Raw genomic sequence first — 52,958 nt, 5'->3', positions numbered from 1 at the left:
GCTAATTATGGATATTTTTTCTTACAAACACGCATCATTTCGCTTCAGAAGGCCTTTATTAACCCTCTGGAGCCATATGGGTTACTTTTATCATGGATGGATGCGCTTTTTTGGGGCTTCAAAATCTATCTAAAATCTAAGTCCTATTCACTTCCATTATAAAGCTTGGAAGAGCCAGGATATTGTTTAATATAACTCTATATGGTTTTTTATTTTTTACAAAGGTATCAGTAGCCTAATAACAAGATTATGTGACCAGCAAAATACTTAATTTTGTTCATTCCCTCTGACTGCAAATAGTGCTTTATTAAAATTGCATCAGTAAGTTAAAACACTTGGTGTTGCACTATAATGCAACGCATCCAAACCACTGGACTGTTGCGATGCTCGTCTGGCTGGATATGCAATCAAACATCTACAAATGGTCCACATTGCAACAACAGTCTTCAACGAGCCCACGAAAGCACCCGTTTATCGCTCTGCACTGCTTATTGGTAGCGGCTTGCATCAAGTTTGGTGCTTGCCTACAGAACGGCAACTGATCCGGACCCTCCCACCTCCACTCTGGTCGGTAAGTGAACTGCACCTCGTGATATATCATCACAGAGTGGCTCAAAATCACTTTCCAGAAGGTTTTTGTTCACTGTTGCTTACTAGAATGATCTTCCCAACCCTATCCAAACAGCTGAATCCCTGAAAATATTCAAGAAACAGCTGAAAACTCATCTCATCCATGAGCACTAAACTGCACCCTGCTGGAAAAACAAACAATAATCTTCTTCTATGCTTATCCCTTTATTCCTGTTCTAGCTTGTAATGTTCTGAACGAGGTCTGAAACTTCTCACTTTTCGTGTTTATTGTCTCCTTAAGTTGATTTGCCTGTTTGTATTCCTCATTTGTAAAAGCATCTGCTAAATGAATTAATGTAAACGTAGGTGTCATAAGTCCATATGACTCAGCAGAACGTAAACAAAAAATGACTGAGTTACGCACCATAAATAAAGTTCTACACAGCTCACCAGATAGATATAAAGTATGTATGCGTGAGTATTTGTGTTTAACAGTTCATGTGGTGAATATGGCATTGGACCAACCCAGGATGTAACAACACCCGTATCACTCCAGCTCAACTGGATGGAAACAATTAAAGGAGAACCTCCATTCACAGTACAAGATGAGCTTACAACAAAAAACATGTGGATACAGTGCAAGGCAAAACAATATCCTTAGGAAAAACGTCAGAACTGGCATTTAGACTAGCACCGGCTATTTGACGATACTTCAACGTCGTCACTGTACCTACTCTCGGTCAATGACCTCCACTAAGTACAAAAAAAAAAAAAAAATCATCTTAGGAGATACTGATCTTCAAACCTCCCATGCAGCTCAAAGCCATAATAAACAGCATCAAGTCAGGAGGGAAGATGAATTTTCCTAAAGAGGTATATCAGATCATGGCTGAAGACGGACGGAGCTGCTCAGAATCTCTAAAACAAATAAATGTTGGAATGTAGGGGATTCAAGATTCAATAAGGGAATCAATGGCAACAATCAAACTGTAACAGATGTGCTTTGACTGAATCAGAATTATAATGAACTTCTAAAAGTAGCATTCAAAATTTTGTTTAATGACTAGTATGAAGAAGAAATAAATCCTAATTATTAGTAGTAGCATAGTACGCCTTGTATTAAAATAAATAATTCGGGGACCAATTCTCACTTGTACTATATTGGCTGTTTATTAGTACTTACTTATAAACCACATATTGATGCCTTGTTCTGCATGACCTCTCACCCACTACAACAACTACCTCACTAACTTTTAATAAGTCATAAACTATGAGTCTGAGGTCATAGTTAAAAGTGAATATGTTCCCCAAACTAAAGTGTGACCATTTATTTATTCAATAAATGATTATTAATGGTTAAATATTATAGTTTTAGATGGTGAAAGGGAATTACTCTAAATGTGATCATTTCTATTCATGCTCTACCACGTTTAAAAAGATCCGCATACTTCACTTCATTGACTTAAAATAGTATCAACCCAAACAACTCCATTTCGCAAGAGCGTATCTGTATAACATAATTACTATTTGCTTCATAATTCTAAGTAATACTGTGCTTGTTTATGAGTTTCTGTGTTCCTCAAATAAACTGCAGGTCTGGGCAAGGTGCCGATGCCAAGATAACAGGGACATCAGAGATAACATGGATGAGTGTGTAGTGAGTGGGTACACTATTGAGACTTACTAAAAACAAGAGAATGTGAAGAATTCCTCGGAAAAGACGAGGTAAAAATGTCATAGAGCAGGATAGATTGGTTAGCCATCTGATAAGCAGCGCCGCCAACAGTTGGACTCACCCGCAAAAAAACAATGTGTACAAGAATTTCACCCTGCAACATCAGTGAGGCATATGTGAAAATCATAAGACAATAAAAATTCTAAGAGGTTAACTACAGGTCAGAATTCTTTCTTCTTCTTCAACGATAAACAAGTACTCACACAGATCGGATGAAAAGAAATGTAAAAACCTGATGATTGAAAGCACAGTCCATCCACACATTTTAAAGAGATAAAATGCTGCTCAATAGTTTGGGGTCAGTAAGATTTTTTTAAAGAAATTAATCATTTTATTCAGCAAGGATGCACTAAATTGATCAAAAGTCAAAGGTTACACTTTACATTGAGGTTTCATTAGTTAACATTAGTAGTTAACATGAATTAAGAATTAACTATACGTCTGCATTTATTAATCTAAATTAATGTTAATTTCAACATGTACTAATACATTATTAAAATCAAATGTTATAATTGTTAACATTAATGCACACTGTAAATTAACATGAACAAACAATAAATGAACAAGTATATTTTTATTAAATAACATTAACAAAGATTAATACTGTAATAAATGTTTTGTTCATTTTTAGTTAATACATTAACTAACGTTAACTAATGAAACCTTATTGTAAACTTGTTTAAAAATGTTTTAAAAAAAGATTTCTATTTCAAATAAATGCTGTTCTTTTGAACTTTCTATTTAAAAAAAGAATCCTGAAATTTTTTTTAAAAATGGATCACGGTTTCCACAATAATTTTAAGCAGCTCAGCTGTTCAATGTTTATTGAGCACAGAATGAGTAGAATGATTTCTCAAGGATCATGAGAAGACTGCACTGCAAAAAAATTATTTAAATAAATTTCAACATTAGAATAAGAGATAATGTGTTGTTTCAACTTAAAAAAGTACGTATTCGTGCTTGACTTAAAATATTAAGTTTAGTTAACTAGTTTAGTTTAGTTAGGTTGGATATTTCATTTATCTCAACAAATTTTAAGTTGTTATAACTAAATTGCAGCAAAAAAATTTTACAGTGGAGTAATGATGCTGAAAATTCCGCTTTGATAAATTAAATGTTAAATATATTACAAAAGAAAACAGTTATTTTAAATTGTAATAATATTTCACATTATTATGTTTTTAGTGTTTTTTATCAAAAAAAATGCAGCCTAGGTGAGCAGCATAAAAGTGACTTCTTTCACAAAAACAAAACACTACTGTAAATCTGATTATGGTTAACACCCCTTACCAGTCACCTCCAATTTTGGCAAGTGCTGCATACAAATGCCCAAAAATGAAATGCATGAAATGCCCAAAATAAAAAGGTTACTGCTCATAAGTAATTCTGAATAGAAACATAACACACATACATTTAGAAAGCCAACACTTGAGAGTTTATAGTTCAAGACTCAAAATTAACCAGACTGTTATTAATATTGAGATATATAAGCTCAAACATATTTTGAACTAAAATAATCTGGGATCACCAGTGATCCCTGACTGGTAAGTGCGCAACAAATTAAATGCGCAACAAATTAAATTGGTAAATAAAATCAAGTTCATACATCAACACATGGATTAACACATCAAAAACGAATGATTTGCATTAATTTGATTTAACAAAAAATGCAGAAGCAACAAGTACACAGCGAGCCACAAAAATGTACAATGAAAGAAATGAATCACGATGAAGCAAAGTTAATTTAAAACATTTTTAACCAGAAAACAATAACAGGGTTCAGATATGAATCATAGGGAACTTGCATGTTCAGGCAAAAGGTGGATACTCAAGAATATGACACGGGATCTTAATGACTCATATGTGACATTTCTGGGTACAACAATAAAATATTGAAAAGTTCCTATTTATATTATACAAAAAGGGGAAAAAAAATGTGGTTACTTCCACATGTGATAAATATCAGCACTCTTGGAAGGCCATTAAGCCAATCAAATTCAAGGACCAAATGATATAATAATGTAATTCATATAATATAATATCCAATTATTATTAATAATAATTAATAATTCATTGTTTTAAAAATATCATTTGAGTGACATACTTTCTCTATTTTATTCAATTAATGAGGATTTTATTTTAATTACCACAGTGAGCCAGTCAAGATCTAGTTAGTGGCTGTGGAAAAGCAAGGGGCATTAGACAATAAATAAATAAATAAACAAATAAAATAAATAAATACATTTTTAAAAAGTGGAAGAAAAAACTGTTGCTTTGTCAGAGCATAAGATGTGAAACAGAAATGTAGTTATCATCAAACAGAAATGTAGATTATTATCATAGCATGATAATCTCTCTGCGGGAAGTGCACCCTCTGACCCCTGGACTTAAACGTGTTTCTAAATGACCAAGTATGGCTGTGATCTGAAATATTATGATTTTCCCCTGTGGTTAAATGTATAAAGACAGCGAAAACATACATACAGAAAGAAGAGAGAGATATTCATGTGGGTTAAGTAAAAATGTGACTGTCATAATTTGGTTTATAAAAATAAAACGCATGTTAAACAGCCATTTAGCTTTTTTATATATATATGCATGTGCTTGTACTTGGTTAAACTTAGTTGACACAGGTTATGACTGCCAGCATGCTTAAGGCAACAAAAAATAAATTAAGATAATAATAATTAAAAAAAAATATATATATATATAAAGGAATAAACTGCAGCTCCATTAACTAATCCATTAATTTCCTTAATTCACAGACATCTTCAAAAAAAAAAAAAAAAACAGTTGTATCAGTAAACTTTAAGTTAATAAAAGTTGTATTTGAGAAATAACTATAACTACTGAAGGACAAACTTTCCACAACAACATCCTCAGGCAACACACTTGATGAGAAAGGCATGGAGCGCCCTCTGGTGTCTGATGAAGGGTCAGACAAAAACACCTGAAGTTCATCACTAACAGATCCAATTGATGATCACTGATCTGCGTGCTGTGTTTTTGTCGATGTGCATAGCACTGTTCATATTAAAACATCATAGTTGTTCAATCATTGTGACAGATATTATTGGATATATTGATCTTGAACGTATATTGTTGATTATTTTCTTATGAAAAGAATTAGGCTACTAAAACGCCTCTTTGTAAACAAACATTAGGGGCCGAGCTGAATCGTTTACTTTAGGGGAAGAAAGGGTGCAGACAGACTCTCTTCTCACGATATATCACCTGAACAGCGTTTGTGCTGGCTGAAATGACAAGCTGCTATGTCGAAAATGACTCTGTAGCTTCAATCAGTCTGTCTGAATTATCCAGCTCATCATCTGTGTCTGACAGAGCCTGTGTTCACTGGGGTAAGATCAATTTCCTGCTGTACAACGAGCCATTTCGATTGCCCACAGTGTTTTACCGGCTTTACCTTTTTTTTTCTGAAAGGTTGTGTACTCAGTGGCTCCGAGAACACAGCTGTCTTTCAAGCAGAAAATGATCTTCTGGAGAATCAGTTTTTCATCAAAACGGTATCAGTTCTTATCACAAAACCAGTTTTGGGCCTCATAGTCCACCTAAACATGAAACCTGTCATCATTTACTCACCCTCATGTCTTTTCAAACTCGAATGACTTTCTTTTTCCGTGGCGTGTGTTAATTCAGCTTTCTCTCAAGTGAGCTGTTAATCGTTGTGACTGAATCATTAAGCAAATCCGATTCATTTGAATCATTCTTCAAGTCAAATCTTTTCAACAATGCTCATGAACACAAACGGAGCCGTGTTGTTTGTCTTTTTATTTATTTATTTAAAACAAATGAATAATTATTTGTTTATACATAATTATTTTTATTTTTTTATTATTTAATGCGGTGGTGGGCTAAAAGCTTAAAATAATTTGCAGAAGTGATAAGAAACTGTAATGTGTCAGGGCCTGGAACTACTTTATAGACGTTTATAAAACTTGCTTTTGTCGTTTTGTGGTTTGACTGTACCAGTCCATATTCACTTTCATTATAAAAGACTTAAAATTGACCTTTTGTGTTTACGGGTCATTTGCATTTTGCTACATGAGGGCGAGTAAATAATGACTTACATTTTTTTAATGAAATATTAAAAAGGCATTGATAAAGTGTATGAGTGGGCCTGATAACCTACACACAAATCCACAGGTTTTTTTTATTACTCTGAAACGACCTGATTTCTGTTTTCACAGATATGTCTTAGTGAGGAGGCTGGAGATGAGATGCATATTGTGTCAGTCTGTGACGGTGTCGGAGCTTCCAAACCATTGCCTATTGCCACTCTCCGCCACTGCATGCCTATGGTGAATTTATTATTGTCGCTGATTGACTGACAACCTACTTCTAATCATAAATGTACATGAGTGAATTTTTTTGTCATACTGTATATTGCAGATCAGTTTTCCTGGTCTGGAGCTCATCCCACCTGTCACCTTTAAACTGTGCTCTGGTAAAGGACCTGTGTTCATCTCTGCTCAGCATATCACATGTAAGAATTTGCATTAGAATACTTGTATTCTATTTGCTGTATTTTCCGTTTTTTCAGTTTTGCTCACTGACAAAAAAGATTGCAAAGATTTTTTAAGATTGCACTGAACTGCAATTCATAGAAATGTATCATGGTTACACAACAGGGGAGTTTCCTTAGGCCAACACAATTTTTGCAACAAAAATGAAATACAAGTTTAATTCAAAACGGTTGATTACATACATTTCGAACTATGAAAATAAATAAAAACTCATTTTAATTTAAAACAATACAAATAAAAATTTTGCCTTACAACAAAATATTTCTCAATTCATTCAGATAACTGTATAAAAATAAATATTGACCTTAAAATTAGTGGTGAAATGGATGATATTGTAGTGTTCCGCAATGCTCCACATGTATGAAAATGTTTATTTAAAAATAAGAAAAATTCTAAATAATAGTAATGATGATAATAATTCTTAAATTCAAATTTGAATTACAAATCTACATGCTCTTTATATCAATTTAAATTTGCTAAATTATTTATAGGCATTTCCAATAGAGTTTAACATTCGGGTTCCAGAAGTAAAAAAATGGAAATTGATTTTGAACGATAACTTATAAACCTTTAAAGACAGCCTTACTCTGAGCTACAAGGTTGTTAATCTATGGTATTTGCTTCTTATTTTTTTAAATAATCATGTTTAACAACGGAATTCCTGATGTAAAACTACATTACCCATGATGCTGTACAGAAAAGGAAACCCCAAAAAAACACTTTCCAGTCCACTTTTAGACACGCACTTGCAAACTTCCCTAAGCACTTCCCCTCGGGGGAATCCCTGCCGCCACTTTGTGTTCCACTTCGTGAAGTGGACGAGGGAAGTTTATATGGACAGACCCTCGCTCCCTTGATTTTGACAGAGGGAGCGAGTCTACTTAATATGTACACTTCAGGCAGCTCCAGATACCACAATGCAACACGATTGTGACGTCAATGCATATTGCGTTTAATTTACCCCACCACAAACAACTCTGATATATTAATTATTATAAAAAAAATTAAACCCATAGTGGATTCCAAGTGGTCAAGGACGTAGCACGTTCCAATTCTGCCTATTGCAAAGGTTCCGCCAGTAGTGGGCATTCATGCAACGTGAGCAATGACGTACATCCGAGTGAACGAGACGGAGTGAAGTTAGCGAGTGAAGGGCATGACAAATTTGGACTGGAACGCAGCCTAGATCTCCCTACGCTCACATTACTTAAATGTCTGCATATAATATAGGCATATTCTGCAATAAACTTAAAATATATTATTTTTACATTTAGTCAACATTTGTAAATGAGTAGTTTTATAAATCCCTATGATAAATGAAAGGAGAGAAAAAAATACTTCTGGAACCAACACTGTAGCATTCTATTCAATTTTGAATGGTGCTCAACCATGCTAAATATGAATTTCTACCTTTTTGCAGTGAATCCTATTGAAATGACTGAAGGAGAAGATGAGGATGAAGAGGAGGTTGGTTGAATGTCAGTGATGAGACCTTATTTTGACAGTTTGAACCATGGATCCTGTGTGACAACAGTATGCACCCTATCAATGTTTGTTTCTAAAGCATCATAGTGGTGCTTAATGTTAAAAAACTGTATTAACTTCAAGTGTTTTAATGCGAATGAAAAACAGTAAGTCTTGTAAAATAATAAAATATGAGTGTAAATAATACCACAATTTTATACGATGTATTTTTCCTCATCTGTAGACTGAGATATGCATACCTTATAAAACACAAAATGTCAAATAAAAAAGACACAACTGACTCAAGAAATAAAGTATATACTGTGCAGTAGTAACAGTTTATGTGACCTGATTCATCTGTGCTTTGACAGAATGTTGTTAATTGTAAAATTATTATTTTTTGTTTACTTAGCAGTGATCACCATAGATAAACTAGCTTGGTGGGGGTATGACAGTGTTAATGAGCCGTTGCTAGGAAACAGTCACACACCTAAGCAACAGACAGTAAACAAACCGTTACAGGTTGTCATTGACAGATCTGGAGAATGACTTGTGTTTACAGTGGGAAAACAACGTAATGTACCAGCACGAGATGTCTACTTGTTCTGTGTTTGATGGTGCAGTCTTTATATCATCCGAGATGAAGCTTACAGAGGATTTCAAGCGAGACACGCACCCCAATAAAGTGAATCTAGCTGGGAGGGGTGAGTGATTTTATTAGATCTGCCTCAAACTGGACATGGACTACTACCTATAATGATGATGGTTAAATTAAAGACCCTATAAAATCAAAATTGAATTTTAGCACTTTTGCTCTTAAAGGGATAACGTTAGTTCACCCAAACATGAAAATTCTGCCATCAATTACTCACCGTCAAATTGTTCTAAACCTAGGAATTTCTTCTGTTGAACATAAAAGATATTTTGAGGAATATGAGTAACCAAACAGTTGCTGGTCCACATTGAATAGAAATGAGAATGTGCTTTATTGCCAAGCTTGTTTACACACACAAGGAATTTGTCTTGGTGACAGGAGCTTCAGTGCACTGCAGACAAATAGGAATACACACGGGAAATGAAATATAACAATAATATAAGAAACAAACATGTAAATAATGCAATATATTGCATATAATGTATGTGTGGGGTCCAAAGAGATTTTCTTAGCCGTATTCTCACTTTGGAGGTGTAAAGATCGTGGGCAGGGGGGGATCTAATAATCTTCTCAGCTGTCCTGACTGTCCCGTTGTAGTCTCCTGATGTCTGATTTGGAAGCTGAACCAAACCAGACAGTAATAGATGAACACAGGACAGACTCGATGATGGCCGAGTAGAGCTGTTTCAGCAGCTCCTGTGGCAGGTTGAACTTCCTCAGCTGGTGAAGGGAGTATAACCTCTGCTGGGCCTTTTTCACTATGGAGTCTATCTGAGTGTCCCACTTCAGGTCCTGAGAGATGGTGTTGCCCAGGAACCTGAATGTCTCCACTACTGCCACAGTGCTGTTCATGATGAGTCCACGATCATTTTCATTGTTTTGAGTGTGTTCAGCTCTAGGTTGTTGTGACTACACCAGACAGCCAGCTGTTCAACCTCTAGTCTGCGGACTCATAACAGTTTTGGATTAGGCCGATGACTCTCATCTGCCAACTTCAGGAGCTTGACAGAGGGGTCTTTTATAGTGCATTCATTGGTACTCAGGGAGAAGAGCAGTGAAGAGAGAGCACAACCCTGGGGGGGCGCCATTGTGAGAGTCCTGAATGTGAGTTTTCCCAGTCTCACTAGCTGTTGCCTGTCTGTCATAAAGCTGGGGATCCAATGACAGATTGGGGTTGGCACAGGGAGCTGGGTCAGTTTGGCTGTGAGAAGATCGGGCATGATGGTATTGAAGGCCAAACTGAAGTCCACAAATAAGATCCTTGCGTAAGTCCCAGGTCTATCGAGATGTTGCAGGATATAATGCAGTCCTATGTTGACTGCATCAACCACAGATCTGTTTACTCTGTAGGCAAACTGAAGAGGATCCAGCAAGGGTCATGTGATGTCCTTCAGGTAGGCCAACACCAGTCTTTCAAACAACATCATGACCTTCATTGACTTCTATAGTATATGAAAAAAATACTATGAAAGTCAATTGTGACCAGAAACTATGGTTACCCACATTCTTCAAAATATATTCTTCTGTGTTTAACGCAAGAAAGAAATTCATACAGGTTTAGAACAACTTGAGGGTGAGTAAATGATGACAGAATTTTCATTTTTGGGTAAACTATCCCTTTAAGGTCATTGTACACCTGAAATGTCAGATATACAGGACAATGCACCAAACATATTTATGATGCATCTTACATTAGTACCTTAATACCATTTACTTTGCATGAGCAATAGCATTTTGTTTTATTGTAAAACCATTCCATTCTCAAATGATTTCATAGGTCATTTAAAGGAATACAAAAAATGACAACTCTTACATATTTCTTACTTCAAAACATTGCCTGTTTATAATCAAATGTACATTTCTCTCAATGACCAGAATATGTTGGAGAACATGGACACACCACATGGCTTCCTCTTGTACGAAAAATTAAGCAGCAAATTGCCACAGACCCGACTCTAACCCCAGAGTACCCACCCATCCTTGGGATCCCAGAATTCACCCAGAGAGCAACCGAACTAGCATTGGGCAAAGATAGCCCCGCCATTGTTGAAAACAAGGTAATGTCCTTTAATTATTTTCAGTAACCGACGTCAGACTGTGTAGACCAACGTGATCAACAACGACTCGCAAGCTGAATACACTGATAGCACTGTAGAGGCTTGGTACATATCCAATGTGTAGTTTGTTTGTAGATAGTGTAAATCCGGTCGTCTTCAACACTATCGTGAAATGTCAGTACAAGCTGTAAACTGCATATAGATTTTTATTATTGAACTACAGAGAAGATGTGACGCAAATGGGTTAGTCACCCACGTCAAACATTAAAGATATGTGCAGAATAGAAACTAACCTCCACTGATCACTTTACTATTTTTGAACTGATTAACATGATACTTTAGTGTTCATATTCAGGTCTGACAAAAACCCAGTTTTCACATTTCTGTCAACCTTAAGCATTTCAACCAGATGAAACAAGCAAATCCACACGATTTAAAAGAGGAATATAATGTAATGTGCAGGGACTTAAAGTTGTTGAACAGAAATTGCAACTTTTGGTTTCTTTTATAAATAAATTTGACATTTGGTCATTCTCATAAAAAAGGTTTCTCCATGATTGTCCCCCAGAACTGTCAAAACTTGTGACAGACAAACAAGCTCAGGTGTCTTATTATGGGGAGTCTGTTTTTCACACAGTCATGAGAGTTCAAAGGAGACAACATGTGCCCACAAGCTCAGTTGTTTGAGTCGAGTTGATTTTGAAAGCAACTTCCAAAAAAATCATATCTTTGATAATTAAAATGCATGATTATTATGGATGATGAAGTGTTTGTTTAAAATTGATAAAAATCACCATCAGACTGAAAATGCAGAAGCTGTTCTTTTCCATATGCTTTTTCCAACTTGCATGCTCAGTGCTTGAAGTGGTGGGTGAGGGGTTCAGCAAGTAAAAAAACGAGGTTACGCTACAGATTAAAATATAGATGTGCCAGTACCAGTGCGTATCGGCCTACTTCAAGCACTGTGCATGGTCTGTTCGTTTAAAAGTCCCATAGCAGATCTCAGCGAATACTGAATCAGACCATTTAAATGTTGAGCAAGCAAGTCAATCAGTGCTATGTAGTAAAACAGTCTTTCCCACCCCTGTTCCTACACCAACAGTGCACATTTTGGATGTCTCCCTTATCTGACCCATCTATTTCTGGTCTAAATCGTCCCTTATACCCTTGAAATTGTATTATTTGAAGGGACAGCCATTTGTAGTGGTGTCCGAAACCATGAGGATGTTAACGAGTGCACTTCAATCCCACAATGCACCGCAATAATGAGTTCAAGCTCAACGGCTAGAGTATACCCATAATACACTTAGAGATTCACTCGCTCGTTTTCATTCACTCCTTCGTGGACTATATTAGTGAATGAGGCTATTTCGAACACAACATTGGAGTCTCTACTAATGAGCTGATGTGCCTCCAGGAACAGGGTTGAGAAACACTGTGGTAAATTATGTGACATTTGATTGCATGACATCCCTGTACCCATTATTAAATGTTTTTGTTGTTGTTTTAAAAGTAAATCAGGATTAATAATAATAATAGCCACTTTCGCCAAATAAATGATAATCTTCACATTCTGGTTTGGCAAAAGGGTATTTGAGCCTCATTGAGGGGATTGAGGGGGTACACACTAAGACAAAAAAAAGTTGGGAAATACTTTTGTTGTGAATTAGATTTAGCCTACTTTCCAAATCACCAACTCAATTTGACATGTGTTTGGAAATGCGGTAGGTGTTTGGCGTCCAAACAGTTGGAAGTATCGGAGCAGTGCGCCTGGGTGCTGAGTTACTGAGATCCTGGTACTGTTCAAGTTCTTCCTGGAGTGGACCAATCTTGCTCTCCTCTCCCTGTGATAGTGGGTACAAAATGTGCACATGCCATAATGTAGAATTTTTTTTCTTTTATCTAGAAATTCAATTCTAATGTTCAGTAATTTCGGACCAAAAACTGAAGATGAACCTTACAAGTATCTGAGCTTAGCCTTTGAATATGCAGTTGTAGCACATGTGCTAATCTCTTTGTCGTTTCTTGAAGACTCACTGACAGGCACCTTTAAGGCAGCAGGGATTGAGGATGTGCAACATTATCGGTACTGGGATGCAGAATCCAATGATGTGTGTGTGGAAAACATGGTGCATGACTTGGAGAACGCTCCGGAACGGTGTGTGGTGGTCCTGTTTGCTTCAGGCCACCATCCAACTGGTGCAGAACTCTCTCCAGAGGACTGGAAACGTGTAGCTGAGGTCATGATGGTATGGTCTCAGAATTAAACACGAAATCGAGCTTAAAAACGGACATCTTTCTCTTGAATTATTTAGAAAGGAAATTATCAGGTGTGTAAGCCCAGTTAGACCCTCAGGGTAAGATCAAATATACTTAAGCCTCACTGAACCTCTCACCATGAGAATGAGAGAATTTTTAAACACTTTCTTTCATGTTTTCTGAAGTCTCTATGCACTTGTGTTAAAACAAGTAAACAAATATCTGGTTAAAGGCCCCAATATACGTCAAGCGAAATAGAAGAATGAACTGATGTGGCGTCATTTCAAACAAAATCAGTCCAAAACAAAGTTCATTTTGGGAGTTCGAAACAGCTTGCCAAAGCAAACTTTCTGGAAAAGTTCATTCCGGCTGCTAAACATCTTCATACTATCAATTGTCCATGGCAATTATGCAATAGGTAGGTGTGCAATGAGGCTCCGCCTTCTTTCACATGGAAATCTCCTCTGCTCTGGTTCATTTCTTCTGTTTAATCCATTGAGGTCAGACGTTCGTGAGTAAAAACATGAACATACTGGACAGCCGCTTTATGATAAAAAAAATTATGTTGTACTTCTGATGAAATGAGACACTGACACTGTTTTTCATGTTTAATACTGCAACGTTGCTTGATTATAAGCAATCTATTGTATAAAGTTCCATATATAAATAAACGTGTGACTTTACTGGAGTGCCGAATCGCAGAGCTTGTGCAAACATATCCACGTTGCAATGATCAGTTGTTTTACTTAAAAAATGCTTGCTGTTTTCTCATTTTTGTTGTGTGCGTAATTTGATTTTGAGAGTAAAGCGCGCAACACATATTTACATGTTCATCTTAATATCTCAGCAGTCGTGTGGGCGGTGTCGGGATGTTCGCTAACAGTATATCGCTGCTCAAGTATTTTGAATTTCGTTTTACCCCAAAGCGTAGAACGAAAAAGAACTTCGCTGTGAGTATATCGGGGCCTTAATACATGTTATCAGATGTATACTAGACTGACCATTGATGGATGGTGTATTGCTTTGATCTCATGATATAGCATAGTTCAAGCTTTTATCACTAATAGCCACAGTGTGGGTCAGTAGCATTTGATATATAAGGATTCCTTGAATGAAATTCCTGTTATCTGGAAGTCTTTCAACCCCATTTTTTTCTCTTTCTCTTGATTAGAAGCGGCAGTTGTTTCCTTTCTTCTTGATGTCTGCCCAAGGCTTGTGCAGTGGTTCACTTGAGCAAGACGCCTGGGCTGTTCGTCATTGTGTGTCTTTGGGGCTTGAACTGCTCTGCGCTCAATCTTTTTCTTACAGCTTTGGCCTCTATGGTGTGTTTACTGTTCCATTTGAAATTGTGTTATAGTTTAAATGACTAAAAACCATGTCTCAGTGTTAAGCTATAGATTACTAGAAGCTAATAGACTATTATTTTGGCTAATGACATTGACAGGTGAGAGAGTGGGGCATCTTCTCTGCGTGTTAAAGCAGAACATGCTGGCCGTGCAATCTCAAGCTGAGAAACTCGTTCAGACTCTTTGGTCCTGCCCACCGATGGAAGGGGCCAGGGTGGTTGCCACTATATTAAGTAATCCTGCCCATTTAGTTGAGTGGTAAGACTTATTCCATTCATTGATGCATTTTAACATGATTAAAATGTTTATTTAAAGGGGTCATGACATGGATTTGTATTATTTTAATATGTTACGATGTACATATGGTACAATGATGTGTAACTATTCTTTGATGACTTGCTCTGGAGGAAGTCATATGTAAATGCATTTGCCGGTGTGACGTCACAAATCCCACAATATCCAAATGAGCCATTTTTGAAGCTTAGTAAATAATGAGAACGACATTTTAAACTATGAAACTTGCAGGATGTTTTTAATGGTACAAAGCCTTCTTATACAGTATGTCAAACGATCAAGGCAAATTCGATTTTTCATGTCATGACCCCTTTGATGTTCGTACATTCTTTGGATTTCAATTCTGTTCTAGCTTGTTTCCTAGTCTTGCTTTCTAATAAACCTGTGGCCGGTTGCATAAACTGCTTAGACTAGTCTCAAAAGTTATTCATCTAATTATTTTTTTTTTAACTTTTTAAAGTCAGTTACATAAAAAGGTTGATCAGTCTAATTTTAATCAGAAAATTATTATTTATTAAGACTGATTACTTCGTCTTGCTGCTAGTTCTTAAGACACAGTCTTAACATAGTGGCAAAGTTTATGCAACTGACCCCTGGCTGCTGAATATTGTTAATTCTGCGATGAATTGCTTATGTCAAGTCAAGTCAAGTCATCTTCATTTATATAGCGCTTTTAACAATGTAGATTGTCTCAAAGCAGCTTTACAGAGATAAATGTATAATTTAACGTAAGATTGTTTTGGCTTTATAGCGGTTCTTTAATAAAGTTATTTTCCAGCTAAAGTTAGTTTTGATTGATTCGCTTCCGTCGCAACGATCATTTGTTTTTAAATTAGGGCCGCCAAGACGACACCATTCTCTCTACACAGACTTTAGCGAACCTGTGAGAAACGCTGATGGCGTTCAGATGCGCATTAAGAACGGGTTCTATAATTATGTGCGTTTGAATATATGTGTGCAGGTTTGGAATTCCCTACAAACCAAGCCTAAACAAATTACTGGTGTTTCCTTATAGTTTTGATTCAGAATTTTATTTTATTTTATCAATTCGGGGTAGATACGCAAATTGAGTTTTCCCGACGACGCGTTATCTGTAGAGTGGGAAAGGGATCCTCCATAGGGAGAGACTAGTTGGCCCTTCAGCACTGCATTGACATCGGGTCCAGGCGAAGGTCCTTCATCAGATCTGGAAACGGCCTGGATCCGGCAGGCTGCGGGAAAACCTTGGGATAAACAAAGACACTAAAATTAGCGTAGATGCCATTCTTCTCATGATGTAACAAGTACATCAGGATTTATGGGAAGTGTTCCCGGTTCCAGCTGACCTAATCTATGCAGCCTAATATTGAATTATAGAAGTCTATAATGTATTATGTGAACGCTATGTCAAAGAGATGTGTCTTTAATCTAGATTTGAACTGACAGAGTGTGTCTGCTTCCCGGACAATGGTAGGAAGGCTGTTCCAAAGTTTTGGTGCTAAATAGGAAAAGGATCTACCGCCAGCAGTCGATTTAGATATTCTAGGTATTATCAACTGGCCGGAATTTTGAGATCGCAATAGACGTGAAGGAGTATAATGCGTTAAGAGCTCGCTCAAGTACCGCGGAGCTAAACCATTTAGTGCTTTGTAAGTAATCAGCAATATTTTAAAATTGATGCGATGTTTAATAGGGAGCCAGTGCAGTTTTGACAGAACCGGGCTAATATGGTCATACTTCCTGGTTCTGGTAAGAACTCGAGCTGCTGCGTTTTGAACCAGCTGTAGTTTGTTTATTAAGCGTGCAGGGCAACCACCCAGTAGAGCATTACAATAATCTAGCCTTGAGGTCATGAACGCATGGACTAATTGTTCCGCATTTGTCAATGAGAGCATATGACGTAATTTAGATATATTTTTAAGATGGAAAAATGCGGTTTTACAGATACTAGACACGTGACTTTCAAATGAAAGATTGGTATCAAAGAGCACACCCAGGTTCCTAACCGACGACGAAGACTTAACAGAGCAGCCATCAAGTGTTAGACAGTATTCTAGGTTATTACGTGAGGAAGTTTTTTGTCCAATAATTAGAATCTCTGTTTTTTCAGAATTTAGAAGTAGGAAATTACGAGTCATCCAGTTTTTTATATCAGCTATGCATTCTGTTAATTTAGTGAATTGGTAAGTTTCGTTAGGTTTTGAAGAAATATAGAGCTGAGTATCGTCGGCATAACAGTGGAAGCTAATTCCATGTTTCCTAATGATATCTCCTAATGGCAGCATGTACAGAGTGAACAGCAGCGGTCCTAGTACTGAGCCCTGTGGTACGCCATACTGAACTTGTGATTGATAAGACATCTCTTCATTTACTGCTACAAACTGATAACGGTCAGATAAGTATGATTTAAACCATGCTAGTGCAATTCCACTAATGCCAACATAGTTTTCTAGTCTATTTAAAAGAATGTCGTGGTCAATGGTGTCAAACGCAGCACTAAGATCGAGTAACACTAATAGAGAGACACAACCATGATCGGATGATAAGAGCAAATCATTTGTTACTCTAACGAGAGCAGTCTCAGTACTATGGTATGGTCTAAATCCGGACTGAAAATCCTCGCAGATATCATTTCTTTCTAGAAAGGAACATAGTTGTGAAGATACTGCCTTTTCTAGTATCTTTGACAGAAAGGGTAGATTCGAGATCGGCCTGTAATTGACTAATTCTGAAGGATCAAGTTGCATTTTTTTAACAAGCGGTTTAATCATAGCCAGCTTAAAGTTTTTTGGTACGTATCCTAGAGACAAAGAGGAATTAATGATATTAAGAAGAGGATCTATGACCTCTGGAAGCATCTCTTTCAGTAGCTTAGTCGGTATAGGGTCTAACATACATGTTGTAGATTTAGATGATTTAACGAGTTTAGTAAATTCTTCCTCTCCTATAGCAATGAATGAATCAAATTTTTCCTCAGGGAGACTACAATGCACTGCCTGATGCGATACTGTAGTAGACGGTTGCATAGTTATAATTTTATCCCTGATATTATCAATCTTATAAGTGAAGAAGTTCATAAAGTCATTACTGCTGTGCTGCTTGGAACCTTCTGTGTTTGAAGCTTTCTTTTTCGTTAGTTTAGCCACTGTTTCAAATAAATACCTAGGATTATGTTTATTTTCTTCTAATAGGTTTGAAAAATAAGCAGATCTAGCAGCTTTTAAAGCCTCTCTGTAAGCAATCGAGCTCTCTTTCCATGAAATGCGAAATACCTCTAATTTTGTTTTCTTCCAGTTGCGCTCCATTTTTCTGGCTGCTCTCTTAAGGGCCTGAGTGTGCTCGTTGTACCACGGCGTTGGATTATTTTCTTTAATCTTCTTTAAGCGCAAAGGAGCAACTGTGTCTAAAGTGCTGGAAAAGAGAGAGTTAAAAGTTTCTGTTGCAATATCAAGTTTTTCTAAGCTATCCGGGATGCTAAAATGATGAAACTGATCAGGAAGATTATTAATAAAGCAATCTTTAGTAGCAGAAGTGATAGGTCTAACATATTTGTAACACGGAGTCGGCTTTGCAGCCTTGGCTAAATGTAATTTACACGAGACTAGATAATGATCTGAGATGTCATCGCTCTGCTGCAGAATTTCAACGGCATCAACATCTATTCCATGTGATAATATTAGATCTAGAGTATGATTACGACGATGAGTAGGTCCTGACACGTGTTGTCTAACTCCAATTGAGTTTACAATGTCTTTAAATGCCAATCCCAATGCATCTTTTTCATTATCGATGTGTATATTAAAATCACCAACAATTAGTACTTTATCTGCAGCCAATACTAACTCTGATAGAAAGTCCGCAAATTCTTTGATAAAGTCTGTATGGTGCCCTGGTGGCCTGTATACAGTAGCCAGCACAAATCTCAAACGTGATTTATCATTTTTACTATATATTTTTACATTAAGCACTAACACTTCAAAAGAATTATATTCGAAACTTGATTTCTTAGTGGTTTTGAAAATATTACTATAAATTACAGCAACACCACCCCCTTTGCGTTTCAGACGGGGTTCATGTTTATAACAGTAATCTTGCGGGGTGGACTCATTTAAAGTAATGTAATCGCTTGGTTTTAGCCAGGTTTCTGTCAAACACAGCACATCTAGGTTATTATCTGAAATCATATCATTAACAATGAGTGCTTTTGAAGTAAGCGATCGAATATTCAGCAACCCAAGCTTTATCATTTGCTCATCTGTATTATAGCTGTTTTTTATTTGTTGAACATCAATTAAATTTTTAACCTTAGATAGGTTTAAACATTTTTTGGATTTCCAAAATCGGGGAACAGACACAGTCTCTATATGATGATAGCTAGGTGAAAGAGGCTCTATGTGATGGGATTTATCTGACCTGGGTGACGCGAGGCCGCTAGCAGACGGTTGGTTTAGCCAGTCTGTCTGCTTCCTGACCTGGTGCCCAATTTGTCATGTTTGAGCTCTAAGACTATGAGCCATATTACTAGATAGAAGAGCAGCACCATCCCAGGAGGGATGAATACCATCTCTTTTCAACAGGTCAGGTTTGCCCCAAAAACTTTTCCAATTGTCTATGAATTCTATATTATTACACGGACACCACTCAGACAGCCAGCGATTCAGTGAACACAATCTACTAACTATCTCATCACTCCTGCGAACAGGAAGGGGGCCAGAGCAAATTACAGTGCCTGACATCGTACTTGCAAGTTCACACACCTCTTTAATATTAATTTTGGTGATCTCCGACTGGCGGAGTCGAACATCATTAGTGCCGACATGAATAATGATCTTAGAGAATTTACGATTAGCATTAGCCAGCACTTTTAAATTTGCTTTGATGTCAGGCGCTCTGGCTCCCGGCAAACATGTGACTATGTTCGCTGGTGTCTCTATTTTCACGTTCCGTGTGATCGAATCACCAATTACTAGGGCACAATCAACAGAATTCTCAGTGGGTGTTTCACTGAGCGGGGCAAATCGATTTGTTGTGGTAATCGGAACGGAAGAGTGGTTTTTTGATCCGCGACTAGAGCGATCCCTCACTGTCACCCATTTGCCCGGCTGCACAGGCTCTACTTCAGCTGGAACCGAATCATGTAAAGAGTTCACTATGCTAGGCGCATCCAAAATAGTATCTAAAGCTCTAGCACTCTTACTATCCTCAATTAAAGTTTGGATGCGTGTCTCTAATTCTGAAATCTTCTCTGTCAGCCTAACTGTCTCCTTACATTTATCACATATAAATCCTACATTGCCAACAGAGAAGTCTATGCTAAACATGTGGCATGAAGTGCAGGTGACAATTACAGGACAAGACATTACTCACCGTGTTTGTTGACTGATTATTACTTACCTGAGCTTTTATGAACTCAAAGGCGCGAGCGCGCGAGAGAAAAAATAAATAAATAAAACAGCTGAGCGCACGGGTGGCGCGTTAACAGGCTAGCAGTAGCGAATTAGCGTGTTGTGTTAGTAGTAACGGATGCTAGCGATGTCAATCTGAGATGTTGGGTAAGCTGTATTTAGTATAAACAACTACAAATTGTAGTAAATGATGGTTCAAAACAAAGAAATACGAGGCTAAGACGGAGCTTACAGCACCGAGGCAAACACACTCACAGCAGGCAGCGAGGCAGACAGGAGCAATCGATCAAAGTACGAAGTACGGAAGTCAAACCCCTCTATTGTCCCTCTATTGCAAGTTGCTTTGGATAAAAGCTTATGCTAAATGCTTGAATGAAAATATTTTATAAGTTATAATGTCCTCACAAAGTATGTGGATGCATAAGTCACACTTTAAATGCATGAATGCCACTGAATTACAGAACATACACAATGTCAAACTAAGAGGCATGTGCAAACAAATACAGCAAGTTGAGTTCTCAAGTTCACACAGGTATCCTATAATCAGGTAGTTCATCACATTACATTTATGAACATTATTTTGAACATTATTAACACTTTGTGTTAGTTTTGAACAGTACATCTATGTTTTTATGTGGAATGATTTACTTAAAAAATATATATTTTATTATCTCTGCGTAATGCCATTTACTTTGACATGTTACCATACAGTATAATGCGAAGACATTTTAAGTGTGGCTTAGGTATCTAAACACGTTTTATGTGCATGTGGTCCTTGGCACTTTTGTATTAGAACATCTGATTGTCAGTCTCTTTATATACCTGCCTGAATAGGTTAGTTTGTTATGGACCATAGCCATTTAATTTAAAGGGTTAGTTCACCCAAAAACCCAGAAAAGACTTTCGTTCATCTTCGGAACACAAATTAAGATATTTTTGATGAAATCTGAGAGCTGGCTCACTCCTCCATAGGCTGCAAGGTAATTGGTATCTGCCAGCCCAGAAAAGTTATAAAGACATCGTTAAGGAGTGTGAGCCAGCTTTCAGATTTCATCAAAAATATCTTAATTGTGTTCCGAAGATGAACGAAAGTCTTACAGGGTTGGAACAACATGAGGGTGAGTAATTACTGACAGAACTAACCCTTTAAGCTTAATGTTCAAAAGCAATGTGAAATCATTCACTCCTGAAATTGCCATTTAAAATTAAGAACATCTCGATCTGAACTCGATCACATTACACTTGTGAACAGGCATAAATGCGGTAATGATTTTGAGAAAAACAAATGCCCAAGGCTTTCTATTATTTATGCAAACATTCAGCTGAAATTAAAAACTGCTCTTTTTATTATTCAGTAAATGACTGAGTCTTAAGTATTTTCTCAGGCAGGAGAGTGTGAAGGGCATTGCTGAACACTGCATGCTAATCCGAGAACGTCTGCGTGAGAGACTGAGGCTTTTGGGTGGTGCAGGGCGTTGGGATCACATAACAAAACCTGGAGGGCTTTATTGCTGCTTAGGACTGAATGGTGAGTGGTATACATAATACATGCACAGGGTATTTTATTTCCACTTTCTTCATATTTTTTTTAGCTAGCAGTTCAGCATAACTAATGCTAATATTCAAAGGCAGGACTTAGGGGGCTGGGGGCCCCTGGGCTTGAGTTTAAGTTTGGGTCCTACCCTACTTACACTACAAACATCATTATGGAGTAGCACAAATGTAAATATGCTTTGAGGTTTCTAGAACAATTAATATGCAACATGTCTATAGTCAAAGTTTAGTGGCAGGCTAATATTAAATAGTCATTATAATACAATACAATGCAGGATGTGCTCTCTCGGTTGAGAGAAGATCAAAACTCTAATAATAAGAGAAGTATTTTTAAATTCCTTGTCATAGCTATCTGTCCTCTTATGTCAGATTCTTAAATTTAGTCAACAAATTCAATCAGAATGCAAAGACACTGTGTATAGCTATTATGACCAAATAAAAGGAAGTCGGAATCAATAAAATCCATTTTTGACACAGGCTGTTTAGACATGGCATGTATGGATTTACACAGCAAATTATAATTGCATAAATTATGTTAAGAGATTCATGTTTTAAATGTAAAATTTTTAATGTAGAAATATGAAAGAAGAATTAAATAACTCTACTTTTTAACTATATGAAACTAACAGCGCCAGTAGGTGGCGGCAAGTCTCCATCTTAAAGGAGAACTCCGGTCAATTTTAACATTGAGCTAATTTTTTGTACATTTGGAGTGCTGTCAGTACAGAGAACAATGACAAAAATCTGTGTTGCCTACACCGTGTTATCCTCGTTTTAAAATTTGCACCCTGTTGACTTCAATGGGGCAAGTTTTAAACCTGCTTTTAGCCTCTTAACATCCTTGATGTGTCATTACAAGTGCACAGGTCATGTGAGTGATTCCTTCAGAGTGAACACGGGTGAATCTGACTGCAGTAGATGTGAAAGAAATATATAAAAAATGATGTTTATTCAGCCAGCGCACATACCTGTATTTACATCCTGTTTTCGGTCGAAGTCCACAGTAGTCGATTGTCGAGTTCACGCGCGTGATCATAGGTACTAAACCTAAATCAGATTCACCCGCGTTCACTCCGAAGGAATCACTCACATGACCTGTGCACTTGTAATGACACATCAAGGATGTTAAGAGGCTAAAAGCAGGTTTAAAACTTGCCCCATTGAAGTTTTAAAACGAGGATAACACGGTGTAGGCAACACCGATTTTTGTCGTTGTTCTCTGTACTGACAGCACTCCAAATGTACCAAAAAATTAGCTCAATGTTAAAATTGACCGGAGTTCTCCTTTAATAAGGGAGTTGAATCCTTTATTCAACCGATTCGTTCAAAAATCCTAATTCGTTTAACCTAGCAAATGACTATTTATGAATGGGTAGCCTATAATTGAATCATTTACTCGTCTGATTCTGTCAAAAATGCAGATATTTTGAGGAACAAAACACGTGTTGCTCGGAGGCGCAGCGGTTCTGCTGTTTGTTCTGTTTTCTTTAACGGACCAAAAACAGAATGTATCTATAAAAGTTACTCAGTAACTTTATTGAACTGTTGTATAAATGTCACATTTGCAATTGTGCAAATGTTTGGAAAAACAGCACTCTTGCTGGTGTGATAACTCGCATATCATAATGTTACATCAATGTTTTGTTTTTAGTTTTTTTATCATTTTGATGACATGTATGCCTATTCCTATATTGTGATGGCAGTGGAGAGAGCCCTCAAAACTCTCCAGAGCACATAATTGAGTGAAAAATTGATAGAAATTAGCATTCTCTGTAAGGCAATGAGATGTGAACATATGAGAATTTATCAAGATTTTTCTTAATGTGTGCTCTTTTGGATTAAAGGCTAATTGAAGCTTTTTAAAATAGCCGATCGTAATGGAGCAGATGCGGATCAACACACGTGCTATTCTTTGTGAAATAAAGATAAATGTCAGGTTGCGCCGTTTGATTATGGCCTCGAAGCTCTCAGTCGGAGGATATTAATTTTATTCCATGCTCCCCTCCTTTTTTAAAACTATATCCTTTCAAGCTACTCTGTGAGCGCGGAAAGACGCGTTCGGCACATGCGCGCGCACTACAGTGTATTGGATTTTATTTTCAAGTGCTCAAGTCACTACTTTGGGCTGATTATAGCCCTCGCTCGCACATGGCCAGACAGTGGAAATACGGCCAATAATTTCTGGATATGTAGCATACAAGTTAACCGAACAAAACAAACAAACAAAAATGGGTAAGGGAGGGGGCCCCCTACTGGGCGGGGTCCATGGGCTGCTGCCCAGTCAAGCCCAATGGTAAGTTCGGCCATGCTAATATTCAGAGGCGGACAGAGTACACAGCTTCATTACTTGAGTAAAAGTACAGATACCCCTTGCTAAATTTTACTCAAGTACAAGTAAAAGTACTACAGTCAGATGTCTACTTAAGTAAAAGTACTGAAGTACTTGTTTTTAAAAGTACTTGAGTATCAAGAGTACAAGAGTACATTTTCTAAATATTGCATTACTACTGCCACAGTGCTTACATTGGTAAACACAGCAAACACTTGAAGCGAAAACTATCATTAACTTGTTCAGAAAATTGAAATAGTCTGGTGAGGTGGGGCCACGGGTTGGCACATTCCCGGGATGGACCTGCTGCGTCTTCATCCATTGTTTCGTCCATGGTTTCGTCTTTTATCTAAATCTGACCATGGAGTTGACCTTGGGCGGAAAGCTGAAGGTGATTGCTGATAGGCTGTCCCAATCAGTGGCGCCTGCACAATCCAATCACGTTTGAGAGGGAAACAACAAATTGAGGGTTTCCGAGATTTTTCTTTTTTCCTTTTTTTTTATTTATTTTTATTAGAAGTAACGGGTACTTACGGTTATGGATAGAAATGTAGTGGAGTAAAGAGTACAATATTTGCCTCTCAAATGTACTTGAGTAAAGTCATGAGTACTCCCCAAAAATGATACTCGAGTAAAGTACAGATCCCTCAAAATTGTACTTAAGTACTGTACTCAAGTAAATGTACTCCGTTACTGTCCGGCTCTGCTAATATTACAAGGGGAGCTCAATACTACAGTATGCATTTAACACTGTAAAGCAGTAATGAATTTCATGCTCTCCCTCAGCTCAACAGGTGGAGTTTCTGATTAAGAGGAAACACATCTACTTGTTACCCAACGGGTGTCTAAACGTTAGTGCCATTAACAGCCGTAACCTGGACTACGTTGCTGAATCCATCCATCAAGCCATGCACTCTCATCTGTGATATGCTTTACATCAGTTATGCAGTGCGAATTTTTGTCTGAATCTTAAGTAGGCATATTTCAAATATATTCATACCGTGTACTGAAAACAGTAAAACTTTTGAAACTTAGGCTTAACTTTTATTGAAGGCTGTAATTCAGGCAGAGCTGCAATAGACTTTGCTGGTTCCCTGCGCTTGAATACTGAAGCCAATAGTGTGTGTGTGTGTGTGTGTGTGTGTGTGTGTGTGTGTGTGTGTGATAGGACATACTGTTTTTTTAATAGGGTCGAAAGAAGTAAGAAATAAAAGAACATGTGAATCACCCGCAGCCTTGTTTGATGCCACTTATCAAGCAACATTCTCACATTTCCCTCCCATACAACAGTATTCTAAACATTTAATGGCATGGTCTTACCATTTTTCTCATCTAAAATAAACTGTATTAAGCATATCTTTGCCTCAGTTTTTGATGATGCATAGTTTTTAATGAGGAGAGAGCCACAAAAAGCAGTTTCCACATTTGAAATCTGTAGCATGCTCGTGATATGGCATGTTTCATTACATTATGGACATTAGCCTATTTATTCATGCTGTTGAATTCATATTAAAGGATACAGTTCACCCAAAAATTTTAATTTGTCATTTATCAATTATAATTTTTTTATCCTGTGGAACTTTTTTTTTTTACTTTTTTTTTTATGTATTGGTTACCAACATTCTTTTGTCACACAGGTTTGGAGTGACATGAGAGTGAGTAAATGATGATAGAATTGTCATTATTGGGTAAACTAACCGTTTAACTGAGATCATACTGTTCTGATGTTAACACCATCATACTGTTCTGATGTTAGTTCTGAGATGCTGGACATCATGGCAGTCATCATAATTTGGTTCCTCCCTGTCGGCAGGAATGTAAAGGGTTAACAGACCTTACATTACAATTTAATGAACATTACCACCATTGGCATTTCCTTTTATTATCACTGGGTGATAAAAGTGATTAGACCATTTTATACTTTTTCTTTTTATATAATAATAAAAAATTCATCCAAGGCAAAAAAATGATAAGAATGATCTTGAATGATAATCATGCACAATGTGCACAGCGTACAAACAACTAGTTACAACATTATTTCTTATTATTGTTCTGAAAAAAAATGAAAGAAACATGGCCACAACCCAGCAAAGCTGTTCCAGAGGCTATATCTAGCCCTTGTGTGGTGTTCAAAACCCTATAACACCCGGGATCTTCTCAGTCAAAAATGACCGGACTATAAAAAATAGCTTATAAATCTTTCATTATAGTATATTTTCACCCAGTATTGGATTCAATCTTTTTGTCCACTTGTTCTCTTTCAATTAGGACTAGTTTTATATTTCTATTTGCATCTGAATAATCGTAGGCCTCATTTATTTGACAGTAGTGATCAAATTTTTTTGAGAAAAAAAAAAAACATTATTTTTGAATAATTTTAGGAAATATTAAATAAAATCTGAAGAAAATTGGCACTGTTGATCACACTAGTCTACTTTAATTTTTCACCAGGAATTTTGTTTTGAAAAACTTTTATTTTGTACAAAATGGCACAGAGTTACACTTGTGGTGTTCCACTGGGCCATTGAGGGCCATTGTTTCAATGGGCCATTGAAAGTGAATGGGAGAGACTGAAAAGTTAGAACGCCATGAGGAATATCTTTAGATCTGATTGATGGAATATATTGAGTTTGGGCTCTTTTTAATCGTGAGCTCCTGCTGTAAATAACGTTGTGCCATTTTTCATTATCAATGTATTTTTTTTATGAAAATACGAGTAAAAAGGCCAAGTCTAAGCTACCTTGCTTGGCTACGTGACTCTGTGGATTTTTCTGTGTTAGAACTCCATGAGGAATATCTTTAGTTCTGAGTGATGGATTATGTTGAGTTTGGACTCATCTTAATTGTAAGCATATGCTGTAAATAATGTTGTGTCATTTTCCACAATCGGAGCATGTTTCATGAAGTTACGAGCGGAAATGTGTATAAAATTCAGCATCCATATATGGTCTACACATGGGTCTCTTGAAGGGCTTCTTTTACAAAAACCTCGCTCAAGTTTAGTAAAAAGCCTGAAACAATTATGCTTGCTGTATTCTACTCATTGAGACCTTTCAAATGACATATGACAAAGGACTAGCTGAGCTGTATGATGTATTTGACATATTGCTGAATGCTGAATTTTATTTTTCTATTTATCAGCAAATAACTCAGCACTACTTAGGATTTTATCAAATTGGCTACATTCATTGTAAATTTCAGACTCTAAGCTTTCAAATGACACCTATTTTAAGTTGATCAAGGTAATATTTTTTAAAGATATGATTATTTCGCAGCTAGGTGGCGCCAGCGGGGGGTACACTTCGTTTTAGAGTGATAACTCAGCACTTGTTAGGAGTTGATCAAAGTGATTAAATGCATTAAAAAGCTGAGATTCTAAGCTTTAAAAGCTTTTGTGTTGTTCATTCATTGGTTGCTTAGTAATTTGAAATCTTTACATTTAAAGAAAATATAAAATTCCTAATTGAAAGAGAACAAGTGGACAAAAAGATTGAATCCAATATTGGGTGATAATATTGCATAACGAGTGATTTATAAGCAATTTTTGTAGGCCGGTCATTTTTGACCGGGAAGACCACAAGTGTGACAATGTGCCATTTTGTACAAAATAAAAGTTTTTCAAAACAAAATTCCTGGTGAAAAATTAAAGTAGACTAGTGTGATCAACAGTGCCAATTTTCTTCAGATTTTATTTGAAATTTCCAAAATTATTCAAAAATAATGTTTTTTTTACTCAAAAAATGAGATGCCTACTCTCAAATAAATGAGGCCTACGATTAATCAGATGCAAATAGAAATATAAAACCAGTCCTAATTGAAAGAGAACAAGTGGACAAAAAGATTGAATCAAATATCGGGTGATAATATTGCATAACAAGTGATTTATAAGCTATTTTTTGTAGTCCGGTGACCGGGAAGACCACAAGTGTAACAAGGTGACAAAATCCCCCCTAAAAAAGTAAGAAAATTGTCAAAAAAACATTTGAGAAGTAGTTATACCATCTGTGAATAGAGTCACTAAGTTTCAGTCCAAAGCGATAACATTAAATGTACAATATGCAAGAGTTTTGCATTAAAATATCCCATAATCTCAAGGCCAGTGTTATATATTTTGTTAAGTTGATTACTTACAATATCCCAAATGTTTCCAACTATTTTTAAATCGTGAGAAAATAGTGATTTTAACCAAGGAAACGGGGCGTGTGAGCAGGGGTGAGCTGGGAGTCGCCAGTCAATTGCGTCACAATTGCGTCAATTGCGTTACCCTCGGTTTCCGCTCGTACTGCGTGGAGTCTTGGACATATGCGGAAGTTGTAGTTGTAGCGTCTATCAAGCAACAAACGTTAGCTTGTTTTGTGCAGTCGTTATGGAACACAATTATTCTTTACCGATTGCAGCTGGTTCTGTCGACAAAGCATGCTTAATTTTATATTTTCCAAATGTAGCATTCGGTAATAGTTATGTTTATGTAAGGGAAGTATTATTGCTTTAGATTTGTGTTTAGTTTATTGACATTGTTTATCACGTCTGGTGTTTATGGCCATGTAAATAAATATAGCATGTGTTATACATAAAGATTAATCAGTATTTTGGCAAATGATGTGGGTATGTTCGAATGTACTTTTACAACAATTGTTTAGAACACGTAAAACTGCGCAGCGTTATCACAACAATGAATTCGACATACAGTAACATCTATGATAACCAATTTAGTATTACACCTTACTTTTCTTGCGGTTAATTCATTTTAATGAAATAAAAGTGTGATGAGGTTCAAGAGTCAGGAAGGAAGACGACAGGGGTCGGCGTGACTGGGACTCGTACTTTATTAAAATAAAGCAAAACAAACAAAAGTCGCACACAACGCGCATTCACCGTGGCAACCGCGACGGCACAAAACAGTTCAAAATGAGAGTTTTTCTTTTTCGGTTTTCTTTCTCTGCGTCCAATTTTCTCTCCAGTCTCTCTCTCGTTCCAGCGCGCGGCTTAAAAGCGGTCTCTCCACGCGGATCACTGCAATAAGACACAGCTGTGTTCGTCATTTGCACTTGACCTACTTGCTCGTCTCTTCTCTCTCCCATTACGCTGAACCACGCCCCCCTCGCCACAAAAAGCATGTCATTATAAAAAAAGAACTTAGCCTCATCCATGAACATGATTTTTCGATTCCCGTCTGACTGATTTACATCCACGGTGGAGTTTAAAACGACAGTTCCCATCATTCCACGCTCCTTCACATCGTCATCAAGCTACGCCGTTGTTGTTGTTTGGAATGTAGCGCCCTCTAGCGGCAAAAAATTATTGCATATTGTTGCTTTAACTAGTATTTTGGGGTAAAAGAAAATTAGCACATGAGGGCTAGATAATCGTGACAGACCAAGATAATGTGTCCTTCCACATTAAAAGTGATAAACAATATATTGTGCTCTAAGACAAAACTGCAATGAAGACAGAATTGATCAAAACAATTCCTACAGGAACAAACACAACTTTACTTACAGTAAGAGGTTTCAAAACATTTAACATTAATCAAAGGAAATTACCTCAGCAATTTGAACTAAATGTTTTCAAGAAATCAATATGCCTGTTATATCTAAGTCAGGTCTAACAGTCTGTTACCTTTGCTAGTCTTGTACGGTCGTGCTCCACTGATAATTTACTGCTTTCTTTGTGGTGACAGCAGCATGTCGCCCACACAGTGACAGTTCAATACCGAACAAATACATCTGTTGAAGACAAACAATCACAGCTGTTCTGACAGCTATTTCCTCCACATGAGTTTAACCGCCTCGGATGATGAATCACAGCTCCTGGCAAATCTTTTTTTCTGGTTAACCATGAATTGCACACATAATGCAGTGTGAGAATCATAAATGTTGTGGGTTTCAGGATCAAAATTCAGGATCTTCTTTTTGTTCCAATATTTTACATTTTACTACAGTTTATTCCAATCCAACTGGCTTTATGCACTACTTCCTGAACTTCAGCCAGCTCCTTTGTTTCCTGTCTGCCATTATTGGACAAACTGATTAATCCAGGTGTGCCTGACCTCAGTAACAATGATCAGACACTCTGGATTAATCAGTTTGTCCAATAATGGCAGACAGGAAACAAAGGAGCTGGCTGAAGCTGGGCATAAAGCCAATTGGCTGTGTTCCAAGAGTTTTGATATACAGTCCAGTAACACTGGAACCTTGATGATAGTATGTGATTATGGTCTGCGTTGAGGTAAATAGACCTTAATCAAGGTAGATTTTGAATTTTAGGTTGGTATAAGGAGGCTGATGTCATTTTCATAGCTGTTTTATGGAGTTATTGTTTATCGAAAGTGTTTTGGAAAGCTGAACAATAGAGCATGTTGTTAAACCACAGTACAAATCCATTGTGTTGTACTCACAGCCTCATTTTCATTGCTGTCAAAACACAAACATTTTTATTATTTGAAAAATAAAGTATCATTTTTTTTTTAAATTGTAACCTACATTTATTTCAGCTAGTTTCTCATTTTTATTTACCGTAGTTTAAATTAAAGTATACAATAACCAAAACTGTAATCCTTTATTGCCATCTCTTTCAGTTAATTGTCGGATCTCGTTAACATTAGCACGTGTTTTAGATCAGGCTGGTTTTACTCCTGCGTTTATTCCCTGTTTCCAGAATATTGTTATTAAAGTCTATCTCCTAGTATTATTCCTCGTCTTTCTGTGCTTCCTACCACGTTCCGTGACAATTAGCTCATGATGTTTTTTTTTTATGCTTTAACAACTTATCTGTAAGTAGTACTCACTTTAGATTAGGTCACATAAAATGCCATTAAGTGCTTTAATCAAACGTTTAGATTAATTGCATTAGTATTAACCTTAAATAATAAATATACACTATATAGTATCGTTTAGGGGTAGCGTTTGCTGTAAGGAGATAGAATCTACATATTGTACAGTATAAAAACATGAAGCCTATAGAGAGGTGCGTGCTTGCATGTGTCTGAGCGTGTGCGTGTTCTTAAATGTATTTGTAAACATTTTAAGGAACACTGAATATGAATGCAATAAATGTCTAATAAAGGATGGTTTAAAGCACTTTTTAATGACATTTTCCCGTTTTCTGTGACCTAATCTAAAATGAGAACTATTTGCTCTTAATAATCAATAAACAAGTCCTTTACTATGAGCTAATTACACAAGAATAATTGTGTTAATTACAGTGACAATGAATGAAGAACTCATTATTTAATATTAAACAATATTATCGATCTGACCTAATTTTGAATTGCTTTAGATGAAATGAACTAATTTAATAATTGCTGACCTTTCCAATAGAACTGAATTAACATTGAACGGACTTCAGCTGAACAACAGACGAAATGCATCATTTTCCTGTTATCACTGTAAAGCTGCTTTGAAACAATCTGTATTGTATAAAGCGCCATATAATAAAGGTACCATGACTTGACTATTTGTATATAGCCTATTTATGTATTAACAACATATTAACAAATGTAGCTATGAATAATATGAACTAATAGTTTGTTAATGATTTGGTAAGTAGGCCTACTTTATTATACTGTATACGTATTATAAAGTGTTACCACTAAGACATAAACTAAAAAAATGAATCATGAATAAAACTATATAGGATCTAGTTTTAAGAACTAAAACTCCATTATTGTCATGTTGACAAAGGCTGCTATAAAGAAATATCATGAACATGGGCATACTGTGCTCTTCTGCTGACTTTTTATTTGTCGTTTTGCCCTCAACTATAAGAAGTTTGTACATGTGTCACATGACACAAACTGGATGGATATTAAATCGATAAGATGGTCAACAAAATAAAAGTGATAGGGGGAAAATGGTGTAGGGGCACTACCTTGACCTTGAGCAGAAGTACTCAGGCATGTCAATCATTTCTCTCCAGGCTGAGATAGGAGTTCACAGCAACACTTAGATGACCACAGAAACACGCCACCATGGAAGAGTGCTCTTTGAAAACCAGGCAACTAGAAATATCTGCACATTTCAGCCTTTGTTTCCACGCATCAAGCACAGAAGAAAGCGGAGGGGTAATGTGCTCTTGTCACGAGTGGTTTATATATAAAGACACAATGCATCGTTTTCATGTTTCAGGAAAAGCATGGCAGCTTTTTTGTAACACTTTGATGGTACAAAAGTCGTTGCTGTTCTGACCTTTTGTGTACTCGATGAGTGTTGTGTTGCTAGCTCAGAATTGGATGCGTTTCATCAATGACATGTCACTGATCTGTCAAGATTTTCCAGGTATTGTAAAGCGCAAGCTACAATTCTGATAACACACTGAATTATTCAGTGGAATTGTGAGTGTATAGTCTGCAAACATTCACCTCATGAGATGATTCATCAGCAAGAGATTTTAGTGTGAAGAACCTTTCATTGGAATAGCAGTAACAGTTTATCAAATAATAATAAAAATACTGTCATTATTTGCTCGACCTCATGTTGTTTCAAACCTGTATGATTTTCTTTCTTCTGTGGAAAACAAAATTAGATATTTCGAGTATTGTGCTAATCGCTTTTTGCCACACAATTATGAAGCTTTAAATCAAAAAAAAAAAAAAGCCCCATAAAAGTATGCTCAGGCATTTCAAATTTCTTTTTACCCCTAAACGAGGAACGAAAAAGAACTTTAAGGGGGGGGGGGGGGGGGGGGGGGGGGGGGGAATTGCAGTATTTATTATGAATAATTTATCTATGCAAATAAATGAATAAAATAATAATTTAAATGAAATAATGAATAAAATATATTTAATAAAATAACTCCCTCCCTTTCGCATGTCTTCTCTTGGCAGGACAACTTGTCACTCACATGAGATCACAGCAATAAGCATATGATGTACATAATGGCTGCCAGTTCATAAGAACTGCCTTGATAATTCAGTCTCAGTCTCTATGGACATCTGGAAGCAGAGCTATTCCATTTTGTTCATTCATATTATCTACCAAGAGTGCCAGTATTAAGGAAGGACAATGAATTGGTTATAAACTGCACACATATACATATGCACTGCATACTCTCTCAAGCAAGAGGCTTTGCATGTGCAACCAGTGCTCACCAGTCAAATCACACAGCTGGCACTATAAGGAGCATATACTTCTGCAATTAAGGGGCTTCTCGACTGCTTGAATTTAACAAACTGGAATGAATTTAACAATCCATTTGGTGATATTAGTGGATGCTCAGTGGTATTTTAGCTTTCAAAAAAAAAAATAAATTTGAAACAGCGTGTTCAGGTGTTTCCACATGTCTTAACTATAATCACAGTTACACTCCATTGTAATGTGCTGGGTGCTTTATCTATTCCTTGCACACCTATGACTATACTCCTATACATAAAGTAATATTTGTTTTTAAAGTGATTAAATTCAATTTAAATATTGTTTTACTAAGATATATTTACAGTATTGATTGTATGCATGTATGAATTTTTATTTAAGTAGTCAACTCTATCGTAATAAAATTGACTCAAAAACATGTACACATTTTAAAGACCCCAAACTTGTGTACGTTCTTGCTGTGCCATTATTGACTGAACACAACACTATATATATATATACACTCACCTAAAGGATTATTAGGAACACCATACTAATACTGTGTTTGACCCCCTTTCGCCTTCAGAACTGCCTTAATTCTACGTGGCATTGATTCAACAAGGTGCTGAAAGCATTCTTTAGAAATGTTGGCCCATATTGATAGGATAGCATCTTGCAGTTGATGGAGATTTGTGGGATGCACATCCAGGGCACGAAGCTCCCGTTCCACCACATCCCAAAGATGCTCTATTGGGTTGAGATCTGGTGACTGTGGGGGCCATTTTAGTACAGTGAACTCATTGTCATGTTCAAGAAACCAATTTGAAATGATTCGAGCTTTGTGACATGGTGCATTATCCTGCTGGAAGTAGCCATCAGAGGATGGGTACATGATGGTCATAAAGGGATGGACATGGTCAGAAACAATGCTCAGGTAGGCCGTGGCATTTAAACGATGCCCAATTGGCACTAAGGGGCCTAAAGTGTGCCAAGAAAACATCCCCCACACCATTACACCACCACCACCAGCCTGCACAGTGGTAATAAGGCATGATGGATCCATGTTCTCATTCTGTTTACGCCAAATTCTGACTCTACCATCTGAATGTCTCAACAGAAATCGAGACTCATCAGACCAGGCAACATTTTTCCAGTCTTCAACTGTCCAATTTTGGTGAGCTCGTGCAAATTGTAGCCTCTTTTTCCTATTTGTAGTGGAGATGAGTGGTGCTTCTGCTGTTGTAGCCCATCCGCCTCAAGGTTGTGCGTGTTGTGGCTTCACAAATGCTTTGCTGCATACCTCGGTTGTAACGAGTGGTTATTTCAGTCAAAGTTGCTCTTCTATCAGCTTGAATCAGTCGGCCCATTCTCCTCTGACCTCTAGCATCAACAAGGCATTTTCGCCCACAGGACTGCCGCATACTGGATGTTTTTCCCTTTTCACACCATTCTTTGTAAACCCTAGAAATGGTTGTGCGTGAAAATCCCAGTAACTGAGCAGATTGTGAAATACTCAGACCGGCCCGTCTGGCACCAACAACCATGCCACGCTCAAAATTGCTTAAATCACCTTTCTTTCCCATTCTGACATTCAGTTTGGAGTTCAGGAGATTGTCTTGACCAGGACCACACCCCTAAATGCATTGAAGCAACTGCCATGTGATTGGTTGATTAGATAATTGCATTAATGAGAAATTGAACAGGTGTTCCTAATAATCCTTTAGGTGAGTGTATATATATACACAGTGGTGGTCAAAATTGATGGCACCCCTGATAAATATGATAAAAAATGGCTGTAAAAAATAAATCTGCATTGTTTATCCTTTTGATCTTTCATTCAAAAAAATCATAAAAATCTAACCTTTCATTGAAGTAAAATAATTGAAAGTGGGGGTGAATCACATTATAAAATAAATGTTTTTCTCCAAAACACGCTGGCCATAATTGTTGGCACCCTGTTATTAAATACTTTTTGCAACCTCCTTTTGCCAAGATAACAGATCTGAGTTTTCTTCTATAATGCCTGATGAGTTTGGGGAACACCTGACAAGAGATCAGAGACCATTCCTCCATACAGAATCTCTCCAGATCCTTCAGATTCACAAGTTCATGTTGGTGCTTCTTCTCTTCAGTTCACTCCACTCATCAGGTCAGGGAACTGGGACGGTCATGGCAGAAGCTTCATTTGCTCAGTTACCCATTTTTGTGTTGATTTTGATGTTTGTTTTGGACCGTTGTCCTGATGGAAGATCCAACCACGGCCCATTATAAGATTTCTAGCAGAGGCTGTCAGGTTTTGATTTTTTTATCTGTTTGTATTTGCTAGAATCCATGATACCATGTATCTGAACAAGATGTCCAGGACCTCCAGCAAATAAATAGGCCCACAACATATAAGATCCAGCAGTATTTTTAACCGTAGGCATGGGGTTCTCTTCATCACTGTTTGCACCAAACACATCTGCTGGGTTTGCTGCCAAAAAGCCCTTTTTTTGTTTCATCTGACCATAGAATCCGGTCCCTTTTGAAGTTCCAGTCGTGTCTGACAACTGAATATGCTGGAGTTTATTTTTGGAGGAGCGAGGAGGATTTTTCTTGAAACCCTCCCAAACAACATGTGGGGATGTAGGGGTTGTTTGATAAAATTGTTTTAGGCTTTCTGACCCCCAAGACTCAAGTAATCTCTGCAATTCTCCATCTGTGATCCTTGAAGAGTCTTTGGCCACTCAAACTTTCCTCCTCACCATGCATTAAGACAATATAGACACATGTCCTCTTCCTGGCAGATTCGTAACATCTTTAGTTGATTATAACTTCTTAATTATTGCCCTGATGGTCAAAATGGGAATTTTCAATTCTTTAGATATTTTCTTACAGTCACTTTCTATTTTGTGATGCTCAACAATCTTTTGCTGCACATCAGAACTATATTCTTTGGTTTTACTCATTGTGATGGATGATTAAAGAAATCTGCCTTTGTGTATTCATCATATTTAAACTCCTGTGAAACAAGAAGTCATAGCTGACAATTTCATGTTCCTAGTCACCCTGGTGTGCTAAAAAAGGTAAATATTAATGGGAATATACTTCAGAGATATTTTTCTCATAAAAAATTCTAGGGGTGCCAACAATTATGCCCAGTGTGTTTTGGAGAAACTTTACCCCCAATTTCAATTCTTTTACTTCAATGAAAGGTTTGATTTTTTGATATATATATATATATATATATATATATATATATATATATACCCAATTTTACAGAGCCACTTTTGAAAGCATCATCATTTCCTCAATCTTCACCTGGTTCGACTTTACTGATGCACAATCAAAAAGGTCTGCTGAAAAATCACTGGCTGCAATCTTCCATTCCGAGCGTTACAATTTTAAAGCAGTGAACATGGCTGTTAGATTTATTCAGACATCTCCCACCTGGTTGTTATTTATTCCAAAAAGCTACCGTCCAGAAAATGCAATCCTAAAGTAAACCTAACCTTGCCCACACAGCAGAGTGTTCAAATGGAATCAAAGGTCTTGGGTTCAATTTCTATGTGGAGAAATGTATCTTCTTTCATCAGTTATGATTTTGAGGTCATAACTTAGTCATTCATTATTGGTTATGAAAAAACAATTTTTGATCTGAATATTGAGAAGAATATCATCCCCCCAGATGTCTTATGATTGTGGTCCTAATACTTTTGGCTTGAGGGAAAATAATATGATTGTATGTAAAGTTCAGCACTAATCTTTTTTAATAAAATAATAACTACAACAACAAAACTGAGCTTAAATGGTGAAGTGTCCTGAGAATAAAATGAATATATGTAATTTCACTTTCTATCTTTCTTTCTTATCTCTGACTGTTGAAAAGGATTTATTCTTCAATGATTTCAGATGAATCCAGTCCTCTAAAATGATAGCGAGACATGAGTCATAATAGCTTCTGATTTTCCTGTCTCACCCATGTTCGCTCTCTCTTTCCTGTAATTAGAGGTCCACTAGCAATGCTGTGTATCTGATAATACAGGCTGAGAGGGGATGTATTATACTCCTGTCCTTCCATTTCACAGGTGCTCATTCACAGGATTAACAATGAAATAAATGAATGACTGTTATAGTGCAAACCCATTATAGATTTGCCCCAGCTCAACCCTTCACCTCCAGGTACACAAAAACACAGAATATCAGCCAGTGCATCTCGCTTGTACTGTAGCCCATCATATCTTTCTATAGTAACTAGATCAGATGTAATGTAGGAGAACAAAAATGTAAGCAGAACAAAAAAAAACACCCTCAAGCCATTGTCAAATTGCCTGTTAGCCTTCACCCCCGCTTTTGAAAAAATCCCAAGAAATGGAATACCCAAACTAAAACAGATAAAGTTCATGAACCCTTTGCACTAAAAGCACAAGTATGGTCTCGTTTGAAATAATGCCAAAATTTGAGCCAATGATTTCAGTTAATCATGAGTCACTGAGAAACAATGGGTTTTACCTGATCTCTGATCAGTTTTATAGACGTTTTAATTAGACATTAGTATCATTTAAATGAATAATGGTAGCTATAGTCTCTTATTGGTCTATTTTGCTGAGCCATTCATAGAACAAATAAAACAAATTCTGACAATTGATAAAATAACATATAGACACTTGAAATTCATAAGATGATCTTATTAGGCCATGTTTAAAACATTTCTAACATGAAGCTAGTTTCAAACTTGTAAAGATTGCTCCATTTAGGAACTAATAACTGGACCAAACAATGGGTCTCATTCATGAAACATAAATATGTGAGCGATTTGCGCGTAAAGAGACCTTCCGAAAACTCTTCTCCTGATTCACAAATACTTCGTAAACGTCAGATGTGATAGTGAAATGTGTGTGTGTGTTAATGAATTCCAATCAGTCGTAAATGGGACACGCGTGCACGCTCATTCTAAATTACCATAAATCCCGCCCATTAAATCCGACTGACAACTATATATGGGCATCATATTATGACACCAAACGAAGGATTTCAACATGTCTTCTCAAAAGCGAATGAAAAAGAGAAATTTCTCAGATGCAGAAATTGAAGTTTTATTATCAGAAGTTCATTCAAAACGGCACATTTTATTTTCAAGTGTACATAGAGGCGTATCAGGTCCTAAAAAAAAGGAAGCTTGGCAGCATATTACAGATGCAGTTAATGGAGTCTGTTAATCGACCAGTCCCAGAAGTGAAAAGAAAATGGTTCGACATGAAGCTTGACTGCAACACTTGTGACTTGCGGACTTGTGTTCCGTTTGCAGATGCTATTACTGGCTCTCATAATAAAAGTAAAAAAGAAAAACTGTATGTAATTACTATATATAATATTTTTTTTCAAAATGCTGTGTAAATATGTACCCGATTAAGGTGAATTAAAATGCAGCCTTATTAATGAGCAAAACGTTCGGATGTGAAACGCACTATTTACGCGTGGCTGGGAGCAGGTGTAGATTTCTTTCGTACCAACTAACATTTGGAAAATACGAACATTTTAATGAATCCGAAGATTTACGCCAGAACCACTTTACACACGATTTACACAAAAATTCGTTTTGCTCGTGTTTCATGAATGAGACCCAATATGTGCAGAGATGTGTAATAAAAAGACCATTTTACTTATCTTAGATGTTGATTCAAGATGCGTGCTGAAAGTAGCCTACGCTGCAGACAGTTACAGCAAATAATGGCAAGTATTTGAATGTTTAAGCAGGAGCTCATTGGCCGCTGATTAAACAGCAACCAATTAGCTTGTGCTATGTAGATAATGACATGATTGCTACCAATAAGTTAAAGACCTCTCAGCCTGCACCATTCAGAGTTTCATGTCAGAACTATGTAATTATCTCCAACATGGTTGATGATGGAAAAAATGGTAGAATTTTTTGTTGTTGTTGATGATATTGTTGATGCTGTACGTGAAGACACTTCTAATCGCGCAATGTTGTATTCGCGCGAGTGACGCGAAAAACAATAAACATCCCGCTAGTAATCTAGAGCAAGTAGCGTGATGCGAATATTCGTTTCGCTTTTGCTGTGCACACACCATTATGGCTAGCTAGCATGTTAGCTTAGAATACCATCAGTACACGACAATTTATGAGATTAAATCCATATTTTTGCATCAAACCTACTTTATAATCCAAGTCGAGTGTTTTAAATAACCTATGGCTATGTCAATTAGCATTGCATTATAAATATAATCTATTACAGTTTTTCTTGATTGCTTAAACACTATAACCAGGCTTTTGAACTAAAAATTCAAAACCATAACGCCATTTATCAAAAAGCACACCCATTTCCCTAAACTATAAACACTATTCCCTGTTTTGACACATGAGTCAGATTTGTTGAACTGTCACTGCAAAACTACACACAAATCCCTTCATTTCTCATTGCCTACAGCATGTTGTCATGTATAAAGCACTAGCATTTAATATTGTTCACTCAAGTCAGCACAGCTTCAGCTCAGTTAGCACACAAATACTCAAGTGGAAACACTAAGAGTCAAAATTTAACACACATCAATCAGATCCTTCAATAGATAGATAAAAGGGCCCAAATCAGTTTATTGAGTTTTGGAACAATGGATCCAGAAAAACATGAAGGAAGAGGTATAAGAATGAGGAGGTGGAAGGGCAAGGACAAGAAGACAAGCAGTCTCAGATGAAATTCAAGCCACTCTAGTTGCCCATGTCTTTATCAATGGTATGACTATGAGGGAAGCTGGGCTACGAGTAAGGCCAAATTTGAGTCGCTTTGCCGTCGCCTCGAGAACCTTCAGGGAGGTGTGGTGGCAAACAAAATTATATCACTCAATAAGAGACAAACATTTCCAATAGTCTTTGATGAGGTGTATTTTCTTGCCAGAAAAGGCCAGCAGTCGTACAGTCACACAGAGTGACACAGAGTGTGACAGTGAAGGGAGAGCATCCTTTCTCCTTTATAGTCTTGACTCCCAGAATGTTATCTTTCTAGGCAAATGATGGTATTTCAACCACATGTGGAACATTCTTAGACGTGTTCATCATATTGTCTCCTTGAGTGGAAGTCCTCCTTAGCCTGGCTCCGCCCTCCTGCGTACTTCCGCTCAATTTTATTTCCCTTCAGTACTACGTCTGGGATTGTGGTGTATTCTTTGGTTTTCTCTGGCCAAATTTTTGGCGGCCCAATCAGCGAACAGAGGGAGTGGCTGAGAGCGATGACGTTGATGTCGTGCGTTAGTTTGAGTTGTAGGGTTACGTCACGACCAAAGGTTAGCGATTGGTTATGGCAGATCCAGAGTGACTCTGGGCAGATCCAATAGTTTTAAACTTCAACAGAATACCCGCCTACAAGGAAGTTAACGCTTGTCAATTGAGAGAGGCCAGACCCTCTGTACAAATGAAATGTACGAGAGTCTGGAAGAACCAGGCTAGGTCCTCCTGTCATGACCAACACTCTTTACCATTCCAATACTATTCCATATTAGAATATGGTTTGTGTGTGCTCTGTGACTGTCATATGATAGTCACACACATCTTGCTGTAAGTAAATATACCAAAAAAATTTGAGAGAGTAAAAAAAAAAAAAAAAAAAAAAAAAAGAGTAAAACAGGGGGGAAAAATTTGTTTGTGTGTGTGTGTGTGTGTGTGTGTGTTGTACTGTGTAGTACATGAATGAATAAAAATGTGCCAATGTATCCATTGGTGACATGTCTTTTGTGTTCATCATGTGAAAAGGTTTGTGAGGGGGGGAACCACAAGCAACATAACTTACCAGTTTTGGAAATGTTGTTTTGAATTTATTGCACCAGTGTGTTAGACTATGTTGTAAGTGTGTGTGATTGTGAGGGCTTGTGTGTGATGTCTGAGGGCAAAGTTTGGTTTTTCAGCAAGAGTGAATGGTTTTGAGTCTAGAGCTTCATTTTGGCCTGAAAATATGATGTTTGGGGAACTGGGTGAGACGTTGTGGATTTGTGTTTACAGTTTTGAGAATACGAGGCATAGTTTCAAGAAATGTGTTTAAACAATCGAGAAAAACTGTATTATGAAAATATCCGACACGGCTTGAAGAACACAGATAAATCATATATCGTTGCAATCTTCCATTATTGTCTCCAAAACGTCTTTATCTGCCTGTTATGGTGATCTCTGGAAGCTTTATGTAAGGGACTTCATGGAATGTCACATGATATGAGTCTTCATCAAGAGTGCCATATGTGGAATAAATGTGCATAGAGTGCCCTCAGGCTGCCAGTATGAATTGAAAACACAGTACATCAGAGTATCCAGCTCTCATAATGATTACATTGACGCATTTTGAGTAAATATTTAATAAAGATTACTCTATAAAAATCAGACGTAAACATGAGATGATAAACACATTTTAATGATGTATATTTTGTCATGGTAGTAATAACATTAAATCTAACAGTAACTTAATTTAAACAAAGAACGATTCAGTGCATCGGCGTCCTCGTGAAGGTTAACAGGTTAAAAACTATTGTTGTTCCCTTAGCTTAACCTAAGACTAACAGATGTGACTCTTGGATTGCCCTGTTAAAACAGCAGCTTATAGAAGCAGTTCAAATACTGTTTGTTATACAATGTAATTCAAGACTCTCACAACAGCCTTGAATAACTTAAGAGGCAGTGTAGAGAAAAAAAAAAAATCTCTGATAGCCGAGGCCATGCCCTGAAGAAGGCCCCATGCCGCTACGCGTGGGCATTTTAAACTTGTCCATTTAGGACATGTCATTTTTGCAATAAAGACATTTTAATTAAGGAGTGCCTCGGCTATCAGAGATTTTTTTTCTCTACACTGCCTCTTAAGATGTTCTACCTTGGACCAAAGAGCACCCAAATCAAACTTAAAAGGAATTGAGCACGCCATTCATCTTGAATCTAAACAGCCTTGAATAACTCTTGTAACTATAGTGAGAAGTAAATATTAAAGACGGTGACTAACATAAAGCCAGAAAGTCCATTAAAACTGACACGACATCACACACATAATTATTTTTCAACAACACATGTTGGCCACAATTATTAGCACCCTTAGAAATTCTCATAAGCTTCACGTCTTGTACTGATTCATTTCAAGGTTGTACACAGGGTCCATTTCTCCAAAGCAAGATTATCTGCAATTTTCCCTGGAGTAGAGGATAAATGTGAACGATGTCTTAACCCATGTTGTCATTTGAGCCACATGTTTTTTCTTTGTCCACGGTTACACGATTTTTGGTCTGGTTTCTTCAACATAATTTCAATTATAATAGGAATACACCTTCAACCTTGCCCCTTAATTGCTATTTTTGGGACCCCAGACAAATCAGATCGATTTAATTGGGCACAGAAAGAAATTCTCAAATTCACATCTTTATTGGCCAGACGTCGAATTCTCTTACAGTGGAAATCTCCAAATCCTCCATCAGTTTCACAGTGGCTTACTGATGCTATGCATTTCTTAAAACTTGAGAAAATCAAGTACGCAATGAAAGGAAACACTGACAAGTTTTTTTATATCTGGCAGCCTTTTCTATCATATTTCGCAGACTTGCAAGTCTTACCAGACTAAGTCCTGTTATTATTTTATATTCGTATATGATTTTAAGTAAGCCGGGGTGGGGTGAGGTGGGGTGGTTTGGTTATGTCTTTTTCTTTTCTTGTTTTCTGTTATTTGTTTAAAATCTAAATTGTAAAAGTTGTCAATTCTATGTAACTCGATTCAGTTTTCAATAAAAATATGTTGCAAAAAAAAAAAAAGAAATTCTCATAAGCAAGTTTTTTTTGCACACCAGGGTGACTAGAAACATGACATTGTGCAGCCATGACTTCCTGTTTCACAGGAGTAAAAAAATGAGGTAACACAATGGGCATATTCCCTTCATCAAAATGGGTAAAACCAAAGAATATAGTTGTGCAGCAAAAGATTGTTGAGCTCCACAAAATAGAAAGTGGCTGTAAGAAAATAGGTAAAGCAATTGAAAATTCTCTTTTTCAACATTAAGAAGCTTGAATCAACTGATATGACGTGTATTGTCTTAATGCACAGCGAGGAGGATCATTTGAGTGTCCAAAGACTCTCCAAGGATCACAGCTGGAGAATTGCAGAAATTGGTCTTGAGGTCAGAAAGCCTCGAAAAGAAAATAATATCGAATAGCACCTACATCACCACAAGTTGTATGGGAGATTTTCAAGAGAAAAACCCTCTCATCCAAAACCAAACTCAGTATTGCCAGACACTACATAACTTCATTCAGGACTTGGTTCTATGGTCAGATGGGGAAAAAAAAAAGAGCTTTTTGATGGCTTCAGCTAGAAATCTTATAATGGACCCTGGTTGTTACAGATCAGCCAGGCTCTCACACCAACCAATCACAGCGCACTCCTTCACCTGAGTACTAATCACACACACCTGCACCTCATCATCACTATCATCACCAGCACTATAAACACGCACTCTTCACCTCAGTTCACCATCTGATCTTGTTTATTTGTAGCAGACTACTTACCTTGATATATCAAACCGTCACTGTCACCCCATTCCTGTAAGAAGAACAATTCCACCACTTCCGACATCAGACTGTTAGGCTGGCGCTGTCATCCTCACACTGCTATGACGTATGGTTCTGCGGTTCTGCAGTTGGTTAATATTGCATCATCTGCACACCGCTCTCCAAAGTATAAATGTTCATATCACTTACCTGCATCCTGTCAAATGTCAAACTCCTGTTGTATCTCCATTAACCATCTCTTGAGTCTGCTTGCGTAACACTGGTTGGATCTTCTATCAGGACAATGATCCAAAACAAACAAAAGCACTGAGCTGAGCACAAAATCAAGGCTTTGCCATGGCCATCCAGTCCCCTGACCTGAAACTCAGAATTTTAAAGATTCTGTATGGAATGATATAATGAACTGAATGAATTTGAGAATCTGTATGGAGGAATGGTCTCTGATATCTTGCCAGGTGTTCTCCAACGTCATCGGACATAATAGGAGAAGAGTCAGAGCTTGCAAAAGGTTTATTCAAAAATATTGAATAAAATGGGCCCAACTTGTGAACAACATGTTTTTGAGAGAAATGTATTTCTTAATGGCATTGAAAGTTTTACATTGACTTCATAATCTTTTGTGTTTTAAAAAAGTACACTTGTTTTAATGTGTTGACTAACATACTAAAGCACATGTAAAGTACTTGATTTTACTTTTAACTGTAGTGTGTTATTTGATATTACATTTAAAGTTATATATGTTAAATGTACAAAGATATTACTACTTCAGTGGGTCAAAACTGTCATCTTGTTTTTCCCCCCCCAGCATGTACAGTACGGTAATTGAGATGACAACCATAGCCATCAGTTGTTGTTTTTTATAAATATATATATCTAGGAGTACATATCAACTCTATTATTTAACATTAGTTAATCTATTTTCAAGAATATTGTAGATACTCCTATTTGGATTTAAATCTGTTTGAAAATGCTTCACTTTGCAATTAGTGTTTGCTTATCTTGAAATAAAGCTCTTTTTTTTTTACGCTTTTTTTTTTTTTTTTTCAGAGGATTAATTTAGGATTTCGAATTAATTTGGCCTTGTGACCTGGATTTCGACAGCCTCAAGTCTCGCTGTCCTCAGTTAACTATAGTAAGTGGGGGGAAAAGGTCAACATTTAAACTAATTATCTAGTACATCAAGTAAATGGACCCATGCCTGTTCTCAACATGTTCCCCAATTTGCTCATCATTTGTGTCAGCTGACTCTGTCAGATTTATAAAATATCAGTCACCAGTATTTTCTCAACCATCATTCCAATAAACTAGAGTTGAAGTGTAATTAGAACAGCATGTTAGAGGTGATCAGCTGGCTTGATTGAGTCCCAGATTTGTCCTGTCATAACCTTTGCCTTTAGAAGTAGCTTGAATTACTTGTTGGAAAGATCACATAGATGCAGCTAGTTCTTTATTGGCTTTGAAACTAAAACCAGGAGGTAAATTGTCAGATATTGATTTGTGGAGAAGCAATCTTTCTTAAGAGAGTTTTGACTGAGATGGTCTATGAAGCAGACGCCAGCTTTTAAAGACTGAAGGACAAACTGGGTGAAAACAATAGCACGTCTATCCAACACTACAGGTTTTAAACTGCCTCTCTGAGTGGGACAAGACCTACAGCTGCAGGAATCCAAGAAAAACAACTCTTACCCCTTCAATTTTGATCTAAACTTTATTTAAAGGCAAAAGAATTGGTTCTATTTGACTTTTTCATGTACCTTCCTGAGCCTGAAGTGCTCAGGGTACATTTTGTTTGGAAAGAGAATGGTAGTTGCTTCTGAAAAGTGCTCATGAGATGAGTATACACACCATGGTAGTGAAGGGACATTAGGGACATTAGTGTTGTGCACAATAACATGTTTTCTGTAGCTTTTATAGGACAAACCTCTGACAGAATACAGTTAATAAGGCCAGAGTTTTCATCACTGAATCATAGGATGGTTGAAGGCTGATAGTGGAATATTGCCTCTTACATCCAAATGTCTGACCGCTAACCTTGGTCCTGGGTTTATCAGCGATGAAAGTCAGTGAGATGAAGCAGATTTCAGCGTTTGTACAGATGTCCTGTATCTCTGATATACTGTAAAATGTTTTTGTTTTAGGGTTTTAGTTTTAGTTAACAATATAACCCTGCTTTAAATACAAAAGTTGTTATACTCTGTGCCATTGTTCATGCCCATTTATTAAGTGAATTATGTTTGACGTTTAACTTTATTTTCCATGCTGTTTGTAACAGAGCGGAAATTTGTCTTTTACACTGGTATCTTACAGTACATACAGTATACACACAAATATGTAATGTTTACACATTGACACAGACACCAAATTAAACAGAATTACATTTACTTTAGAATTCCTTGACACATTTCAAACATCCCACAATAAATGTAGTATATGTACATATTCCTTCTAGGCATATTCTTATAGAAGAAGTTTGGTTATCATCTTTGGCATTATAAAATTACTACCTATAGATGTATATACTGTAATACCTACATATTATTATAATATAATATTATCATTATTAGTAATTATTTTGAAAATTATAATAATATTTAGCCGTAATGTATATAGATATTGCAGTACAATTGCTGTAAATCAAAATACAGTAACTTGCTGGCAACCGTGCTGCCAGTAATGTACTGTAAAAATACAAGAAAATTGTTAACAGTGTAGGTCTACACCTATAGATGGGAGGATTTCAAAAGTACGGATGAATATAAACTTTAAATATCGCAATCACATTTTTCTTTCATAAAATGAGAAGATAATTCCTGGAGTTTATGTTGCTTATGTCCAGTGATCTTATTTTTCCTAATTACTTGTAAAGGTTAAATAATTATATTATATTATAACTGGCTGTCTCATGTTAGGCACATAATGGTTAAAAAACATTACTATTACTAAAACTATTACTATCCGAGGTGTTGTAGGTGACATTTCCCAGTGTACTTGTGCATTAACTCCATGTTCAGACTGTGTATTCATGGTTCACCGATGAAAGGTGATGTGCTACTGTATAACTCTGGTTTGAACTCATGCCGAGAGGGGAATTGAACATGATGATCTTTACACAAGAGTTTCCTGTGTAGGTGCGGAGCATATCAAACAGATGAATCTGGTAATATTGAGCACATACTTCAAAGAGTCAAACAGAAAAATTGGGAAAACATCATAGCCTACTCAGAAAAGCACTCATCTACCAATGCACTTTGAAAATGTAGGCCTATTTCCTTTCTGAGAGTAAATATAGCATAGCATGTATATGCTAAAAACTAACCAGCTGGATTATATTGTGGCTTGATGTCAGACAAAAGCAGTTTACGGCATGAATTAAAATTAGCTCAAAAGAGTCATCTTCATATTGATTAGCATTCCACCATAAGCCTGAATAAAGTAATCCTTCACCCATACGACTGTCATGGAAGACATTAACACATTTTGTTAGCAGGGAGGATTAATGGGTTTTACATACTTCAATCCTCAAAAAGCCATTAGGACTGAAGCTAAGCCAAAATATTCAAGTAGCCTCATAAAATAACGCATTACGATTAATAACATCTGATATTCTAGAATGGATTTTCATTACTAATGCTCTTTTTAAAACATTGCCCTATCTAAGATGCATTCTTTCCTTTTCAGTCTCTTGCATAACTGACGTTGATGGGACATTAATTAACATGAATGCGGCAGGGAAGCTGGTTCTTTCACTGTAGGATCACACTGCATTGATTAAACTGCGAGGCAAGCCATCTGAATGTTCCTGGCAATGGATGGATGAATTAATTAGCCCTCTTGACTTTAGATGGGATCGAAATCTGGATAAGTGACTGTAAGAATAAAATATGCACAAACCCATTGTAATATACTAATTTACCATTGTTGTTAATGCTATTGCTATTATTACGAAGACAAAAATGGTACTGAAACTAAAGCGCAGCTTTGTTTTTGAGATTGGAGGAGACAAATGCAGTCACCCACCATTTTTGCATTTATGACTTTTGACTGCAATTTCATTTCAGGCCTTTATTTATAGATATGGTTTTGATTGTGATGTAAACCAACGTCACAATTTGGATTTCTGTACTTCATGGTAGAATGTCTAAAGATGCATACATTTACAACAGAAAATAAAATAAAATAATAATACATATACAGTATATATATATATATTTACTATCATTCCTTGTTGTTTATATTGCTAAGTATAACTTACTCATCAACATATATTAGATATATTGTCCAATATTGCCTATCACATTAATCTGACATCTCTAAGATTATTATTCACGTCGGCACTAATGACGTTCGACTTCACCAGTTGGAGATCACTAATGTTAAAGAGGTGTGTGAATTCGCAAGTATGATGTCAGGCACTGTAATTTGCTCTGGCCCCCTTCCAGTTCGCCAGAGTGATGAGATACTTAGTAGATGGCTGTCTAAGTGGTGTTCGCAAAATAATATAGGGTTCATAGACAATTGGAAAAGTTTTGGGGGCAGACCTGACCTGTTGAAAAGAGATGGTATTCATCCCTCCTGGGATGGTGCTGCTCTTCTCTCTAGTAATATGGCACATAGTCTTAGAGCTCAAACATGAATTGGGGCTCAGGTCAGGAAGCAGACAGACTGGCTAAACCGACCGTCTGCTAGCTGTCTCATGTCACCAAGGTCAGATAAATCCCATCACATAGAGACTCTTTCACCTAGATATCATCAGATAGAGACTGTGTCTGTTCCCCGAATTAGGGAATACAAAAAAACTCCCAAACCCATTTAAGAGTAAACATTTAATCGATTTAATTTTCAACAATAATATTGATCTGCCTGCATTGACACTATTATACAAGAACTGAACTGAGCTGGACATTGACATCACGGTTTACTCCATAGCGGCTATGTATATATAAATGAACTAAATGAATAACTTTTTTTTTAAACAAAAATGAAACATCACTGAACTTAAGCTGGACTGTGACGCTATTTTCTTCTGGAAACAAACTTTTTTGCATTATTTTCCTGTTATCTCTGTAAAGCTGCTTTGAAACGATTTGTATTGTAAAAAGCTATATATAAATAAATGTGACTTGACTTGAAAGAGCACAGTTCTCATGGCGTATTCACTTAGATAATGTCAACAGAAGCAGCCAAAATTACAACAACAGTGGTTACACATTAGTATATTTTAATTGTTTGATCAAAATTATTTCTAGGGATAATTCAGTAGTAGCTGGATATTGGTAGGGTAATGTCACAGTGTCCTACTAAATTATATGCCCTTGTACTGAAATATAAGTGAAATAATCTATTAGACCAAATGTATTATTTTTATTTTTAATTATGACAGATGATGGGCCTCATTCATGAAACTCAGGCAAATTAAAAATAGTGTAAATTGTTTGTAAAATCATTGTCAATTCTTGCTTTCAGTCATTTCTATAAGGATGATTTTATGAAATTTATTCTGCTCCTGTTTACCCAATATAAACCCAATATACAGGCAGAATGTGCTAAGGAAAGCTCTATTTTCATGAACTATTTCATATTCAATCATTGAGGAGTATAATATTTTGCCCTTTGGCAGGTGATACAAAGCTTGTAGGCTGAATGGTTTTAGAAACCCATATTAGACTTTTAAATGAGTAATTTGAGACTGGTATTTGCCAACTGTGTGTGTGTGTGTGTGTGTGTGTGTGTGTGTGTATATATATATATATATATATATATATATATATATATATATATATAAGGAAAGCTCTATGAACTATTTCATATTCATCCATTGAGGAGTATAATATTTTGCCCTTTGGCAGGTGATACAAAGCTTGTAGGCTGAATCGTTTTAGAAACCCATATTAGACTTTTAAATGAGTAATTTGAGTTGGCAACAAGCCAACTGTGTGTGTGTGTGTGTGTGTGTGTGTGTGTGTGTGTGTGTGTGTGTGTGTGTGTGTGTGTGTGTGTATTTGCCAACTGTGTGTGTTTTATATATATATATATATATATATATATATACAAACAAGCATATTATGTAAACAAAAAACTTTTGTTAGATACGATTAATCGATTTGACAGCACTAATTATTAATATTATTTGTATATATTTTGTTTATATTTTTATATATTATATTATGTTTATGAAAAATTATTCATTTCTTTTTTTCAATGTATTGTAGTGATCACTTCATACTATTGTCCATGCAAACCACTGGCGAAATAAGACTGAATGACACGTAGACTACCAGCAAGAGGGCTTCCTTGTAGAAGAGGCGGCAGGAAGAGTGATCATTCAGTGAACAACCACTGAGCTCTGAAGCAAAAATATGTGGATGCCTGCCGCCATCTTATATACACGTATGTGTGGGGCTAGTGGCTCGGCATGCAAATTCCACTTGCCAATTCCATTGGCCGTTTTTCTAAATCTCAGAGGTGATTGGGGCTCCCAAGTAAAACCCCATTTGTCAGTCTTCGACATAACGTCAAACGTGACTGACAGATTGGGAGCCATCCCATCAGCTGGGATCAGAGAAAGCTTCTGTTAAATAATTAGATTTTCGTCTTCTTCTAAGTATCAAGTTTCAAAAGACATTAAACAAAGTTAGGAATATTTGATCAGTCCTCTCTTTCAAAGCTCTCCATCTGTGTGTTCTTTATATAAAAAATAAACACAGTGACATAACGCTCCTGTGTTGCCCTTACACAACATTATGTTTCTTGCTTTTCAAATCCCAAAGCTTATACCAGCTCATGATGTGATGATGTCTCTGATCTTCTGGTGTTCTTTTTTTTTTATTTTTTTTTTTATGACGCCTGCCTGGAGAAGAGGAGGTAAGCTAACTGTGACCTAGCCAGGAGCAAGGACATATCACCACATGCATGTTTAACTAGCTGGGACGTTTGGCTGATCAAATGTAGACTTTTAATCTTTAATTCAAAATATTCACAAAAAAATCTTAACTTTTAACTAAAGTAAAATAGTTTAAATAAAATGATAAAACTATTTTTTTTCTGAACTATATATATTCCACAATTATTGGCACCCCTACAGATTCTAATGAGTAACAATTGAAGGGGGTGGATTGAATCCACTGCTGCTTCAATGTATATGTAATGAGTGATTATAATCAAGGTATTAATCAATATTTTTCCTTCTAAATATCAAATGAGTTGAATGACTTCTCTGGAGATTTTACTTTGTTATAGAAGTTACCAGTGTGATCACTGAAATGTTTTTTTTCAAGTATTCTGTAATGTCAGTAATTGATATATTGTCACGACACACATGAGGGAGACAGTAGATCCAAGTGCAGTGAGATATTTATTGGGGTAATCCATACTCACAATCAGTTCAGGCAAATGGTCAAAATCCAATAAATCAATCCAAGAACATAAAACAAGAACAGGCAGCAAACAGGAACAGAAGTGTGAGGACATTAAACAAGGACTCCGTGACAAACACTGAAACTGACAGGGTATATATACACAAGTGCTAAACGAGGTGACGAGAAACAGCTGAACACAATGAACACTCAGTGACAGACAGGATCATGGGAAATGTAGTAACAGAGTGTAGGACACCGTGCGGGAAGAGGACCTCTAGTGGACCCCAGGGAAACACAACCAGACACTGTGACAGAACCTCCCCTCTACGGAGCGGCTACCAGACGCTCCATGACAGCAAACAAGACAACACAAAAGTCCAAGAGGAAGGTGGAACGTGAAAAATCCGAGGGAGGGACGGGAGGGCCAGGACCATGCAGGGGAACTGGAACAGGGGGTGATGGCTTAGCCGGCGGCCAGGACGAAGCAGACAGCTCATCGGGCGGGCCAGGACGAAGCAGACAGCTCATCGGGCGGCCCAGGCGAAGCAGACAGCTCATCGGGCGGCCCAGGCGAAGCAGACGACCCCTCGGGCGGCCACGGCGGAGCAGACGACCCCTCGGGCGGCCACGGCGGAGCAGACGACCCCTCGGGCGGCCACGGCGGTGAAGACCCCTCGGGCGGCCACGGCGGTGAAGACCCCTCGGGCGGCCACGGCGGTGAAGACCCCTCGGGCGGCCACGGCGGTGAAGACCCCTCGGGCGGCCACGGCGGTGAAGACCCCTCGGGCGGCCACGGCGGTGAAGACCCCTCGGGCGGCCACGGCGGTGAAGACCCCTCGGGCGGCCACGGCGGTGAAGACCCCTCGGGCGGCCACGGCGGAGAACTTCCCTCGGGCGGCCAGGGCGGAGACTCTCCCTCGGGCGGCCAGGGCGGAGACTCTCCCTCGGGCGGCCAGGGCGGAGACTCTCCCTCGGGCGGCCAGGGCGGAGACTCTCCCTCGGGCGGCCAGGGCGGAGACTCTCCCTCGGGCGGCCAGGGCGGAGACTCTCCCTCGGGCGGCCAGGGCGGAGACGACCCCTCGGGCGGCCATGGCACCGGAACAGACACCACCGGCTCAGGAACAGACACCACCGGCTCAGGCACTGGAACTGGCACCACCGACTCAGAAACAGGAACTGGCACCACCGACTCAGGCACTGGAACTGGCACCACCGGAACTGGCACTGGAACTGGCACCACCGGAACTGGCACTGGCACTGGAACTGGCACCACCGGAACTGGCACTGGAACTGGCACCACCGGCTCCGGCACCGGAACTGGCACCACCGGAACTGGCACCGCCGGAACTGGCACCGCCGGAACTGGCACCGCCGGAACTGGCACCGCCGGAACTGGCACCGCCGGAACTGGCACCGCCGGAACTGGCACCGCCGGAACTGGCACCGCCGGAACTGGCACCGCCGGAACTGGCACAGACACCACCGGCTCAGGAGCAGACACCACCGGCTCAGGAACTGGAACAGACACCACCGGCTCAGGAACAGACACCACCTTCTTGACCGTGGCAGGAGAGATGACGGGTAGTTCTGGGATGGTCTCTGGGATAACAGCGGACTGCACTGGGACGGCTTCTGAAACAACCGCATGCTGTACAGGGACGGCCTCCAAAACGACCGCACGCTGCACAGGGACAGCCTCTGAAATGACTGCATGCTGCACAGGGACGGCCTCCAAAATGACCGCACGCTGCACAGGGACGGCCTCTGAAATGACCGCATGCTGCACAGGGACGACCACCGGGGCGTTGGGGAGATAAGAGGC

The 52,958-nt window shown here is 37.6% G+C and overlaps 1 protein-coding gene across 1 annotated transcript; it reads left to right on the top strand.

Moving 5' to 3' along the window:
• The first annotated feature begins 4,700 nt into the window (after positions 1 to 4,700).
• On the top strand, positions 4,701 to 25,998 carry LOC311277944 (aspartate aminotransferase, cytoplasmic-like). The gene is made up of 13 exons (XM_084388449.1): positions 4,701 to 5,664; positions 5,747 to 5,829; positions 6,514 to 6,624; positions 6,716 to 6,809; positions 8,270 to 8,316; positions 8,876 to 9,017; positions 10,844 to 11,025; positions 12,754 to 12,877; positions 13,057 to 13,274; positions 14,456 to 14,606; positions 14,729 to 14,888; positions 21,694 to 21,836; positions 24,978 to 25,998. Exons 1-13 carry the CDS (start codon positions 5,565 to 5,567, stop codon positions 25,115 to 25,117), a joined length of 1,695 nt encoding a protein of 564 aa, XP_084244575.1. The 5' UTR covers positions 4,701 to 5,564; the 3' UTR covers positions 25,118 to 25,998.
• The last annotated feature ends 26,960 nt before the right edge of the window (positions 25,999 to 52,958 follow it).

The sequence above is a fragment of the Rutilus rutilus genome (assembly GCF_951802725.1).
Source record: "Rutilus rutilus genome assembly, chromosome: 19".
Lineage (NCBI taxonomy): Eukaryota > Metazoa > Chordata > Actinopteri > Cypriniformes > Leuciscidae > Rutilus > Rutilus rutilus.
Note: the sequence above shows the minus strand (reverse complement) of the source record. Positions and strands in the feature narration are given on the sequence as shown.

What these genes read in the sequence shown, in the direction of transcription:
- LOC311277944 (XM_084388449.1), top strand. Translation starts at nt 5,565, where the DNA reads ATGACAAGCTGCTATGTCGAAAATGACTCTGTAGCTTCAATCAGTCTG. An exon ending in AGTGAATCTAGCTGGGAGGG is followed by an intron (nt 9,018 to 10,843) that starts GTGAGTGATTTT and finishes CTCAATGACCAG; the next exon opens with AATATGTTGGAGAACATGGA. An exon ending in GTGTAGCTGAGGTCATGATG is followed by an intron (nt 13,275 to 14,455) that starts GTATGGTCTCAG and finishes TCTCTTGATTAG; the next exon opens with AAGCGGCAGTTGTTTCCTTT.